A 72,089-nucleotide genomic window follows, 5' to 3' on the forward strand; every position below is an offset into this window, starting at 1 on the left:
CCATGCCATGGCAGAAACAGGGCCACAGCCAGCATTTCTTCATGCTTCTTTTTCAAAACTTTCCAAGCTTCCCACAATGTACATGCTCTACCTTTATACTCAGACAAAAAAAAAAAGCTTAAAAAATCCCTGCATGGTAGGTTTTATTTATGCCTATTTCACATACGAGAACATGAATATCCAGAGAGATGAGCTGACTTGTGTCTCAAACTAAGAAATAGCAAAACCAAGATATGAACCCAAGTGTCCATGATGCCCCAATCGAGGTCATGCCAGCATTTTCCAAATTTCAGTTCTTTTTTTGCCTTATCCAGAAACCGTCTCCATGAATGCTTTCCTGTTTCCCAATATCTGTATTATTATTTTACATTATTATATTATTATTACTATTTTTCTTTAAATCTACACACCGTTTTACTGAAATACATCTATTTTTTAGAAGATCACAACCACAAATAGCAAACCAGTATTAGTTGCCAGATATAAAACATGACCATACTAATACATATAAAGTAAAACAGTGCTATTACATTTTACTTAGACACTGTTGACTGTAAAAGGCCCCAAACGGACTTCTGCTCTCCTTTCTTTTCGTTGCAAAGGGAGATTAGCAAATAACAGAAGTGTGAGCCTCAGATGAGCACCCGGCTGAGACTTCCCCCCTTGATTTGACCATGCAGATTCTAAGAGAACTGAAACAGAAATAGGTCAGGGTCTCCTGGGAGTGCTCTCTCTGATTGTTCTATTAAAATTGCAAATGCCCTCCCCTTTTCCTGCTTAGGTTTTTTCCCATAGCCCCTTCATCATTAATATGCCACGGATGTCACTTTTGTTTAATTGTTGGTCTCCCTGCTTAGAATATCAGCTATATGGGGGCAGAGATTTTTGTCCCTTGTATTCACTGTTATTCACACAGCCTGACACACGTAAACTTCCAAAAATATCTGTTCAATTTATGAATGAAACTGTGAGCTACTTTCTCACAGTGTGGTTCATGGTTCTCTAATGCACTTGAGCCCAAAGCAGCCCATCTGTGTCCTGCCTGTTTCAGTTGGCCCTTGGCTAACCGTACCTCCACTGCACTCCTCCCAGCCAAGTGCCAGCCTGCTCCTGCCTGGGGCTTGCCTCTCCATCAGGTTTCTCATCCTTTTCTGAGTCCTGGACCCCCTCTACCATCTGGTGAAGCCCATGCTTCCCTCCTCAAAAATAATGCCTTAAATGCATAAACTAAATTACATAAGATTATAAAGAAAACCAATTAAACATAGCTCTTAAAATATTAAAACTTTTGATACATGCATTATATATTTACATATCTATTATATAAATGTATATATATTTACAAGTGCATGGATTCGATATTACATCAAATAATATCTAGTAGAAGTTCTAATACTATAGTAACTAAAAAGTATGATGTGTGCAAATGTTTTCATATGTCCTGCTAATATTTCTGTGGTTTCTTGCCTCTATCATAAGGAATGGCAATGCTAAACTTCAGCTAGAGGTGAATGAATATAAAAATGTACTTTGTACCCATCCAAGTCCAAAGACCCTCCCTGCTCCCAAATTCCATCCATGGGCCTTACCTGTCCTGGATGATGAAGTACTTCAAGGGGTCTGTGGCATTGCTGCTAGGTGTGGCATAGCAGTTGGTCATCAGCAGTGCAAACCGGGACAAGTCGCCCCCATCCAGCATGGTGCCCACATAGAGAAACGCCTCGGTGGACAGGGTCACGGAGGAGCCTTGGTAGGGCTGCACGTAGGCAGGGCTCTGGAAGAGCGCCATCCACACGGTGAACGTTCCGGTCCCACCCATGCTGATGTTTAGGGCGCTGCGGGAGGAGAGGGGCTGGTGAGAGAACCAGAGCTGAGAACAACAACAGACAGGTCATCCTTTCTGGTCTGCATTCCTAAGCAGGTCCTGGCAGTTACTTGCATTTTTATCCAGCAATAGGACTGGAACCCACCAACCATTGCTCTGTAAACTACACACAGGTCACTTAGGGATCTTGGTGAAGTGCAGGTCCTGGTTCTGCAGGTTCTGGTTCTGTAGGTGTGGGGTGGGGCTCAGGGTTCTGCTTTTCTAACGAGCTCCCGGGTGATGCTGCCGCTTCTGATCCATAGACCGTATTTTCTGTAACATGTCCACCCCTCAGGTGTGGCCCTTGTGTTCAAGAAGAGCAGCAAGCACTTTCTCTAGGGAATCACCGAGATTCCGTTTTTGGTCTTAATCCAGAACAGTTTAAAAAGATGGGCTATGAGTCCTACAGGCCTTAGTCAGAGTTCTGGCCCCACCTACAGCAGAAGATTGGGGGTTGTAAAATGGGTTATTTTAAATCACATTAAAAACAGCCACACTGACGTAGACTCCATGGGATTATCCTACAAAGGACACTGAAAGACTGAAGCCCGAGGAAATGGGGTACATGAGGAATAGTCATGTGGAAGTCCATTTCAGAGGCGAGAATGGGGTTATTGGTTTGGACTTGGTTAGACTGGAATGAGATTTCTAGCTCAAGCCAGAGAGAGATCTGCATACAGATGTGTTGTTCCCTGCAACCTACCAGGCCTGGGACATGGCCACGTTGCTCCAGGGCACTGCTTGGCCAGGTGATGCTCCACACAAAGGCAGACAATGAGTAACTGTCTTCCTTCAAGTCAGCCAAGCACCCTCATCAGTGCCCAGTGCCCTTCCCCAAGTCTGGTTGGCCCAGGGAACATGTGACCGTGGGCAAGCTTCAAAGAAAAGGTCATGGTAGAGTGGGGACTCTATGCCTGGCAGCCTGGGTTTGAATCCCAGCTCTGTCATTTACTAGCCTCTACAACTTTGGACAATTTACTAAACCTTCTTTGACCTTCAATTTCCATATCTGTATAATGGGAATAATAATAATACTTACACCTCCTGGGGTGCGCTAAGCTTTCAATGAGATGTTCCATGGAGAGCACTTAGCACAATGCCTGACATATGGTCAGCTCTCAGTAAACACTTGTTATTATTACAACTATTATTTTTTTCCAGTATCAGCTTCATTGGCTTGTGATTCATCCTATTCAGAGATTTTCAAGTTTATTCAGCAACAGGATCCTTTTATTCTATTAAATAATAAAACTGATAAAGATGTGGTACATATATATACAAAGGAATACTACTCAGCTATAAAAAAGGATGAAATAATGCCATTTGCAGCAATATGGATGCAACTAGAGATTATCATACTAAGTGAAGTAAGTCAGAAGGAGAAAGACAAATACCATATGATATCACTTATATGTGGAATCTAAAATATGACACAAATGAACCTATCTATGAAACAGAAACAGACTCACGGACATAGAGAACAGACTTGTGGTTGCCAAGGCGGAGGGGGTTGGGGAGGGATGGAGTGGGAGGTTGGGGTTAGCAGATGTAAGCTTTATATACAGAATGGATAAACAACAAGGTCCTACTGTAGAGCACAGGGAACTGTATTCAATATCCTATGATAAACCATAATGGACACAACATTGTAAATCAACTATACTTCAATTTAAAAAATAGGAAAAAAATAAAACCTCATGTGGCCCTCAACGTGGGTGGAAGTTTTCTGGTTCCCACCCCTAAATCACCTCGTTAAAGACCCTCACACTCCAAGAAGCATAAATTGTAAACCCCTCTTTATTCAAACTCCTTCCATTTACAGAGAAAGAAACTGAGGTCCAGATATGGGGTACAATTTGCCCAGTCCCATAGCAGGTCTGAACTGAGACCTCTCCCTCCTTTCCTCTGGTCCAACCACCCTACCCCTCTGATAAGCCAGGGACCCTAATATCGGTTTCACCTCTGCAGAGCACTTTTGTTCTTCTAAGAAAGACAGTCGAGCATTGCCAAACCCATTTCACATATGAGAAGACTGACACTCAGAGTGGGCCATCAACTTCCCAAAGCCATCTGTGGGATGGAGCTGGGATCTGAAAGCAGCCCCCAGACTTCCTAGCTGGGCTCCTTAGGGGCTCCTTATGGAGTCCAACACTACCTCCCAGCCACCTCCCTCCACCCAGCTTCTTATGGGCGGCAGTTGACAGGGAAGCTAAGGGCCTGGTGCCTAAGGGGTTGTGGGGTGGAGCCGGCCAGGGACGTTGGGGACCCTCTCTGGCCGCACCTGACCATTGGCTGCAGGGAGGTCTTCAGGCTGACTTTCATGTCCAGGGGATAGGAGCACGCAAAGTTGATTTTGATGTTGCGGTCACGGATGATGAGCTCATCTGCCAGGTAGAGAGTGTTGCTGTATGTGGCATGAGTTTCATTCCTCTGTGTTAGGGTGGGGAGGTGGGGGGAGGGAGGGTGGAAAAAGGGCCATAGAATCTGAGTAAGATTCAAAGCCAAAGGTGTTGAAACTGCCCTCCCAGTTTCCGTGAGCACGACTCATGTGCTAGCCCCCTTCCCTCACCCCAGCTAAACTCTCATATTGCATCATTGCACTGACCATGCAATGACCCTAAGAGGCAAGGCAAGCATCTCCCTGCCTCTTGAAAGGAGACAGAAGTTCATGGGAACTGCGTGACTTGCCCCTGGTCCGGCGGCTCTAACCAGCCTGAACTCTTCCCATCACCCCATGCTTCCTCTCGCAAACACTACAAAGACTGAAAACCACGTACCGGGTCATCATTAATGGTGGAACTTCAAAAAACTATATCTGGCAAATGACAATTTTTTCCTTGTTTCTTTTGTCCTCTTTCTTTTTCTTTTGGGGGATGAGGGAGAGGGGAGGAAGCAGAGCCCACTCACACAAGTGTTTACCTCTGGGTCCCTTTGGAGGAGGCTTCTATAGCTGAGGTCCTGGGTCTACAAACATCAGTGATGCAGACCCTGCCTCCCAGGATGGCCAGAGACAAACAGATCTGCTTCTGAACTCAGCACTGATACCTACTGGCTTAGAACAGTCATTGCACTGTCTGGGCCTTACCTTTCCCATCTGTAAAATGGGGACCTATCACTATGGATCATCCTCTTATTTGCAGCTAACATTTACCGAGCACTTATTATGTGCCAGTCACTGTCCTAATCATTTCACACACATTAACTCCTTTAACCCTCTTAACCCTATGCAGTAGATACTATTATTACTCTATGTTACAGCTGAGGAAGCTGAGGCACAGCTAGGTTAACTAAGTCACCCAAACTCACACAGCTAGCAAGTGGTAGGGCTAGGCTTGAACCAGGCAGTGCTCTGACCCTGTCCCACATTGGCCAGAACGTACCGTCATCACCGTCCCACAGGGCCCATCCCTGGCTGGGGTCACCACGGACATCCAGTCCCGGTCGCCCCTCTCAGTGAAGCCCGAGCACTGGCTGTCCCGCAGGTACATGAAGACCTTCTCAAAGCCCAGGCTCTGGACCTGGCACTTGCCCAGGGACAGCTTAATGTCATTGACCCCACATTCTAGCCTGCGCTCCAGGAGGGAGAGATCTGAAATGATTAGAGAAGGCAGGATTGGAGGGAGGTCTGGGACCACAATTCAGGGTACAGCACATCCCCAGGGCCCAGGCCCAGCTAGCCAGGTTGGCCACCAGCTGGGGGTACTCAGACTCGCTTTGGTCTGCCGCTGTGGTCTCCCTTCTGAGAGAGATGGAGACATGAGACTGGATTCCCAGCTCACTGGATGAATCCACGCGACCAACCACCAGACCATGTTACCCTAAGAGTAGGTTGTATACAAAGAACAGTATTATCTTTGGGTCGTTCACTGCTCAGGCATTAAATAACATTGAATCCCAGGAAAAGAAAACAAAACAACACAACAAGCAAACAAAAAAAGCTAATAAGTTAACTGCAATTTCTTTCCATCCTTTCTACATCAAGGAGACAGTCCTCAATAGCTGCTAATGTTTTCAGTGCCCTACACTTGGTAATTTTCCTTTGAAACAACAGAGCGCAGACCTCTGGCTAAGCATTTGCAGCACATAACAAAATACGGTTGGACTTTTTAAATTTAAGTATTTACACAGCTGCTGAAATTGAATAACTTTCTTTCATTGTATTCATTTTTACTGTCACCGTCTAGGTAGGGTAAGTGTTACTTCCCACAGACAGACACAGCAGTGAACTTCGATGTCCCAAGTTTACTTAAAAGAAGGATGTGACTAAAATCAGGACTGGAATTTGGGAAATACTAGCCTCCTTCAGTCATTATACATATGGGGAAACAGGTTTAGAGATGGCCAGGGCCCAGCTCAGGGTCCTCAGCTGGTCAGTGGAGGGCCGGGCCCAAGAAACTGCAGACTGTGGGCCGCGCCTGCATTCTTGTGCTGCAGGAATATGGTTCAGGTAGCCTCGGGCCAACAGGTGGCAGCCACCTGCGTATCCACTGTGGTGCAGGGGGCCTCAGAAAGAAGGCTGGGGGTGAGGTTGTTCCCCAAGCTCTGGGAGCCCAGAGAGCTTCTTGCTGGATTAAATGGATGTTACCGGACCGGCTTTCCACTCAGATTGGATAATAAGCATTCCCTGGATCATCCCCACAGGCCCCCAGTTCCCACACAGGAATGTGTCCCTCCCCTGGTCGCTGACATTTCTCAGCACCTCCCCTCCTCCCCGCTGGCCTCACCAGTGATGCTGAGGTCCTGTTTGCACTGGCAGTGCCATCTGCCATTATCCGATTTGCAGTCCTCGTCTACACTGCACTCCTCACACGTCCCCTCCACGGAAGCGGGGTCTGCAGGATTATAGACAGACAATCAACAAAGATGCGCTCCAGTCCCTCGAGGCGCCCACGCGGCCCGGTGGCGGTGGCAGGGAGTCACCCACTCACCTGTGCAGTAAGCCAGATGGCACTCGGGGGGCGCCGTCAGGTTGTAGACGTAGTAGCCGCCGGCACAGGCCTTCACCTGGACGAGCGTGTCCCACAGGCAGCAGTGGCCGCTCCAGTGCGCGCAGGCCCTGCGGCTCACGATGCCCTCGCTGCTCGACGGGTGCGTGCCATTGAGCCACACGGGGGCGGCCGTGTTGCAGCGCAGGACGGGCACGCAGGTCTCGGCCAGGCGCACGCCGCCCTGGCCCACGAAGCGGTACCAGCCGGCCACGTCGGAGTCACAGGCGTAGCCCGCGCCGTACTGGGCGCTGCGCCAGTACTCGTCCAGGATATGGTGGGCCTGGCACGGGTCGGCGCACACGAGCGTGTCGCCCTCGTGCACGCAGTCCAGGCCAGGCCCGCAGGAGCCCGGGGAGCACTGACAGTGCCTCCCGTCCCCCCAGTAGCCCGCGGGGCACACGCACGAGTAGTTGCCCTCGCTGTTGACGCAGGAGGCCAGGGTGTGGCAGTGGCTGAGCCCTGGCTCTGCACACTCATCCACGTCCGTGCAGCCGAGCTCGGAGCTCAGGCGGAAGCCTTCGGGGCAGACGCACGTGTAGGAACCTGGGGTGTTCACGCAGCTGCTGGGGGCGGAGCAGTTGTGTGTCCCAGGAGTGGCGCATTCGTCCAGGTCCTCGCACTCGAGGCCATCGCCAGTGAAGCCCGCCTGGCAGGAGCACGTAGTGGCGGCCCCATCCTCCGAGCAGGTGGCATTGCTGTGACATTCAGAGCAGCTTCCTGTGGACAGAAGAGACCAGACTCAGAGTGGAGGCCGCTAGGCCACTGGTCACCCAGAGACTCTTCCCGTGTCCCTTAGGGTACCCACGTTCTTTAAGACTTAGCTCATAGCCGACCACCTTCGAAAGAAACAAACCAAACTCCCCTGATGGTGTCTAAGCATTGCCTTCAAGCTGTGTCTTCTTTTCAAATGTCCACCTTTCCACCTCCAGAGGAATAATGCAGAGTTCTTGACCTTTGGTAGCACTTAGGTGACCCTGTCACCCCTTCCCCGACTTGGTACATTCTATGCCTTTTGCTCAGATCTCCTTCCCTGCTTCCTCTCTCTATCTGGCGGTGGCAGTCACACTTTGTTCCTCTGTGACAATAATAATAAGATCGTATGGAGAAATCCAAACGAACCTTCTGGCCAACGCGATAACAGTAAAGATAGTGAGCCGTTGTTTATTAAGCACCTAGTATATGCCAGACGCTGGGATAGGCACTTTCTATTCATTAGCTCATTGAATCCTCTCCAATGGCCCTGGGGAATGACTTTTGTATTTGCCCTTAATTTAAAGGTGAGGAAACGAGATTCAGAAGTTTTAAGCCACTTGCTCCACTGGTGAGCAGCAGAGTTAGGACACAAACCGAGGTGGCAGGACCATAGAGTGTGTGCTCTTAACCACGACAACACGACGGTATTTACTCTCTGTCCCAAAGTACCCCAGCTGGGGATTGTGGGGTGGTGGCCAGCTCCCTTCTCCAGGGAACAGCTGGAGCAATGTACAGCCCAATGGAATGGTCACCTAAGTGTTAAACGGGAGGTATTTGGGAGCCACCTGGGTGTGTTCACATCTCCTGTGTGGTGGAATAGTTCTTGACCTTCCAGTGAAGTGCCAGGGGGCCTTCGTGATGTTCTGGACTTTTGTCTCTCAATATGTGATCCAAGGACCACAGCAGCAGCATTATCTGGGAGCTTGTTAGAATGCAGAGTCTCAGGCCCCACTCTGGACTTACTGAATCAGAATCTGCATTTTAGTAAAATTCCTGGGTGAGTCCTATGTACATTATAGAGTAAGAAATGAATTTAGAATAAAGACTGTGCAAATCCCAAGCATGATAGGAGAGGGATCGAAACCGCCTCTGCTAACGTGGGCACTGCTCACTGTACGCACACAGCACTTACTCGCTGCCGAGGCGTCAGAGGCTGCAGCTATGACGACCCAAGAGGTCACCACCACTACCATCCACATTAAGGTCGAAGAGAAGAGCCACTTCATCTTTTCTGCTCTTCTCAGCTACTTCTGGTCTGGGGAGACTTTCCCAAAGGCAAGGAAAGGTTGGCCTCTTGGGGTTTCCAACTTGTTCTTGACACCCGAAGTCCTGTGAACAGAGACAGATGGGATAAACACATGATTTAACTTCCAGCCCCACAGTTGGGAGGAGTACTTTGGTTGTGCACTGCGTAAGTCCAGGAGATGCCATTTATGTGAACCACAAAAAGTGTGTATTGTTGTGGCCCTTGCTTTGGTGGGGTTTTCCTCTCTGTGGCTCTACTCTTAACTCCCACTCACATCCCAGCATCAGCTTCCCCAGTTTCAGCGCATTTGGAAGAACTGAATCTCTCATCTGGAGCAGGAACCAGCAAGACGGGGGAGTGCTCTGGACTCACCATCTTACTGGAGGCAGCTTTGGGTCTTAACAGCCAACTCCTGATCCCCTGATGGGAAACTTTGAACTTGCCCAGATACGTTTATTCATTCAACAAACATTTATTGAGTAGTTACTATGTGCCAAACAGGGAACTATGCACCAAGGTGACAGACAAAGTCCCTGACTTCATGCAGCTCACATATTGTAAAGAAGTGGCTTGAGATAAGCAACTTGAGAGGTGACTAACCTTCGTAATGTATTTTAATGTTTCCAGAGTGCTCACTTATTATTTCACCCACCTGGCAAAATAATCTACTATTACCCCAATTTTTACAGCAGCAAAATAGCGTAGCATGGTGGTTAAATATGTGGGATCTGGAGCCTGCAATCAGGATTCAAATCCCTATTTTACCAATCACTATGATTGGCAAACTCATAGTGTAACACTGGGCAATGTATTTCAGTTCGCTAAGACTTAGTTTCCTCATCTATGAAACAGAGATCAGTGCTTGCACAAATTGAGTGACGACACTGCATCGGGCTCACTGTGAAGAAGTCCCCTGTCATCAAAGAACCTGTGACCTAGAAAAGTGTTTTGCAAGCCTTTGAGACAATGATCTGCTATAAGGAAATTAGTTTATGCCATGACCCTGTACAGCTGCTTGTACACACACACACACACACACACACACACGCACATGCACATGTGAAATGAATGTTTTATAAAACAGTTCTTACCATTACAGTGTGCATTCCTTGATGACATATTCTATTGTATTTAATTAAAATAAAATTCTGAATGTAATCCACAAATGGTTTCATGATCCACTAATAGGCTGTGACCTATAGTTTGGCTAATAACCGCCTGCATATTGTGGTCCAGGGATTAACTGAGATGAGATGTGCAAAGCAGGCTCAGAGCAGATACTCTTGTTCACTGCCGTATACCCCACTGCCTGGTACATAGTAGCCACTTCACTAATAGGAATTGAATGAATGAAAAAATTGTTATTAGGGAAGCACAGGCTGAAAGAGAGGGGGATTGACTTACCAAAGCTCACAAAGCCAATGGTCAGCAGAGTGAGGACTCAACCTAGGTCTGACCCAATGTCCAATCTCTTCATTTCTGCTCCCCCCTCCCTCAAACAGAATGGAAATCAGCAGAAGACCAGATGGGGAGAAGTGGCTAGGAGAAGTGAGAGCTGCAGATAGCCTTACCTGAAGCCAGAAAGGTAGAATTAATCCGTTTACAAGTGTGTGCCTCCTATATATATATATATACACACACACACACACACACACACATCTGCCCCCCACTGGCACTCTCTCCTCCAGTTATTCTCTGGTTCTATTTCTTGATTGTTTTCCCGGGGGTGGAATACTTTCCCCCTTTGGCACAGTGTTTTCCTTTCCTAGGCTGTGAGGTGGTTGTTATTCTTTTTCCTAATTGGTAGAGACCCCAAATGATTGACATTGGGGGTCACACTTGTGCCCACAGTTACAAGCCCTCTGTTTTGCACCTTTTGGAATCAAGAGATTCCTTAGTTAGAAATTAACTGGGAAAACAGTGCCAAGTTACTGGGCTTGTTCTTGATCACTCAAAAGGACGAGGTGGAGCCAGGCAGAGGTCAGAATCTGAAGCCAGGCTGCTCCAGGAGAAAAGGGTGTTCATTGCCCATACTGGGACACGTAGCTGTGGTCACTCGGGTCCCAAAGCACACTGCATCCTCATGGGCTAAGCCAGCTCCCCGGGGGTCCAGATGGGAGCAGGAAAGGAGCTGAGAATGGCTGAAGGTCAGAGCCAGAAGGTAACTCAGACATCGTTGGACCAGACTCACTTTATGAATGAAGAAATCTGAATTCCCACAAAGGAAGGTCCCTTGGGAGGTGGATAACTTTGTGACTGAACAAACTAACTTTGGAGTGAGTCCATCTGAATCCTCATCAGCCATTGCTGTGTACCAGTAGGCTCATTTCCTTCCTCCCTGAGGTCATTTTCGTCATCTATAAAATGACAATACCCATCTCCTAGAGTTGTTACGGTGATTAAAGGAGATGATGCAAGTAAAGGCACGTAGCAATGATGCCATCTGTGGAAGTCACTGCCGATGCTGCTTTGCTGGTGTACAGACACAGGGTAGAAAATGACAGAGCCTGGCTGGGTCCAACCCCGTGTCTCCTGACCTAATTCCATGTCGACGGAAATCCCATACTGAGAAAAATCAGATGTGTGTGAACTCAGGCTGCGCAGGAAATATGACAATGGCCCACAGCACTTACTTTTTCAGGGCTTTCTTCTTCCGCCTGGTTTAGTGGTTGGGTGACCATCGGCAGCGTCACACTCACCTCCTCAGGGGAATTTCATAGGTGTGAAATTACTGGGTCAAAGAGGTGGCACAGTTTTAAGAATTTTGATACCTCTTCCCAAAAAACACCCCAGAGAGATCTTTAAAAATTAGTTTACAATCCCACCACAGTACTCACCAACCCTGAGCACTAACTTTCATCTTTGTCGAAAAGTGAGAAATATCTCATTGTTATCTACTTTGGCAGTTCTTCGATGAAAAGGGACGTTATTATCTTTTCATTTGTTTACTATTATTCTTTTCTGAACTGGCTGTTTGTATCCTTTTCCTTTTTTTTCCCCATAAGAATATGTCTTTTTTTCCCTCTCTTTTCTATAGCTTAAGAAGAAAATAAAAGTTCTTAATATTCTTTTTCTCCATCCTGGATGGTGAATAGCATTTCTGGTTGGTGCACATGAGGCTCTGTCAAAATCCGAGTTTGAGGATTAAAGATGGCGCTCCAGGTGGCTCTTGGAGTTGTTTGAGCAGAGATCCTGGACAGGAACATGGGGAGTTTGGGCTGGAGACGATTCATAAGTCTAATAACCACATTATTCTAGTTTCTGTATTTGATGCTTTTACACCTTGAGACTTTGCTGACTCTGGAGGGACTACCCCACGGAAGGCAAACTAACGCCTAGAGATAGCAAGGAATATCTCACGATGTGTACCCTTGCCATCTCTAGGAATATCATATTCCTGACAGCATGACTTTCATGTGCACAACTGCCAGTCCAGAGCCCATCCCCCAACCCCTCCTCTATCAGGCTCACACTCAGGGCCACATTTTCCCTGCCCTAATCATCCCAGGGCCAGGTGCCAGACAACTAGGGACAACTCCCAAGTCCCAGAGGCTGCTGAAACTATTCAAACTAGCCAATCCTAAACCTGCTTACCTTGCCTCTTCTGTTCCTTCCTATGGAAACCACAATGAAGGCTACAGTTTCAAATTATAGCTAAAATTTCCCCTTGCTTTCTCTGCCTCCTGACCAAGCCGATACTTCCCTGTGTGCCCCACCCATGGCGTGGTGTGTACCCTACTCTTGGGATCTGTGAGTATAATAAACTGTCTTTTCGATGACAGTTATCTCCTCATCTCTTGGCCTTGCCACACCTGAATGATAATCAAACCTACATTTTAAAACAATAAGCATCATCCTCACTCAACACAGCTGGACCATCTTGTGATCTTTCTCTAATTGGCTATTTTTCCACTCTTTCTTTTTCCTACCCTCTCCCCAGTCCCACACACTTAATGACATCATGGCATACTTCATTGGAGTAACTAAGCCATGCCTCCTACATCTTCTCCATCTACCTGCCTCTGGACTCATCTCCCATATCCCCTCTCCTGTCATGATGGAGACGATATCTTTCTGCAAAGGGTCTTTCTCTCCCTGTATGCTCTGATGACCTCCCAACAGAGGGTCATCACCTGCACCACCTACCCATACTGTTTACCCCAATCTGAGCCCCTACTTCCTAAGGTCCCAGTTGCATCTGGGGAGCCTGCAGGTAGCACACCCGCTTTCTGGCTTGTGGCCAGTCAGGGGCTCTGTTCCATGTGATTTAGTTCGAGCAGCCCCCGTGGACCCCTCCTTCTTAAAGCCACTGGCAGCCACGTGGCTTTAAGACTGAAGCAGGTGAGCCTCGCATCGTGTCCTGAATACTAATACCGGCCCCTGTTGGGGCAACTGGTTCAGGTGAGTTCCAGGGCCCCAGGCTGTTCCCTGCTTGGTCTGGTTGTGGACAGGCTGGGTTTGGGGGAAGAGAGACAGGGACACCGGCTCCGGAGGCACAATCAGCCTTTGTGTTACCTGACGGGTAGAGCGTGGAGAGGCCCAGATGGCTTGTGCAGACCTTGGTCCCTAAAATATTATGCCCTCCTTTTCCCAAGAGAAGGTTTATTGTCACCTGGCTGAAATGAATGTTACACACCAGCGGCATGAGTCTGAATGACCTCCTAACATGTCTACGTCCTAATCCCCAGAACCTGTGAATGTTACCTTACGTGGCAAAAAGGACTTTTGGGCATGATTAAGTTCAGTATCTTGAGATGAGGTTACCTGGGCAAGCCCAGTGCTATCTCAGTGGCACTTATGAGAGAGATGCAAGAAGAACTGGAGGAAGTAGGAGACGTGAGGATGGAAGCAAAAGGTCAGAGTTCTTTGAAGAAGGAACCATGAATGCAGGCAGCCACTAGAAGCTAGAAAAACAAGGCAGTACTGCGAGCCCTCACGGCTATGGCTTTTTAAGAGATCATTTTAGCATCTTTAGGGAATATGGATTTTGTGTAACGTGTGTGGGGCATGGAGGTGCAGAGTGGCAGTAGAGGGACCAATTAGAAGACTTCTGTGGCTGAGACTGGTGGGTGGAGATGGAGGGCAGTGGGAGGAGTCATGTGTTTAGGTAGAGTTACCTTTATGGTAATAAAAGGAAAGAGGGACCTTGAGGGTTGGCCCAGGATATGGCTGTTTAAGAGAGTGGGTCATTTTTGAGATGTGAAAGACTGGGGACAGATCTGGAGTTGAATCTCTTTCTTACTGTGCTAAAATGAAACGTAAAAACATCAATCCACCTCTTTGAAAGCATCAGCCACCCTCTGGGGACCCCAACCTTATGGTGGCGGTGTGTGCATAGTGGTTAAATGCACGGTCTGTGGAGTGAAATTGCCTAGGATTGTATTTCAAGGGCTTACTAGCTGTGTGATCCTGCCTGGTTGCTTAACGTGTCTTTGCCTCGGTTTCCTCATCTGTAAAATGGGGATGATGAAACCTAGCTCCCAGTGAGGTTGTGAGAACGAAGCAAATGCCCACCATGTTGTAAACACTCATTAAATGTTGCTCTTATGGCTTCCCTTGCAGCCCTATGTGAATTCCAGGCCAAGCAACTCTTCTAAGGCAGCACCAGCCAGGAAAAAGAGGTAATGAATAAAACAGGGCCAAAGACATTGGGGGGCTTTTATTATCCAGCCTCCACCCACCTACCACAATTATAAATTTTACTTGGAGTAGATCCACTCACAAAATGACGCCAGGACCTGGGAAATGGGCACGCTCTCTCCTGGTTTTGGAGACGCTACAGTTCTTCCTTCACTCTTGGCTTCTTCTCCTGTCCTGGAGGTCCCTCTGGCTCAGCTACCTTTTCCTCCTCATCAGCCATTTCTTTCTGCCCAGCTGGCCCTTCCCGCTTGGTCAAGTTCTCCAGCTCAGGCAACTTCTGTTCTGGTAGCTCTTTCTTCGTAAAAGGTACCTCCTTTTCCTCAACTAATACCTCCTTTTCTGTCACTTCACTTTGCTCAACAGACAGCAGCTATTCAAGAAAAGAAGAGTGGGAGGGACAGAGGGAAGAAGGTGGAAAAAGAAACAAGAGGCAAGAATTATATGATCACGATTGTAATTGCCAAGCTGCCTTTCTCTGCTCTGTGCCCACAGTGGCGGCTGTCCCAGGCCTGGCTACTGAGATCCATTCCCGGACATTTGCTAGGACTAAAGAGTAGGTACTTTCTTTCCAAGCTGAGAGGGTGTTAGCTGAGAACTGTGGAGCAGTCATTGCCCCTCTGTGGGGAAATGCCTACTTGGGAATGAAGCCAACACAGAGGAAAACAGAGATGGGGAGACAGAAAACAACTCTGAGCTTCAGGGTCCACCCACATCTGACGTTCTCCCAGTTACAGGGGATAAATTCCCATTGCTGCTTACGCCAAAGAGTACTGTGGTTTCTGACATCTGCAACTGAAAGGGTCCTAACTAATACAGATGACACCTTCCAGCAGATGGCCTCACTGAGGCATGAACAGAATTAGGAGAGAATGGAGATTGTAGAATGATGCCGGAGGGCAAGACCCCATCAAGACATGAGGTTACCCAGTCGGGAACAGTGGACCCAGGGAAGCAGCCTTAGGAGCTGTGTGAGACTTCAGAGCGTTTGCCCTTCTCAGTGTTTCTCAACTCCACCTTTCTGGTAGTAGGTGTCCTTGAAATAAAGTCATCCAAACTGGATTCATCCTCCATTCTCTCCAAAGTGCACAAGATTATGGAAATCTTGGTACCCTCTTTCCTAGTCCATTGAGTTCCTGATGGTTCTGTGTGGGACACAATAATCTAGGGTACTGCTGTTTCGCCTTACCTCATCTTCATCCTCTGTCTGGATCTCGATTTGACTTTCCAGGAAGTCAGAAAAGCCCTTCAGGGTATGTTCGCCTGTATATAGTACAGCCTAGGAAGAAAATGGAGCAGGGTCGAAATGGTAGCCCCTTCTTGCAAAATACTCGGGGATTGCTGCACAGGGAAATCCAGACTCAAATTCCTAACAACCTAAGTGCAGTAAGCAAGTTCCTTAACTGCTCTGAGCCTCCATGACCGTGGTTCTAACATAAGCATAATGAAACGTCCTCCATCACAGGGCTGCGGTGCAGTGGTTCAGAGCAAGAATTTTGGAGCCACGCTATTGGGGCTCAACCCCTGGCTTCATCACTTAGCCGTGTAGTCTGGTGGCTTCACCTCTCTATGACTCAGTTTCCTTAACTGTAATATGAAGATAATAACAGTCCCTACCTCATGGTGCTGTTATAAGGATTTAATGAGTTACTATACGAAAAGCCCTTAAAACAATGCCCGCCTCGTAGTCTGCACTATATATATTTGCTATTATTATTATTACTAAAGAATGAGAATAGTTATTTTACAAAGTGTCTGGCCTCTGTTCTTGCTTAGCCATCACTAGCTTCCTTTCCTCTTGCAGTCTTTAAGAAGATTAGGAAACTGCTTACTGCCCTCTGGCTGTCCAAACTCCTTTTCAGATAACTGAAGATCTGTGCCAGGTCCACCCTTTCAATCCGGGCACATGCATCTTTTGCACCAGGAGGATGACATCTCGTTCACCTTTCTGCGGCCGGCCTTCGGCCTATGCCCTTGTTCATGTTATACTTCCTACCTATACTTCACACCCTTCTGATTTAAATCCCCACCGTTCTTCAAAGTCTCATGGCTGCATGAAGACTTCCAGCCACATCTGTCCTCCAGTATGTGCCCTATCCAATTCCAGTTGCATTTGGAGATGAGCCCCTATCCTGACTTTTCCTCCACACTCAGTCATACTCTTCTTAGGAGCAGGGACTTTGGCTTGTGATTCTTTGATTGACATTCTTCCCCACATGCCAAAGTGGCATGAAGAATGTGTTGCATGAACACTGGTGATGTTCGATGACTCTAACACCAAAGTGTAAAATACTTAATTGTCTCTATTACGCATTCTTTCTTCTTCTGATAGCACTCCGCCCCCAATACTCACACGGTGACTCCCCCGACCTTATTCCATATAGTCTGAATCAGGCTCAGTCCTAATACCAGAGGGAACCACTTGACCTAGGCCTGACCATCAAAACACCCACATCACCTTGACCACAATGACTGGGTCAGGGGGGACCCAATCAGACTGAGTCTTGGGACTTTTGTGAAAGCTAATGGAAAACACTCTCTAACTTGAATATGAGAAGATAGTAAGGGCTGGAGCTGAGAATGAAGCTGATTTGGTAAAAGGCAGAGCTGGAGACAGGGAGAGACTGAGTCCATGACAATAATGTAACAGTTCCAGTTATGTGACTCCCAAGAGCCCCTCACTTGTTGAGAGTCAGCGGGGAAGAGCCTGAAGATGGGGTACCGGTCCAGGTGCGTCAGCTGAACGTCATTTGCTGTGATGTCGATCTTGGCGATAGTGACTGTGGAGTGGTTTTGATACTTTCTACCCAGCTCTTCCAACACTGGGAACAGCGCTCTGCACTTTTGGGACCAGGGTGCATCTGGAAGAGAAGGGCCGTCACTCAGGCTCACAGTAATAAAGACCCTGAAAGCCACACTCCCACGTAGACACGGTCACTGTGTTCCACTAATGGTCTGTTGCCGTGCAAATTGCAGCCCCCTTCTCTTCTAATAGTATGTTAGGTTACTTTACATTTCAACCATAGTACCTGATCATCATGAACTAAATTAGAAAAAACATAATAACCTAGCCCCCTTCCATTCAGACACTAAAACTTTTTACATGTTGGGACATTTTCTACTGTTCTCTGAAAATTTTCCTTTCCACTCCAGCTGAAGAGGAAAACCAAGAAAAATATTTATGATAGATGATTCCTCATGTTCTGCCAGAAAGTGTGTGTGTGTGTGTGTGTGTGTGTGTGTGTGTGTGTGTGTGAGATAGCATGAGAGTTTTCCAACAGAGGTTAAGCTCACAGCTCAAGGTCATTTAGTTAATTAAGCAGAGGAAGTGGGGTTTGCAGACAGGTTGTTTTGAGCTGTGTCCATGGTATCACACTGCCTTTCAGTCCCGTGGAGAACGCACCCAGGAAGTGAACATGAGGTTGTGACAAGTACAACTACCCCCGGGAAGGGGACACTGGACTTCCCCCTTGAGCTCTTGTGTGTGGCCCAGTCACGGGGACCTATGGAGAAAAATCTGGGACCAGCTCCAACGTGGAAGGGAAACAACCTTGCCTGCCTGTTCCATTAAAATTGCTGGCTCTGTGGGAGGAGTGGCGTCAAAGGCCCTGGTTATTACATTTGGATGCTCAGCCCATTTACACACCAAGGGCTTCTGTGACCATCTGCTCTCCCAGCTGAATCCCCGAATCTCCCTGGGAGCCCAATGGGCCCTAGGTTGGAACACGAGAGGGCCTAATGGCGGCGGTCCCAGGGAGCCAATCTGACAGCCCTGCTTCCAAGAAAATGAAGCTGCTTTTGCTTTTTACCAGAACTAAGTGGGCATTCTCACGACTCCCAGTGTCCGTGAGTACAGAAAGTCCTCCCTAGCCTCTCACTTAAAGGCAGCAGGTCATGGTAATTCAGCCATGTGGACTTTAAACACCTGGCTCTGTGATGAACGTCCATTTTAATGAGATTTTGAAAGGCCTGCGTGATGTAATCCAGCCCTTGTTTCACCCTCCAGGCAATGATGGCATCGGAGCCGGATTTGAACTTTTTGCCTTGCCATTTACTTGCTATGTGACCTGGGGTAAGGTAATTAACTTCTCTGAGGCTTGGTTCCCTGATCTGTATCATGGGGAAATCCACTGGACCTTCCTAAGAGGCTTGTTTAGAGGAGGAAATGAGAGCAGGTGTATAAACTGCAAACTCATAAGTGCACAATAGATGGTAACTCCTCCTGTTAAGTAAAAGAGATGTCTGAAGTCACTGCATTACCACCCTTCTCTGTGTCTCAGGGTGGAAGAGAAGGTCCCTGGCTTTGGCTCTCACATGCAAATCGGAAACAGTGAGGGAAGGGCAGTAGTTCCTGGCTGAGCACTGGAAATAATTATAACAACAGGGAAAATAATAGCAATAATACCTGTCCTTTATCAAATGCATACAAGATGCCAGACACTGTTGCAAGTCTTTTACATGCATGATGTGGGTCTTCAGTTTGGCTGCACCAACTCAGGTATGTTAAGTGTGGGCCATCTGAGAAGTTACTTAACTTACACTGGTCACTGGTACAGCAGTTACTAGAGCAGGCACTGGATTCAGGCTGACTAGGTTCCAATCCCTTACTTTGAAGTTCACATACTAGCTGCCTGACTCTAGTAAAGTTTCTTTACTTCCCTGGGACTCTGTTTACTCATCTGTAAGGTGGGAGCAATAAAGTAGCCACTTTCAAAAGTAAGGTGTGAGGGTTAAATGAGATACACAGGCCTGGTTTATCTAGCATTCAATCAGCCATCAGCATTACTGTTGTTACAAATGGTAGCAGGCCTGATTATGAGAAGGTATTCCACACATTCCAAGAATTTGATTTGGGGGGAGAGTTGCTTTGTAGCTGATAGCATCTTTTTTTTTTTTAACATCTTTATTGGAGTATAATTGCTTTACAATGGTGTGTTAGTTTCTGCTTTATAACACAGTGAATCAGCTATACATACACATATATCCCCATATCTCCTCCCTCTTGGGTCTCCCTCCCACCCTCCCTATCCCAGCACTCTAGGGGGACCCAAAGCACCGAGCTGATCTCCCTGTGCTACGTAGCTGCTTCCCATGGAATTAAAAAAAAAAAAAAAAATGGTTCTGAAGAACCTAGGGGCAGGACAGGAATAAAGACACTGATAGCATCTTGATCCAAACTCTTTGGATGTCTGAAGACCATTCTTGGCATGGTGCTTTGATAGGTTTTGGAGATTCTGGTACCCAAGAATTCAGGAGCTACACTGAAAAGTAATGTTGAAGCCACTGCCTCCAATGGCCTCTGCAGAGATACTTACAGAACATCACAAATACGTCCCTTTCCTTGTCAAAGACAATGACGTTGAAGTTCTTCCCAACAAGCTGCTTAACCGGCCCCCGGTCCCAATATTTTGGAATTTCTTCACTGGATTGATGTTTCTAGAAAGCAAATTTGAGAGATTTTAACAGTCTCCAGAAAGGGATTGGCATTTGGGGCTCCCCACCCTGACTGGAAACAATGGAAGACTTTCTCCTGTTCTTACAACCGCCTTGGGAAAGAGTTGGAAATGCTGAGCTAGATCATGAGCTAGGTGTGCAGCCTAGATTGTCCGGGGCACTGGAATCAGAGGGCTGACGAGGCGGCAGGGCTCCAAACCGGGGTGGATTCTAGCATTTCAAATACATGATTGTTAGAATTCTTAGATGAGAGTGCGTTTCACATCATTAACTTCTAAACTAGTTTGTGTCCCTTCTCCCAAAAATATAGCCACCCCCAGCTACCCCAAGAATCACACTAAGATCATTTTATGTGACCTATAAAATATTTGTCACACTTCGTTTCTTGACACCTTCTCCAAGCTCATCGCCATTCTTCCCCTGCTTGCTTTCTTCAGCCATGCTGGTTTGTTCACCCAAAGGGCTAGCCTTCCACCCACTTCCTCACACCCACACTCCCTTCTCTATCAGATTTATCTCTAACTCAGATTTATCTTTCAGAATGATCTCAGAGGAGGACTTCCCTGACTCTACCCCAGACAAGGTCAGGCCCTGCTTTCATAAATTCTCATAATACTTGGTACTTTTCCTGCATCACTTATTTATCATTTACATTTATTTTTCTGGTTATTTGATTAATGTATCACTATCTCAATGAATGGAAAGTCACAAGGGACTTTCTCTTCCCCCATCATTAAGTACAATTGAGTACCAGCACATCATGAGACCTCAGTCAATGTTCTGTGAATGAATGAAAGAATGAACCCAGCTCTTGCTTCTCTTTGAAGAAAGTGGTGAAAATCTCAGAACATATATTTTTCTCTGCAACCATTATTTTCTGAATATCTCTTGAATTCACACCCTCATCTCTGTCTGCACTGCTGCTACCCTTGGCCAGGTAGCTTGCATCTCTCGTCTAGGTCACTGTGATAGCCTCCTACTGTTCTCTCTGCATTTCCTCCTAACCCTCACCACACTTTTATTCTCCTACAAGCGGATTCTACCTTCACCAGACAAATCTGGCTTCCCACTGCTCTTAGGGTACCAAATCCTTAATATGCTTACAAGTCCTTGCTGTCTGGCCTTTGCCCAGCTCACCAGCCTTGTCTCCCACTATAGCTTCCCTCATCCCCACCCCAATCTCTGGAAAGGACCTGAAAATTCTTTGCGAGGGAGCATAAAAAGTGTGGGGACTGGATATGAGAGACGGGGAATGGAGAATTAGAAATGGGCCAGATCAGGCACGTGACATATTATAGGTCATGCGAAGGATGCCCGTCCTCATTCCAAGAACACGAGAGGATGTGCTGGCCCTTGAGAGGAAGATAGACACCTCCTGAGATATAACCAGAGGGAGAGAAAGAGGACAGGCAGAGCTCCAGGGAGGTTTGTAGATGTGGTGATAGAAAATGAGGGGCTCCTGTCTGAAGCCTTCTGTTTTCTTAATGATATATGATTACAGTACTCAGTTCAGACTGCAAGTAGGAATGGGGTTGGAGGAGAAACAGACTCCGAGATTAAGAGAATGAACAAAGAGAAATTTATATAGAAATGTCAGGGCATTTCTAAGAGCCAACAGGATATTTGGTTTGTGATTCCAGGAAGCCAGGCTGCCTCGTGGTGAGGTCCTTTTTCTCCAGGATTGGTCTGGAAGCAGTAGGGAAGTTAAGTTTGGGTTCAACAGGAGTGGTGATTTTGCCTGGTAAATACTACAGGGTGTAGAGGAGGTGGAAGGTGGAAGGGATCGAAGAGTTAAGGGAATCATCATCAGAGCGGTGAACCGTGGAATCCAAGTTCATGAAGGAGGGCAATAAAGGGATGGTGAAACAGGATCAGGAGACTGGAGGCCATGAAAAGGGTTAGGGATTGTAGCAATGTGGCTACTAGAGAAAGGAACTAAGAGGACGGGAAGTGTGAAATCAGGCTTGCAGAGGGGCTGCCACCTCTAGAGTATGGCCATAAGAGCAGGTGACTGAGAGGGCATGGACACACCATTACCGGAGAAAAAACCAGGGCTTTGGATATTGACATCTCTGTAAATGAGGGCAGAGTAGGGGTCGAGGGCAGGTCTGGAACGAGGAGCTTAAGTCCTCAGAGAGCGAAAGGGAAGTGATCAGAACAGCAACGGGAATCAGGAGCAGGTGGCCTAAAGTCCAAAGGCGTGGAATCCAAAGAATCTGGACTTTCTGAAGGCAGACGAGGAGAAATGGTTTGGAAGTGGCATGGAGGACACCAACCTTACCAACTGGCCTGTGATAATGTTGTCCGTTAGACAAAAACCAGCTTTCATCAGAGAAGGCTGAGGGGAAGAAGTGTCTGTGGGGGGATGGACAGAAGGTAGTGGGAGCCCTCCAAGGTAAGGTGACCATACATTCTGGTTTGCCTGGAGAGTCCCAATTTATTCCTGCCATTTCAGAACACTTTTTAAAATCGCTTCCATTACTCTCAAAAGTGTCCCCATTTGGAAAATAAATAATATGGTCACCTAACTCAGAAGGACATAACTCAGCAGGGTGGTTGAGGATATAGCAAGAGCTAAATAAACAGCAGGTGGTTATGTCATGGGGCTACATAGTGTTATGTAGCCATCCTTTTGCAGCCGTTCCTCCCTGGTCCCTAAAGCCTTTGAGGTTAAATCCTGACTGCTTCATATATGCCACCCCATCTTCTCCCCCAAGCAAGCATCTACCCTGGGGCCAAGCAAATCTTTCACATTAGAGTCTGAAAGAAGGAGAAGAACCTACTTTCAGAGGATGCCAGCCCTGGGAGTGCCTGCATTTCATTTGGAGATTCCTACAAAGAAAATGCCTTTACTTTAAGAATAAAGAATTAATGGTGGAATTATAAGGTCAGGACAGATCAAACGTTAAATTGATTCGAGGTGGGGAGATGGGGGTATTTCCTCACAAGAACCATGAGGTTGACCTTTCTTCTGCCTCCCCATTCAGATGACTAAAGCCATCAGAACTACAGAAAAAGAATTATTTTGAGGCTCTGGATAAACCTTGTCCGAGGGTGAGCTTACCTTGGCCTTCCTATTCAGGAAGCTCTGGCCGAATTTCTTGAGGTTTTCATAGGTTATTTCCTCGAAAGGCATTTTGTACCTTGCATCAGAGCTTAAGTTTAGGATTTGGACACATGGAATTTCAGCCTCTGCGATCCGGAAGTATTCCAAGACACGTCCATTTCTGGGCTCGTCTGCATCCACAAGGATGAAAAGGATCTGCCAAACCAAACGAAACCTGTGTCTCTCTGGATCAGAGGCATGAAAAAGGTAACGACCCCCTTACCGAGAGAGAGAAACTGTTGGGAATCTGTTGGCGGTGGGGGGGTGGGGCACTAATGGAAAGCAAATAGCACAGTCTATGGAGCACTTCTGAAAGCCAGGACAAAAGCTCCTTTTCATCAGGCAGGTGCAGCCCTGTGTCTCGCTGCACAGACAGGCATCAGCTGTCGTCCTGGTTTCACCATCCTTGTGCAGGACACCATTCACACAACCGCAGGAAGTCAGGAGGTCCTGAGCTTTCATCCCAGCTCCTTGGGCAAAACAGTAACTTCCCCTCTCTGTGCCTCAGTTGCATTTTCTGTAAAGTGGTGATTATAATAGTACCCACATTGTAGGGTTGCTGTGAGAATGAAACAGGACGCTGTGTATAAAGGGCTTAGTTCAGTGACTGGGCGGTATAAAATGCTCGGAACGTTTCACCTCATTATTATTCTAAATTATTCTTCTATCTAGGAAACCCACGACCTCATTCAATCATGCATTCAACACCTATTTGTGGAGTGGCTACTAGGCACTTTGCTAAGCACTGGGGATATAAGGCAGACAAAATCCATGCCCTCATGGAACTCATGTTCTAGTGGAGAAGACAGGCAAGAAATGAGTCAAGAAATTAGTCAATCAGATAGCAATGAGTGAGTGCCAACCAGATGATGGAACAGGGCACTGTGAGAGAGTGGCTGTAAGCTGGGGTGAGATAGAGGCTCAGTATTAGGTAGGAAGGCCAGGAGGAGTATCTGAGGAGGTGACATTTGAGCTGGGACCTGGGTGATGGGTAACAAGTCAGGGGAACATTTATTTAGGCAGTGGAAACTGCCACTGAAAAGGCCTGGGTGTGGGGAGGGGGGACACATAGAACGTTACAGACTAGAGAGACAAGGCCAGTGTGGCTGCAGTGCCAGGGAGAGTCATGGAAGATGGTGAGAAATGAGCTCAGAGCTCCAGTAAGGAGCCAGGCATTAATCTGAATGAGACGGGAGGTCACTGAGGATAAAAGCCAGAGTGAGACATGGTGATAATTTTTAAAAGACCACTCTGGTTGTAGAGAAGAAACAAGCATGGAAGAAGGAGACCAGTCAGAGTCTCCTGCAGACCCTGGATTTGGATACTCTCAGGTCATTCATCTGTCAAAATATTAAGAGCCCTACTATGTGCCAGACACTCTTCCAGGTGCTAGGGAGATTGTGAAAAACAAAGCAGACATATTAAAACCACCCATGTATACTTTCAATAAACATTTGTTAGAGGTGAACAAGATAAGATATGGGGGTATGACCTGTTGGAATAATATTCATCCAACTGTTTATCTTTGGCACAAAAATGGAGCACGATCAATAAATGGCATTCTAGAAGTTTGCTAACTGGGGTAAAGGCAATCTACAACCTAAACCCATGATATATGCCAAAATAAGTTCCACCTAGATTAAAGAGTTAAATTAAAAAAAAAAATCTAGAAGAATTATGGCTAAGCATTGACTATTATAATAGAAATAGCGTGGAAGCAATCAGATTGTAATCAATTTAATTACGTCAAAATTCTTAAAGTTTAAAATTGAATAAACCAGGAAACGTACTTACAAGAGGTGTTTCTGTAATTAGAATAACTTTCCTGGAGAAAAATGAGGTGGGATGTAGCAGACGTTAAATATGCTCGTGCCTAGTGGCTTTATTCTGTATTTATTTGGGGTTTCAAAGTTTTTAATTGTTTTGCTTAAATTTCAGAAGAATTTTCTTTAAGAGAAAGAGAACCTACCATTACCTTACTTCTTATAAAAATAAAGAGAAAAGTGAAGTAAATAGCCCCCAGAGTCCAGATGGTGCTAACTCTATAAATATAGGTATAATACTTAGGAAAAACTGATGTGTTTCTTTTTTTTTAAGATTTTTTTTTTGATGTGGACCATTTTTAAAGTCTTTATTGAATTTGTTACAATATTGCTTCTGTTTTATGTTTTGGTTTTTTGGCCCAGAGGCATGTGGGATCTTAGTTCCCCGACCAGGGATCAAACCCACACCCCCTGCACTGGAAGGCGAAGTCTTAACCACTGGACTGCCAGGGAAGTCCCCTGAAGTGTTTCTAATGATAATAATAACAAAAAAAATAAGCACTGTTTATTGTACATTTGCTCATTGCTTTACATATAGCACTTCTAATTCTTGCTATAACTCCCCATTTTACACGGGAGGTGACTGAGACTGAGAGGTTAAACTCATCTAAGACAAAATCACTTGTAAGAGGAAGAGAATTTGAACCCAGGTCTGTTGATGCTGAAGCCTGAACTTCAGCAACTGCTTGTCTGTGCTGCTTCACACCTTCAGGCTTTTCACACTCCTTGACCTCAGGCAGGAGTGGTCTTTCCTTCCCCTCACCTCCAAGCCAAATGCTAGCCACACTGCAGTCACCCACTCTTAGTGGAGCATGGTCCATTGAAAAAGCAGCCAGACCAGTCATGTTCCCATAGTAGACTTCTCAAAATGATGAGGGAAGAAGGAGCAAAGGTTTGGTGAGAAAGAAAGAGACACTGGGCAGGAAGAAGAATGCAAATCAGGAGATTGGTATGCAAATGAATACACCAATCCTCCCTGGATTAATTTATAATCGGTAAGGCAGATGGATCGCATTAGGGTCTATAGGTCTTGGATTCCTAAATAAAGAGCCCCAAGGAGCAGTGGCAACTTCCACAAACCTTGTTTTGGAATTCCTTCGATGTCAATTTATAATGCTGCATTGTCATACGAAATGACTTGGAGCTTTTGGAGACGAAGAGCAACATGTGATTCAGGATGTGCAATTCATAAATCAGATCCTTATTCTGAAATTAAAAGGAAAACAGGTAATTCCTCGCACACAGCTGCCCCAGCTACCCTTCTCCCGGGACCCTTTGCTCACTGACCTCAGTGTTGTATTCAATAACAAAATCTGTGAGGTGCTGTTTTATGAGTTGATTGAGGATATGTTCGTTGGTACTGTCATCGATAAGCTCCTGGCGGTTCACGATTTTTCCCTTGGACAAACGAAGAAAACCATTAGAGGGCAGTAGCATCCATGATGTAGGCACTTAATAAATGTAATAGCACAATCTTCCCCTTGGATAAAAGGAAAACACCATGGTAACAGGTGTAATACATAATCTAGATACTTAATAAATATAGATAGCTGGGCAGATTAGCCTGAGGGTGGAATACGGGTATGTGGAAGCCATGAAATCCTCCAGCCTACAGACACAGGGAGGATACTTGACGGACAGCACCAGCGGTCTTGCTCTGAAATCCATCAACGTATTTGTGCTGTTGCTGAGCAGTTTCTCACACGCTGCTCCTAACCAATGAATTTGTCAGGGATACTAAGGCAAGCCCATTTCTGGGAGATACAGGGCTTCTCTTATAGGGGACTTTGATGAACTTTCTTAGAAGTACGCTGCAGTCAAGGACTCTTCCATCCCACCTTCCTTCCTTCCAAAGGGTCAGATCTATTGGTATATCATGGTCTGATAAGTTTCCCCCAGCTCCCTCTCTATTTTCCTTCAAAGGCCTTTCCCCTAATCTTTTGCATGATTAATCCTGCCTGATGACTGCTTCTCAGAAGGACCTGGATTAGCACAGGAAACGACATAATTCTCTGTAGCCCAGGATCAAAGTCTGTGGGGGAAGGAGAAAGCAGCAGCTATCTCCTTATTTCTCTCTCCTCCGTCTCCTTCTCTTCATCTATGCCAATCCCACCCTCTAGTCCAAACCTAATCCTCGGACTCCTGCAAAAGTCTCCTAATGGTCTTCCAATTTCTCCCCCTGCTTCCCTTCCATCTATCTCCTACACTTCAGCCAGAGTGATGTTGTTAAAATGCAACTCTTGCTTAAACACTTCATAGGCCTTATTGTCCCCTGGATAAAGCCTATACTCTTTCCTGGCCGTAACAATAGTTTAATAATCCTAATTAGACTTATGGAGAGCTCATGTTATACCAGCCACAGTTCTAAATATGTTATATGTATTAACTCATTTAATCTTCATAACATCTCATTGTGCTATATACTATTATTTTGCCCATTTTACAGTTGAGGAAATTGAGGCACAGAGAAGTGAAGTGACTTGCCCAGGGTTGCTAAGGTAGTAAGAGGTGAAGCCAAGATTCCAAGCCAGGCAATCTGAATCTAGTGCCCATGTTCTTAACCATTAACAGAGACCAAATCTCTCCTAAATGCATTTCCAAGTTTGCTATTTGGTTTTTGATTTTGTGATTGGGTTTATTCTGCAGAATTTTAAAATTTTTGTATGATCCAAAGTTATCAGTATTTCTTTTCATACTTTCTGGGGTTTCTGTCATGCTTTATAAAGGGGCTTTTCCCCTCCCTCCAAGTTAGAAAGCAGTCTCTCCCATGGCATCTTCTGGTCTTTCCACAGTTTTATTGTTATATTTTTAAATCAGGGATCAATCTGGAATTTAATTTGGTGGAAGGAGTGATATATAGATTTAGCTTTAGTTTTCTTCTTTCAAATGGCTACCCAATGCTAGTCATTGAATAACATGACTAGCATATTATATGCTATTTTCCCTACTGGTCTAAAATATCATCTTTACCATATACTAAACTTCCACATGCATTTGGATCTATTTCTGGACTCTATGTTCATTCAAAGCACAAATCAGCTTATTTTATTCTCCAACTTAGAATCTTTCAATGACTTCCATGGGCCTAAGTAAAACACAATGGCTCACAGTCTTCTCTATGAGAAGACTTCTCTCTGAGAGTCAACCAGCATCTGGATATCACTCCACCTACTTCCTGTGTGGCCTTAGGCAAGTAAGCTAACCTCTCTGAGCCATGTCTATAAGCAATGTGGTTATTGTAAGGATTTAGCTTTGCGTGGGGAGGGAGTAATGCATGTTCCAGGAACCAGACCACAGTGTCTAGAGTAACACCGTTCAATAGAATTTTCTGTGATGATGGAAATGCTCTGTAAATCAATGCTATTGAATACAGTGGCCACAATCCACCCGCTAATCGCTAGCTTGATTGAAGAACTAAAATTTTAATTTAATTTTAATGTAAACAGTCACATGTGAGTAGTGGCTGCCATATTGGACAGCTCAGATCTAGATCCCAGAGGGAAAGAGGAGGAAGGTTTGTAATAGAGGTTAGACCGTGGAAGGCTTCGTGGGCCTCATCAGGGACTTATCTTTATCCTAAAAATTACAGGAATCAGTTAAAGGGCTTTCAGTTGGAAGGAGGAAAGCGACCATCAGATTTTAATTTCGGAAAGATTTTTCTTTAGAGGACAAGATGAAATGTGGTAGACCAGTTGGATGTATGTTGTATTAGGCTATGGAATATGAATGGTCACTTGATCTAGGATGGTAGCAGTAGAAAGAAATGGATATATTCACAGGATATTTTGGATTTAGAAATCAATGGGATTGGGCTGATGGACTGGTTTTGAGGGAGGTGTTAGAATGATGCCTAGGTGTTCTGGCTTTGCTTACAGAGGAGCTGAGAGAGATGGTGACACCATTCATTAAGAGAGAAAAGACACTAGAAGAGGATCTGGAGGGGAGATTATGACTTTAGGCATGGCCATGTTGAGACATCTAGTGATGGATATAAAGGTCTGGAGATCAGAGAAGTCTGGCTGGAGACAGAGATTTGTACGTCATGGGTGATGGGGAAAGGGAGATGGACCAGAGGAAAACTCGAGGCAGAAGATTGAGCCTTAATTAATGTCATTTACTGGTTAAGGAAAGGAGGAACTCCCAATGGAAAATGGCTAGAAAGGCCAGAGAGACAACAGGAGACTGATTTCCCAGAAACTGACTAGTCCAATGCCCCTTAGTTCACAAGTGCAGAACCAGAATTTATACCCAAAGCCCACACATACACACATAGTTCATTATTTTGAACTAGAGCCCCCTCACTAGCAATAAGACCAAAGTCCTACCTTTCTGAACACCAGAACACTGTCAAGGGTGACGTGGAAACGCCCAATGGCATTTCTAATCAAAATCACTCCAAACGTTAGTTCTGGGAAGTCTTTGATCACATCATAGAACAACTCTGCTACTTCTTCCTCTAAATCCTGTTTGGGGAGAGATGTCTGATGAGGCTTTGGTAGGAAGCAAAATGCCTGGATTTTTTAAGGACAGGGTGAAAATAGTGACTAATTCATCTCTTCACCTTTCCAAGTTCTGTGGTTTTGCTGGGCCACCTAAATCCACTTTCATGGATGTTTCATACCCGGAATACTTCTATGGCTATGACTAAGCCCAAAATAGGCAAATCCACAGAGATGAATGGAGAGAATCGATAAACTTGACCTTTCCCAAGTATTAGCGTGAAGGCTGTTCTAACACAGGTGTTAAGACTTTTTAACATTTATTCCTTAATTGCTTTCAGAAGAGGCCATTGATTTGACCACATGTGGTACCAAATATGAACTTGATATCACGATACGGTTGTAGTTTCAGCCTTCTTCTTTAGCTTGAAAGAAAATTGGGGCCAAAAACGATGTCAAAATGTAGGATGGGAGAGAAAAAGGTACAAACTCTCCCCTTGTATAAATATAATCCCAAAGTTCTGACTTCTACTCAGAGAAGGGGAGGAGTCATCAAAGTCATAGGAAATGAGTTAAGATGTATAAGAAACTCATTCTCCAAAAGCAAGAGCAATTTGCAAATCATTTATCATTCAGTGATATTCTAAATGAACCCCAAAAAAGATCAGTTATACTATCAAAACCACTTCAATATATGTCAATCTCCTCTCCTCTCTTCCCATTACCGTCCACCTTTGCAGTTAGCTTCTCTTACCATTTCAGCTTCCGTTTCTTCTTTATTTTTTATCCTGCAGTTCCCCCAGAAAACCAGTTCATTGAAAAAGGAAGAATGGGCATGGAATTAACCTAAATGGGAGACCTCTCCTCACCCTACCCACCCTCTCAGACACAGGATTCCCCATCAGTTGAGAAGCCACCTCCCACCTCTTGAATGCAGTACCTGGAAGAAGCCGATGATGACCAAGGGCCTGGAATTCACAAACTCTGCTATCTCACTGGTGTCAGAGAACAAAAATGCTTTCTGGCTAATTTGTCTTCTCAACCAAACAACCAAGGCAGTAGATTCAACCACTCCTGGAGAGAGACATACAATTAAATGGATCCCACAGAAGTTTCCTCTTGAACTGGAGCAAGTCCTGTCTTCCCCAAGTTAAATGAGTAGAAACCTCTTGTCTTGGATTCCCACCCCTTGAAGTCCAAGGTCAGTTTCTCCTCTCCTCCCCACCTGAGCCCCAAAACGTGAACATTAACAACAGCAGCTAAACTTGACTGAGCACCTACCAAGGACCGGGCACCGGGCTGAGCATTTTGCATGTCTTACATCCCCACAATAACCCTATGGGATACATATTCTCCCAATCTTGCAGATGAGGAAATTGAGGTTCAACTTTGCCATTGGCCACTCCGCTAGTGAAGCTGGGAATCAAACCCGGGAGGAAGCATGCCCAGCTGTGTTTTCTTATTCACCCTTCAAAGTGACAGGAGGATGGATTTATTTTTTTAAAACATATAGTTTTAAAATGTAATTAAAAAGGCCAGCTAGCTCTGCACCCTTGGGAGAATTCCATTATCTCCCTGGGTCTCCAGTTCCTTAGCTGAGACCTAGATGTCCATGAGGTCATACACCCTGACTTCCATTTCTCAGCTATCATATGGGAAGTGCCAAGCACACAAAAGGCATCTAAAATCGGGACACATCTACCATATCTGGGGAGACATAATGGTGTGCCAAAATGTACTCAAGGCTACAAATGGACTTGTGTTTGCTAGGATCATCAGTTTCATATGGTGGCAGGTAATGTAAAGTATTACTTTCTGTCAAGGCCTGCTATAGAATATAATGGATCGTTTAAAATGAGTTTATGAGCTAAAGCAATGTTTGTTGTGAGTAGCTTTGGACAACATATTGGGTTGGCCAAAAAGGCCAATACAAAGGCCTTTATTCTTCACTCCTTCACTCGTTCATTCATTTGATAAATATGCATTGGGTGCCTATTACGTTACTGAATGCTGTGCTTGGTCCTGGGGATAAAATGGTGAGCAGAGACGAGACTATGCAGCTCTCATTCTGTTGAGGAGGGCAACTATCAAATAACTGCACAAACAGCTCTCATTCTGTTGAGGAGGACAACTATCAAATAACTGCACAAACAAGGGTAAAATCACACCCAAAGTAAGTATTCAAAAGCAAAGTTCTATGAACCTATATAAAAGATACACGACCTAGACTGTGAAGTCAAGGAGAGCTTCCTGGAGGAAATCACTTATGAGCTGAAAACTGAAGGATACATAGGAGTTAACAGGAAGCAACTGGAGAAGGAAAGGCGGAGAAAACAGCCTGTGCAAAGGCCCTGTGGCAGGACAAATTGCTGCCTGGGGCTTGAGGAATGCACACTGAGTTGCTAAATCGACTGGAAAGGACACTATTTTCAGTATGTTTGCTTACTTTTCCTAAGAACATTAGGCCTTTTAAAAATTTATAATGCAGTATGTTTACATGCATAAAGGTATACAAATTACAATGTATAGTTTGATGAATTTTCATAAAATGAACACACATGTATAAATATCACCCAGATAAAGAAATTGAACGTTATCAGCCCCTCGGAAATCTCCATGGTGCCCCCTCCCAGCCACTACCCAACCCTCACCTAGAGGAAACCATTATCCTAACTTCTAACCTGCTCTTGAACTTTCTATTGAGTCATACAGTATGTGTTTAGGATCGGGCTTCACTATACGTGTGAGATTCCTCCATGTTGCACCTGTAGATTCGTTCCCCCTGCTGTGTAGCATTCCATTGTGTGAATATTCCGCAACTTATTTATCCATTCCCTGTTAATGGGCATTTGGTTTGTTTATAGTTCGGGGCTATTAAGAATTAATTCTTGTGCATGTCTCTAGGGGCACATTGTATGCACTTCTGTTGGGTACATGCCCAGGAGAAGAATTTCTAGTCATGGGGACGCTGTGTCCAGCTTTAGTAGATACAGATTAGACCATTTAAAAAGCCACAGTGAATCAGGCCTCTAAAAGTTCGTAAGAGGATGATGTGGTGGTCTCAAGGGACAGAGGGGGCGGGGGAGGCTTCATGCCACCCTCAGACCATGGCTCTCCACCCACTGCAGTCACTCCCTCCTCCTGGACACCAGCACCAAGGCTGAGTTTCTATTTTCACAGTCATCCAAGCCATGTTTTCGGACGAAAGAGGCACATATCATGAAAACAAACTCTTTCTCTTAAAGGCTTTGCCTGAAAAAGTTGTCTTAAGTGACCTGAAAGGAATTGGTTTAGAAATTCTGAAAATACCAAAAAAAGGTGAATAAAACCCTTCCAAATGGGTTTGAACTACAGGTCCTCAGAACCACTGCTCTGATTTCCCTTTGTGCTACTCTCTCCCTCTGTCCGCACTCCAGCCATATCCTTATCATCGGCACACTGGGCTTGGCATCCACCAGGCCCTCTGCCCGGGCTGTCCTTTCCTCTCAGCTCTCAAGGGCATCTCACCCTGCTTATTTAATTCTCAATTTGGTCTTTTCTTACTCTCCCCTCAATCATTCTCTATTTTATGACCTGTTGTATTTTCTTCACTGAGTCTGTTTCTGAAGCTATGATTTTTTCCTAACTTTCTCAGTAGCTCCTGAGGGGGAACAGAATATGCCACCTCAAATTCTACTACTTTGGCATATTATTTTGAATTAAAGTTACTTGAGAAATAGCCTGTGCAAGAAGGATGTCTGACCCTCCTTTGTCCCTTCGAAAGCAGGAAATAAATCTCCCATGTAGAGGTACCCTCCCTATACCAGGACGGTAGACTACATCCTTATCACCAGACGTAGGGATTTAAGGTCAAGAAGGTTGTATAAAAAAACCTTGTTACTTCCTCACTAATTTGCTACCCCAAGCCCAAACACCTTTGCCTTGTCAATTCTTCACAACTTTATTGTTTCTTTGTCTAAAAGTTGCCTGTTTTGGTCACTTTTTTGAGCCTCGTATCTTTGGGACTCCTGTACGTTATCAAATTAAATTTGTTTTTCTTCTTTTACTCTTTCTTATGTCAATTTAATTATTAAACCAGCCAAAGAACCTAGAAGGGAAGAAAGGAAACATTTTCCTCCCCTACATCCTGTAGTGTCTGGCTCACAGTAGGTGCTCAGGAAATAGTTATGGGATGAATGGATGAGGGGAATGAATCATTAGATAACTCGGTTTGAGGGAACTTGATCTTGGACCCTCTTCTCTGGGATGGATGAGCTCCGTTTGCCCTTCTGGGCCCCATAGGACCGAGATAGCTCTGAACTTGGCAAACAGCTTGTTTCTGAGCTCCTGCCAATCGGGCACTGTCCCCACTAGGCAGGTCCCTCTCCTGGTGCTCGGCTCTGAGCCTGAGGACACAGTGACAACCGAGGTATGAATGCCGTGTCAATGATTGACTGGGGCCAGAGCTCCGCTGCATATTTCCAGGCACAAGCTGTGAATGCAGCATTAATTGAAGGCCTGGAGGCAGCCTGAGTCCCCCTCCCTCCAGGGAGATGGCCAAGGTCAAGTCTCCCACCATCAGTCCTTGGAGACCAGAGGAGAACCTGGACTTGAAACAACAACGACTAAACCCCACCTGCCTCTGAGGGAAGTTTTCGTAAAAGTCACAGTGCAAGAGGCCAGTAAAGTACTGCCACTCCCTTAGCTCAGGAAGTCCTGTCAAGTGGCAGAACTGGCCTTAGTCATTCTTTTTAGGAAGTGAGAAATAGAGGCTGCTTCAAGTTCTCACAGCTAGCGCTCGTCCTAAACTCTGGGCTCTGGCTCCGTCCCGGCATCCCGCTGCCTCTTTCCATGGTTGGGGGTAATACTGAGGAAGAAGGGGATGGTCAAGCCCAGTACAAACATGGGCTGGCTCCTTAATTGTGGGGCCCTTGCAATTCCACCCCATTCAAACTCAACATATGCATTAAAAACCTAAGTGTTCCAGGCACTAGACTAGGGTCAGGAAACTAATAGTTTGAGGATAATAATAACCACATCTGCCGTTTACTTAAGAGGACAGCACGGTGTACAGCAGGGATCAGTCAACTGTAGCCCATGGACCAAACCTGATCTGTCAACTAATTTTATAAATAAAGTTTTATAGGGACACAGCCTCGCCCATTTGTTTGTGTATGGCTCCTTTCTCACAGCGTCAGCAGAGTTAAATAGTTTCAACAGAGATTGGTTTGTCAGGCCTAAAATATTTACTTTCTGTCCTTTAGAGAAAATATTTGTGGATCCCACTGCTACTTATCTGGGGAGCCTTGAGAGTTATTCCACCCTCTGCACCTCAGTTTCCCCATCTATAAAAGCACCTCCTATACTGTGTTATGATATCTGAGAAGGGACTAGAACAGTGCCTGGAACACAGTAAATGCCTCAGACATGTGCAGACTTATTCTTTCTTCCTAGGAACCCTTGGAGGTAGATGCCTTTACCATCCCTACTTTACAGATGAGAAAATCAGAATTCAACAGGAGGAAGTGATTGTTCCTCAGGTATGTAGTGAGGATTTGAAGCCGAGGTGTCCACCAGCTCTGGCAGCCTTTTAGGAGACCCCAGGAAATGAGGTGAGATTGGCCTCTGCCCTGTGCTGTCAGTTGAGTAGACAGTGAGGAAGAGATACAATTCTGTGAGATGAGATCTTTGAGGGGGAAGCACAGGCGCCGTGGGACCACAGAAACCGTGCAGGCACCCCGACCCAGGCAGTCAGGGGAGACTTCCTGGAGGAGGTGATAGTGAAGCTTCCTGAATGGCAGAGGAGGTTCCAGGCCTGGCTCCCAGCACAAAGGGAGCTCAGACAGTCTGGAAGTCGCTATGCTGTCACCTTCCTCCTCTAAGTGGAGTTGGACCTCACCTGTCCTTCAGGAGGTGAAGGCATCCCAGAGCCTGAGCCACTCCATGAGGAGATATGGACTTTGACAAAGTAACTTGGGGCTTCTGGTTTCTTCACAGCCCTCCCCCAAACCAACACATCACAAAGGGCTCCTCGCTTAGGGTCAGTGGCTGGCCATTGAGGGTTGTCACTCGGTGCACAGGAAGCAGCAGTTTTTGTCCCTTCTCTCACTCCTGCCCTCTCTCCCCATCTCTTTCTCTTCCCCTTGCACACACCAGCCTCATACAAACCAGCTGGGAGCCTCAAGGCTCCAAGTCTTTTATGCAACCTGCCCTGAGGCTGGCTCTTCAGCACATCTGGCCTGTGTGTCTCACACCCCCTTTGTGTCCATTCTGAGAACTGCAAGGCATCCTGCAGCCCCTGTACACGGTGGCCCTCTCCCCGTTGTCCCTTTGGTTCTTGTAACAACTCTCCAACAGGCTTATTGCAAACCTGCTAAACGCCAGGCCCTGAAAAATACAAACTCAGTGTTCTGAGATTCAATCATGCAACATACACGATGGGAACATTCTACTAACATAGTAAGGGCTGTGCTGGGCACTTCTGTGTTCATTAGTTTTATTCCCTCCATCCATCTATCCATCCACTGTGCATACGTTTATGCAACCATATATTTGACACTCTTTAAACTTAGGACCTGCTATGTGTCACACTGAAGCACAAAACTCTTCAAATTTCCACAACATCAGGATATGACACACGGTAGGTTCTAAATAAAAGGGTGTAGAATAAGTAGATGAATGAGTTAACTAAATGGAGGATGATAGAAGCGGAAGGGTTTGGTAGTCACCCTGTCTCAAGCCCGTCTTGTTCTAGCAACTCCCAGTCTCCGTTTCGAGCAACCAGTGCTTCCTCGGCCTGGGACCCTGTCAAAATCATTCTAAAGTGGAAGAGTGCGGTGGGAGTGGGGAGATAGGTGAGTGGGGACCTCACTCTCTGGTCTCTGTAGTTTATAAGCCATGTGCATCCCTATCCCACCTCATGGCGCCTCCAGAGCCCACCAGCTGAGATGCAAGCTGTGGTGGAGGCGGCTACACGTGCACCGAAATCTTTTACTTCCTTTAGACATAGAGCAGGGCCGTATTTCCCAGCCTTTCTGTTGGGTGGAGCGATATTCGCCATCTCCAGGCCTGGGCCACGGACACCACTGGTGGCGCCCCTTTGCCTCTCGGCACCAATAGCTGGCCAGATACAGAGGGAAGGGCAGGAAGCTCGGGGGTCCTAGGGGAGGACAACGTCACAGGCTGGAAGGAACCTGGGTCCTTGAAAGACTGTGGGGAACAGAGTCCCCTCATCTCCACCCTCTGGCTGCTAACTGGGTTCCGTGCAAGCAAGAAATAAACTTGTAATTCTGCTAAGCCACTGAAATGCAGATGTTTGTGTTTCCATAGTTAGCGTTACCTTGATTGACACGGAAGTACCATTACCTTTGCAGCTGATGGGCTCCGATCTATTGCCCTCAAAAAACAGCTTCAATTCTGGGGCCTTCTTGACATCAAACTCCTTCCGAAGTTCCTTCTCAACTGTGATGTCCACTTTGCCAAAGCCAATCCCGTTCTTGCCTTTGCCCATGATCTCCACGGCTTTGCCCAGCTCCTCAGCTAAGTTCCTGGATTGCTCTGAGGACGGGTTGTCTGAAAGAGGCAGTATGAAGACAGAACTCACTAGAGCTTTTCCTGCCTCCCTGTCTCCCAAGGAGGAGGTTTTGTCTGGCCTGCTTAGCTCCGGGGCTTTTCTGGTGCCCCACTGCTAGTGGGTAGATTCAGAAATGTGACAAGATGTGAGACACACGGTTCAGGAAATTGATCAGTTTGGGAGACACACATCAGGTTTCTTTGGGTTCGGTAACACTGGAAACAATACAACTTTGGGCAACTTAATCTCCTGAAGCTCCAATTTCCTCATAGATAAAGTGGGGAAATAGTGGCTACCTTGGGAAGTTGTCAAAAGATTTATTTTACAATCAGTTGTATTGTGCTTATTACTTTCTAAGAGTTTTACATGGATTAAGCCATTTAATCCTCCTAGTACCCCATGGGATAGGTACTGCTATTATTATCTCAGTGTTATAGATGAGGAAACTGTTGCACAATTGAAATGACACCTACTTGCCCAAGGGCCCATGGCAGCAGGAAGTATAGCAGGATGGGACCCACTCGCTCTGGATCCGGAGTGCTTGCTCTCTAACCTCCACTGGGCATGTCCAACCCTTAGCACAATGCCTAGAACTTGGTCAGTACATAATGCATTCTTACTAGCACCATTATTATTGTAAAATTTCTATCAGAATTTATAGTGAGGGGGAGAGAAAGAGAGAGAGAGGGAGGGAATGAGGGAGGGAGGGAGGGAGAAGAGGGGAGAGAGAGAAGGGGGAGAGGGAGAGAGAGGGAGGGAGGGAGAGGGAGGGAGGGAAGGAGGAAGGGGGAGGGAGGGAAGGAGGAAGGGGGGGGAGAGAGAGAGAGAGAGAGAGAGAGAGAGAGAGAATGCCATCTAGTGGAAATTCCTGGACCTAACAGGCCAATTTGGGCCCCTCCAGTTGCCCTGTATCTGCATGTAATACAGCAGGGGATTCTCTCGTGGAAAGAAGGCCAGATGTGGGAAGGGTAAGGATGGAGGGAGGTTATGATGACCTCCTACGCACTCAGCCCATCCCCTTGGTCTGGGGTGTTGAAGAGACCTGACACTATCATATTGCTGGGCAGCGGGGTAGCATTTGGAGTGAGGAGCCCTTTTCTGGAAAGAGCCTCAGGGGCCTGACATGTGATCTCAGCAGCAGGAGAGGTCTTCCTGGCCTAAATGGGGGGGTGGGGTGGGGGCTAAAAGGCAGGCAGTTTTGCCTCCCTTCCTCCTGAGAGGATTGTGAAACTGCAGGCCCCTCGCTGGTCCCTCACCGACTGGTGTCTGCAGCAGGTGGGCCGAGCCAGGGCAGGGGGTCATTAATTCCCTTTCAAGCCAGAACAGTTTATCTTTTTCAAACTCCCTTGTCCATCTGGAGCATTTGGAAAAAGTGCAAATCACTTCCAATGCTATGGGCAAGTTCCAAGTCCCACAGAGAGGGCTTTTGTAAAGCAAAACCCAGAAGGCTAGGCCTGGGACAGTTGGCACACGCCCTACTGCCAGTCAGCACACCTGCTCCAGTGATGGAACCCGAAAGTGAAAGATCGTTTTCATTAAACTCCCAATCAATGGACAGGAAGTGGGAATTTTTGCCTCTCTTGTAGATCGATGCCTTTCCACTGCCTGCTTTGTCACCATCGTCGCCTTCGATACCCCCATCCATCACCACCAGCAGGTGCTGGCCTGTTGCCAGCCACTCCGGCCTGCAGGCTTCTCCTCTGCCTCCCTCGTGGAGTCGGCAGTGCCTGGCTCAGGGCTGCTAACTGACATAGCATCCAAATCAGAGTTTCTAAGGGTACGAGCTTGGGGCAAGGGAAACACTTGTCTAAACAGTGGAGTTTTTGAGGTTCCACACACAGCCCAGTGGTCTGCAGTGTCCAAAATAGAAGTGAGAGATAGAAGTTGTGACAGCTGGGATCTGAGAGCTGGATGGATGGGACCTAACAGTCACAGTAATGGGATTCATTCACTCATTCATCTGACAAATCTTTTTTAGAATCTTCCATGTGCCAGGAAATGTTTTAGGTATTGGGGACTTAACAACAAACAGATTGATAAAAATCACTGCTCTCATTGGAGAAGGAAGAAAATAAACAAAATAAAGAAGCAGACTATATTCTATGTTAGATGCTAAGTGCTATGGAGAAAAAAGAAGCAGAGGTGGAAGTTGGGAGTGTCAGGGGGATGGAGTTTAAGTAGAGAGGCGAAAGGAGGCCTCACTGAGAAGGAACGTTTTAATAAAGACTGAAGAAGATAAGGGAGCAAGCTGTGCGCTTGCTTACAGGAGGGAGAGAGTTCCAGACAAAGGAGCCATACGTGCAAAGGCCCTGAGGTGGGAGCACGTGCAACATGTTTGAGGGATGACAAGAAATCCATTGGGTCTGGAACAGAGTGAGCTGGGGTGAGGTCAGGTGACACAGGCCGTGTAGACCACCAAATAAACTTTGGCCTTTCCTCCAAGGGTTGTGGAAATTACTGGAGGGTCTGGAGCCGAGTTAGATGTGATGACTTACTCTTTTACTGGATTGTTCTGAATGTTATATGGAGATTAGACCAAAGAGAAAAAAGGAGACTAGCTGGAGCCACTGTAATAATCCAGGTGAGAGATAATGGCTTGAACCAGGCGAGCAGCGGTGAGAAACGGTCAGAGCCTAGAGGGATCTTGGAAGAGTTGACAGGATTTACTGACTTACTGACGGATTGGAGGTGGAGTGTAAATGAAAGAAATCAAGGATGACGCTGACCTTTTGACCTGAGCAACCAGAAGGATGATGATGGTGATGATGATGGTAGTAATGACAACAAGATAACAACGTTTATTGAACACTTACTATGCCAAGTGCTTTGCTAAGTGTTACACGCATTATCTTGGTGAATCCTCAGAACAACCCTATGAGTCATCTGCTGTTACAGGTGAGGAATGTTAGACAAGGAAACGGAAGCCCAGAGGTCTCACAGCTAGTAAGCATGAGGCTGAGTGCAGCTCCATGGCTGACTGACTCCGAGATCCACGCTCTAACTGACCTCATAGGTAAGCTGGTCTGAAAAATGTTCCTTTTTTCCTGGAGGGGTGGGTTTCCCATCTCCCCTGTTCTGAGTGGTTCTCATCAAAGCAGATAGCCTCTGGAGAGCCAAATCCACTCTTTACAATTTACAGTCCTATTTACTAGTTTCTGTCTTTTTAAAATTTGCCTTTAGGGCTTTGGAGCCTTGAATCCTGAGTGTGTAAAGGTGAAATGGATGCATACACCCCTCAGGTCTTGGTGCCTGTCTCATGAGGCATGGAGACGCAATTCAGCTGTACATTCATTGGAACCTGGGCAAAGCAGTGCCCAGTGGACAGTGGACAGGCAGGGAGCCTTTCGCTGGGAGGCTGAGAGCTCCTATAGGTATAGCCCTCCTCAGGTTCTAACTCCACCTAAGGTTCATCTTCTGGCATATAGGGGGTACTCAATTAACATGAATTCCTTAGGTTGTCTCAAAAAACAGAGACAGTTATGGTGGCTTACAGCACCGGTGGTCCAGGCAAGGTGCTTTTTAAACATCTCTGCACTTCCGTTTCCTCATCTATAGAATGGGGGTAGTAACAGCTCCCGTACCTTAGAGTGAGCCCACATAGTAAGACAAGGTAAGCAAAGCTCTGGCACAGAAGTGCCCAGTAAACATTAACTATTATGATGACATGGGGGGAATCTTGGTCTTGCTCTGACCAGATGCTCTCTGGGGAGGGAGAGTCCTATGGAGATATCAGGATCTTCAGCAGATCTTCTGGTTCTGGGGGAAGGAAGACAATGGTGACCAGCACCAAGTCATCCAACACAAGGCTGAGGCCTATTGTGTGGCTCTCCCGTGGGTTTTCGGGTAAACAAATGGGACCCAGGGTCACATTAGCGTTGTCAGTGGCTCTCTGACTGTCTGCTTGGTGTGTAAATGTGTTAATGGCTAATGGACCTAGATCAATGTTTGCCTGGGTCTTTAGTAGATAACCCCAGTCTCCCTTTTCTGAGCAGCCAATGTGGGTCACGGTAGGGACTGATGGATGGGGGAGCTGTGAGTGTAGGGACTGGAGATTAGCTCCCAGCACAGGGAGCTGGAGTCTGCATGTCTTTAGACTGTGGTTCTCAACAGGGCACATTTGGCCATATCTGGAGACATTACTTGTTGTCACATCTGGAATTCTACTGGCATCTAGTGAGTAAAGGCAAGGGATGCTACTAAATACCCTACAGTGCAGGGACACCCTCCTCACATCACACACACACACACACACACACACACACACACACACACACACACACACACACACCAAAGAATTAGCCAGCCAGGCAGGGTCTTGGTGCTCCGGCCGGGTGTCAAGCCTGAGCCTCTGAGGTGGGAGAGCCGAGTCCAGGACATTGGGCCACCAGAGACCTCACAGCCTCATGTAATATCAATCGGCGAGAGCTCTGCCAGAGATCTCTGTCTTAACACTAAGACCCAGCTCCACCCAACGGCCAGCAAGCTCCAGTGCTGGACGCCCCATGACAAACAACTAGCAAGACAGGAACACAACCCCACCCATTAGCAGAGAGCTGCCTAAAGTCATACTAAGTTCACAGACACCCCAAAACACAGCACCAGGTGTCGCCCTGCCCACCAGAAGGACAAGATCTAGCCCCAGCCACCAGAACACAGGCACAAGTCCCCTCTACCAGGAAGCCTACACAAGCCACTGAACCAACCTCACCCACTGGGGGCAGACACCAAAAATAATGGGAACTACGAACCTGCAGCCTGTGAAAAGGAGACCCTAAACACAGCAAGTTAAACAAAATGAGAAGACAGAGAAACATGCAGCAGATGAAGGAGCAAGGTAAAACCCCACCAGACCATGATCCAAAATCCTGGAAACAGAATGGAGAAAATACAAGAAACGTTTAACAAGGACCTAGAAGAACTAAAGAGCAAACGAACAATGATGAACAACACAATAAATGAAATTTAAAATTCACTAGAAGGAATCAATAGCAGAAAAACTGAGGCAGAAGAATGGATAAGTGATCTGGAAGATAAAATAGTGGAAATAACTACCACAGAGCAGAATAAAGAGAAAATAATGAAAAGAATTGAGGACAGTCTCAGGGACATCTGGGACAACATTAAACGCACCAACATTCATATAATAGGGGTCCCAGAAGAAGAAGAGAAAAAGAAAGGCTCTGAGAAAATATTTGAAGAGATTATAGTTGAAAAATTCCCTAACATGGGAAAGGAAATAGTCAATCAAGTCCAGGAAGCAGAGAGTCCCATACAGGATAAATCCAAGAAGAAACACAAAAAGACACATATTAATCAAACTATCAAAAATTAAATACAAAGAAAAAATATTAAAAGAAGCAAGGGAAAAGTAACAAATAACATACAAGGGAATCACCATAAGGTTAACAGCCGATCTTTCAACAGAAACTCTTCAAGCCAAAAGGGAGTGGCAGGACATATTTAAAGTGATGAAAGGGAAAGACCTATAACCAAGATTACTCTACCCAGCAAGGATCTCATTCAGATTCAACGGAGAAATTAAAACCTTTACAGACATCAAAAGTTAAGAGAATTCAGCACCACCAAACCAGCTTTACAACAAATGCTAAAGAAACTTCTCTAGGCAGGAAACACAAGAGAAAGAAAAGACCTACAAAAAAAAAAACCAAAAAATAATTAAGAAAATGGTGATAGGAACATACATATCAATAATTACCTTAAATGTAAATGGATTAAATGCTCCAACCAAAAGACACAGACTAGCTGAATGGATACAAAAACAAGACCCATATACATGCTGTCTGGAAGAGACCCACTTCAGACCTAGGGACACATACAGACTGAAAGTGAGGGGATGGAAAAAGATATTCCATGCAAATGGAAATCAAAAGAAAGCTGGAGTAGCGATACTCATATCAGACAAAATAGACTTTAAAATAAAGACTATTACAAGAGACAAAGAAGGACACTACATAATGATCAAGGGATCGATCCAAGAAGAAGATATAACAATTGTAAATATTTATGCACCCAACATAGGAGCACCTCAATACATAAGGCAAATACTAACAGCCATAAAAGGAAAAATCGACAGTAACACAGTAATCATAGGGGTCTTTAACACCCCACCTTCACCAATGGACAGATCATCCAAAATGAAAATAAATAAGGAAACACAAGCTTTAAATGATACATTAAACAAGATGGACTTCATTGATATTTATAGGACATTCCATCCAAAAACAACAGAATACACTTTCTTCTCAAGTGCTCATGGAACATTCTCCAGGATAGATCATATCTTGGGTCACAAATCAAGCCTCGGTAAATTTAAGAAAATTGAAATCGTATCAAGTATCTTTTCCAACAACACTGTGAGACTAGATATCAATTACAGGGAAAAAACTGTAAAAGATACAAAGACTTAGAGGCTAAACAATATGCTACTAAATAACCAAGAGATCACTGAAGAAATCAAAGAAGAAATTTTAAAATACCTATAAATAAATGACAATGAAAACACAACATCCCAAAACCTATGGGATGTAGCAAAAGCAGTTCTAAGAGGGAAGTTTATAGCAATAAAATTCTACCTCAAGAAACAAGAAAAATCTCAAATAAACAGCCTAACCTTACACCTAAAGCAATTAGAGAAAGAAGAACAAAAAATCCCCAAAGTTAGCAGAAGGAAAGAAATCATAAAGATCAGATCAGAAAGAAATGAAAAAGAAATGAAGAAAATAATAGTAAAGATCAATAAAACTAAAAGCTGGTTCTTTGAGAAGATAAACAAAATTGATAAACCATTAGCCAGAAAAAAAGGGAAAAGACTCAGATCAACAGAATTAGAAATGAAAAAGGAGAAGTAACAACTGACACTGCAGAAATACAAAGGATCGTAAGAGATTACAACAAGCAACTATATGCCAATAAAATGGACAACTTGGAAGAAATGGACAAATTCTTAGAAAAGTACAACCTTCCAAGACTGAACCAGGAAGAAATAGAAAATATGAACAGACCAGTCACAAGCACTGAAAGTGAAACTGTGATGAATGCAAGAATTCTTCAATATATGCAAATCAATCAATGAGATACACCATATTAACAAACTGAAGGATAAAAACCTATGATCAGGGGCTTCCCTGGTGGCAGAGTGGTTAAGAATCCGCCTGCCAATGCAGGGGACACGGGTTCGAGCCCTGGTCTGGGAAGATCCCACATGCCACAGAGCGACTAGGCCCGTGAGCCACAACTACTGAGCCTGCGCGTCTGGAGCCTGTGCTCCACAACAAGAGAGGCCGCGAGGGTGAGAGGCCCGTGCACCGCGATGAAGAGCGGCCCCCGCTTGCCGCAACTAGAGAAAGCCCTCGCACAGAAACGAAGACCCAACACAGCCTAAAATAAATATAAAAATAAATAAATAAAAATTAAAAAAAAAAACCTATGATCATCTCAATACATGCAAAAAAAGCTTTCAACAAAATTCAACAACCATTTATGATAAAAACTCTCCAGAAAGTAGGCACAGAGGGAACCTACCTCAACATAATAAAGGTCATATATGACAAACCTACAGCCAACATCGGTTCTCAATGGTGAAAAACTGAAACCATTTCCTGTAAGATGGGGAACAAGACAAGGTTGCCCACCCTCACCACTATTATTCAACATAGTTTTGGAAGTTCTAGCCACGGCAATCAGAGAAGAAAAAGAAGTAAAAGGAATCCAAATCAGAAAAGAAGAAGTAAAACTGTCACTGTTTGCAGATGACATGATACTATACATAGAGAATCCTAAAGTTGCTACTTTAGGATTACAGAAAACCACTAGAGGTAATCAATGAATTAGGTAAAGTAGCAGGATACAAAATTAATACTCAGAAATCTCTTGCATTCCTATACAGATAAACCCACACACATATGGTCACCTTATCTTTGACAAAGGAGGCAAGAATATACAACGGAGAAAAGACAGCCTCTTCAATAAGTGGTGCTGGGAAAACAGGACAGCTACATATAAAAGAATGAAATTAGAACACTCCCTACCACCATACACAGAAATAAACTCAAAATGGATTAAAGGCCTAAATGTAAGGCCAGACACTACAAAACTCTTAGAGGAAAACATAGGCAGAACACTCTATGACATAAATCACAGCAAGATCCTTCTTGACCCACCTCCTAGAGAAATGGAAATAAAAACAAAAATAAACAAATGGGACCTAATGAAACTTAAAAGCTTTTGCACAGCAAAGGAAACCATAAACAAGACGAAAAGACAACCCTCACAGTGGGAGAAAATATTTGCAAATGAAGCAACTGAAAAAGGATTAATCTCCAAAATATACAAGCAGCTCATGCAGCTCAATATCAAAACAACAAACAACCCAATCCAAAAATGGGCAGAAGACCTAAATAGACATTTCTCCAAAGAAGATATACAGATTGCCAACAAACACATGAAAGGATGCTCAACATCATTAATCATTAGAGAAATGCAAATCAAAACCACAATGAGGTATCACCTCACACTGGTCAGAATGGCCATTATCAAAAAATCTACAAACAATAAATGCTGGAGAGGGTGTGGAGAAAAGGGAACCCTCTTGCACTGTTGATGGGAATGTAAATTGATACAGCCACTATGGAGAACAGTATGGAGGTTCCTTAAAAAAACTAAAAATAGAACTACCATATGACCCAGCAATCCCACTACTGGGCATATACCCTGAGAAAACCATAAGTCAAAAAGAGACATGTACCACAATGTTCATTGCAGCACTATTTACAGTAGACCTGGAAGCAACCTAAGTGTCCATCAACAGATGAATGGATAAAGGAGATGTGGCACATATATACAATGGAATATTACTCAGCCATAAAAAGAAACGAAAGTGAGTTATTTGAAGTGAGGTGGATGGACCTAGAGTCTGTCATACTGAGTGAAGTAAGTCAGAAAGAGAAAAACAAATACTGTATGCTAACACATACATATGGAATCTAAAAAAAAAAAATGATTCTGATGAACCTAGGGGCAGGAAAGGAATAAAGACGCAGATGTAGAGAATGGACTTGAGGACACAGGGAGGGGGAAGGGTAAGCTGGGTCGAAGTGAGAGAGTAGCATTGACATATATGCACTACCAAATGTAAAACAGATAGCTAGTGGGAAGCAGCTGCATAGCATAGGGAGATCAGCTCGGTGTTTTGTGACCACCTAGAGGGGTGGGATAGGGAGGGTGGGAGGGAGGTGCAAGAGGCAGGGGATATGAGGACTTACGTATACGTATAGCTGATTCACTTTGTTATACAGCAGAAACTAACCCAACATTGTAAAGCAATTATACATCAATAAAGATGTTTAAAAAAGGGGGGGGGGCATTAGCCAGCCAAAATATCAATAGTGCTGAGGACGAGAAACCCCACTTTAGAACAAGTTCAAGATCAAGCATGGAAAAGGATTCTGAGAATAACCCTCTCTCCATTCCATAGGGTGATTTATAGTGTACAGATGTGCTCACAAGTGATAAGGACTTCAGGGTGGTCTCCAACCCCTTCTAGTTCCTCAAGGGCCAGCCAACAAATTTCTCTGACCATTGCAGTGACCTACAAGCCCCTAAAGACTCTGCTCCTCACTCTTCTGATCTTATTTCCCACTACTTTTCAACAACTCAGCTTAGCCACCCTGCAGATTCCCACCTCAGGGCCTTTGCACTCGCTACTCCCTCTGCCTGAAATGCTCTCCTGGAGGTTGCTGCTTTACTGCCTTCAGGTCTTTGTTCAGTTGTCACCTTCTCAGGAAAGCCTTCCCTAGCCACCCTGGCCACAACAACAGCCGTACCTCCACCCACTCCTTGCACTCCCTAAGAGTTCTGCTTTTTCTCCATAGTACTTTCACCCTGAAGATATGCTACCTTTTTTACTTCTTTACCAGTTTATCTTGAGCCTCCCCTCTCTGGGATAAAAGTTCCATAAAGCAAGGATGTCTGTCTGCTTTGTTGACCACTCAGTGCCTAGAATATATCTGGTATGTAATAAGTATTCAATAAATGTTGAGTGAATGAATGAATGTCTCAATTATCAGCACAGTTTAAGATGGATTGAGTGTTAGACCTGCTCTGAAATGTAAGACAGGGACAATGAGACCAAGCCCTGTGCCTGGAATACAGGTCTCAGTAAATGGTCGTCCCCATCATCACCACTGTGGTCCTCATTATCATTCTCATTCACCATCTACATCATCATCTAACCTGCTCCCAGGGCACAATCTTGCCACCTCTGCTTTAGGGATGATTACTAATTACTAGTTAATGAACCCAGAAACAGCTCTTGTTAAGTCTCACTTTGACCTCTCTCTGCTAAACGTAGCCTTCCCTTTTCTCCTGTCTCATTCATGGGGAACATTGTGGGCCAAAGGAAAGCTCATTTATTCATTCAGCATCTCCTCAGGCCTGCCATGCTCCAAGCACAATCCCAGATGTTAGCAATCAAGAGATGAATAAGGGCTTCCCTGGTGGCGCAGTGGTTGAGAGTCCGCCTGCCGATGCAGGGGACACGGGTTCGTGCCCCGGTCCGGGAGGATCCCGCATGCCGCGGAGCGGCTGGGCCCGTCAGCCATGGCCGCTGAGCCTGCGCGCCCGGAGCCTGTGCTCCGCAACTGGAGAGGCCACGGCAGTGAGAGGCCCGCGTACCGCAAAAAAAAAAAAAAAAAGCATTTTCAATACAGTGTGGCAAATGCTATGAAAAGCAGTGTGCAGAGGGCTGAGTGAGCGTGGGAGGGCCTAGGTGGGAGTAAGGTGGACACAGCCTCTTGACAGAGCAATTCCATGAACTTAAACCTCACAATCCAGGTGAAGAAGTTCAGGAAGAACACTACAGGTGGAGGGAACTGCAAGTGTAAAGGCCAGGAGGCCAATGCCAGTGTCACCTACCTGGTGGCCACACTCAGAGTGTAGACCACAGAGTTCAAGTGGAGTGGAGAAGGAGGCCTGGTTAGGTCAAGCAGAGGACATTTTAGCCGTGTTAAGGAGTTTGGGGACTTAGAGAATCTTTGGGGGTTTTTAATCAGGGAGTGACCCAATCAGATTTGCATTTTAGAAAACAAAATTTCTCTGGGTACACTGTAGAGACGGCACTGGAGGGGGAAGGGAGACCATCTAGAAGATGCTGCAGTGGTTCGTGGCAGGGAATGGTGAGGCCAGAACTAAGGCCACGGCAGGGGGATGGGGAGAAATAGTGATTGCAGGGGGCTTCAGGAAGTGGTTTCAACAGGATTTGGTGACGATTAGAGACGAGAGTAGAAAGGAGTTAAGAATGATCTTGGATTTCTGACTTTGACATCATGTGGATAACAGTGCTGTCAGTCAAGACAGGACGTGAGCAGAAGCTTGTCGTTGGAGCAAATCAAAGATGCTGAGGTCTATTTTGGACACACGTGGCATTGAGATGTGCGAGGGATATCCAAGAGCAAAGATCACCCTGGGTGTTGGCTCTTGAGCCTGGGGTCCTTGGAGAGATGAGAAAGTGGGCAGCAGCTAAGGATTTGAGAGTTACCAGGGCAGTATTTCCCTGGAGACAATATTGGAAAGACCTATTTGTAAAAAGTCATTTACTCCTGGAAAAAAAGCTTTTATAATGCTTGCCCCAAGTCATTCGTTTTTCCAGAGGTGACTTGAAAGGGTCTGCCAGCTTTTGAGAATTCATTTTGATTTAAACTGTGTATTTGAAGGCATCAAACATTCAAATGAAATGAGTTGGAGTGTCTTTTAGATAGCATCTCTGCTGGTGTTCACTGCTTTGAAATACCTGCTGGTGGGAAGGCTTTAAATTTAAACTTTTCAAATTGGTTGTTATCAAGTGCAATTAAAGTATATAAAATGGATTAACTTCCTTTGTAGCCCCAGGTTCGATGTCAATCCAATCCCTAAGTTACAAGACAAAAGTTAACGCCCCAAAGAGCCATGAACTTGCCCTGCTGCCCTGATTAAAACACGGTAGTCAGGACTTCCCTGGTGGTACAGTGGTTAAGAATCTGCCTGCCAATGCAGCAGACATGGGTTCGATCCCTGGTCCGGGAAGATCCCACATGCCACGGAACAGCTAAGCCCATGTGCCACAGCTACTGAGCCTGCACTCTAGAGCCTGCGAGCCACAACTACCGAAGCCCCTCACCTAGAGCCCGTGCTCCGCAACAAGAGAAGCCCGCGCCCTGCAATGAAGAGTAGCCCCCGCTCACCGCAACTAGAAAAAGCCCACGTGCAGCAATGAAAACCCAACACAGCCAAAAATAAAAACAAATAAATAAGTTCATTAAAAATAAACAGAGTAGTCACGGGCAGAGCTTGCATTCTCACACGGACAGGATAGGTTACCCAGGCTTGGCGACCTGCTGTGCCATTCTGGAAGGTAAATGAGTGTCGCGATGTGTGTTGTGTCGTGCAAAGTATGTGGCTCTAAATCCTTCTGAGGGTCTGAGGGTCTAGCATTCAGGGTTTAAGGCTGCAGCAAAAAAGAGAAGATGGCTTAGATGTCTGACCTGTGCAAACCATTAACTCATAATCCACAGCAGGTAGAGCAGCTGCAGAGTTCTCAATTCTTCTGAGAAAGCAACCATAAAACAAATGTTCAAGTAGTGGCCCAAGTCTTGGTGTGGATGAGGGATGCAGGGAACAAGCTGGAGGAGTAGTTCAGCAAAGTGGAAATCATGTCCTGCTCACAGGCTCGTGTAAAGAAAATGGCCCAAACTGGATCTCTCCTAGGTCTTGCTCCATGGGCTTGAAGTAAAATTAGGCATGCATCCTGACACTTGGAAGGAAACAAACCATTAACAGCCTGAGCTGGATCGAAGTCAGAGGCTTGGAACTATTTTGATGGAACTTTACACAACAGCCATGCTCCACATTGGATGGAGGCAAAATGACCCAATTAGATTTTCCCTTCTGTGAACTACCAAGGTTCAGGGCACAACAAGAATGTTTTTGTTCTATGTTGCTATGAAGTAGCTGCACAAGCCAGCTGAGGAAGCACTGGGATCCCTGGTAACTGAGCTGCTGATACTGTCACTTACCCGACTCCCCCACTGAAGGGGCGTCACTCAGAGAGAATGTATCAAATGAGAAGAGACAAAGATTGAGGAAGGAGCTGGGAGGCCTGAATTTCAGGCAGGCAACACAAACTCAGATACCAGAGGAGTGAGGCAGGGGTGTGACCGTGTGGGATTGGCTTATCCAGCCAAGATGTGGTAAACTGACAAGTATGTTTTCTGATCAAAATGGGAAATCGTTATTCAGCTCCAGCCAACTGTCACATTGCAGGAATGTAAGCCAGTGCTTCCAGAACTTTTGTTTTTTCAAGAGCAGATGTAAATTCAATTTCAATTGTGAAATGTCCCAAAATAGGGAGACAAATAGTGGCACCACGCTGGGTCACTGTGAGGATTATATGACATTTACTGGGCTATAAGGACAGTGCCTGGCCCACAGTAAGTGCTCACTATGTGACTGTTAGGAAAACCCCTTCTACCCTGTCCCAAGGCACAGACAGGTCTGTGCCAACGTCTCAGGAAAAAGAAGTCTGTTCTCTCTATCAAAATGCGGGCTGATGCAAAGCCTAACAAATAAGCGTGGGCATGCAAACTTCAGACAGTAGAGGTGATGATCTAAAAGTCTTTCTCAAGAGCGTGCCCATAACTGTGTCCCAGCAACTTAACACGCGATCTTATTTAGTCTTCACAATCATCCAGTGTGGCCCTTATGTTCACGCCCATTTTACAGAGGAGAAAACTGAGGTTCGGAATAGTAAAGACACCTGAGGGTAAATCCTGGCTTCTTGCCTTCAGTGGGACAGAGGAGCCAGATACAAATCAAGACAAGAGTGGCAACATAGTATCTTGCAAATTGCTTAATTTCCCTGGACCTCAGTATTCTCATCTGTAAATTGAGGATGACATTATATATATTATTTTTAAAATTATTATTAAAACGTGTTCTCATGTGTTTAGCAATATTTAAAACTCCTCTGGGGACTTCCCTGGTGGCACAGTGGTTAAGAATCCGCCTGCCAGTGCAGGGGACACGGGTTCAAGCCCTGGTCCGGGAAGATCCCACCTGCCATGGAGCAACTAAGCCCATGCGCCACAACTACTGAGACTGTGCTCTAGAGCCTCCGAGCCACTACTACTGAGTCCACGTGCCACAATGACTGAAGCCCGCGCGCCTAGAGCCCGTGCTCTGCAACAAGAGAAGCCACCACAACGAGAAGCCCGCACACCACAATGGAGAGTAACCCCTGCTTGCCGCAACTAAAGTCCGCGCACAGCAACGAAGACCTAGTGCAGCCAAAAATAAATAAATAAATAAATAAAACTCCTCTTGCTGCCAGGAGAAAGGGGGCAGGTCTCAGCCCACCCATCACCCACTGCCCAGGAGTGAGGGACACTCACGGAAGAGCACCATCAAGAAGCGGGTCTCATTCAGCATCTGGGTCAGGCCGGCAGGTGTTAGCACCATCAGGTTTTTCTCCACCAGGATGTGCAAGGGCTGGGACATGTTGATGCTGGCTTCCTTGACGTCCACCTCTGGTGAGCCCTGGACAGGGCCGACACAAGAGGCCACCAGCAGCAGAGACATCCAGAGCAGCTCCATTGCTGTCCTGCAGCGACAGGAACAAGAACAAGAACCCTTATCAACACAGGTGGTGGGGCCCCATGTCATCACTCCCTCCCCATCTCCTTCCCTGCCAGGTCAGTCCTGATGTGGAGAACATAGCCTGAGCATGTCCCACTGCCTCCGCTAGCAGTGCCCACAGCTCAGCAAAGCAAGCTGGCAAAGGAGAGGCAAAGCGTTAGGTTAACCTCAGGGCCCACAGAAACGGCGCAGGGTTAGTTCAGAGGAGCACGGTCCCACTTGCAGCAGCAGAAAGCCAAATCACATGCCAGCCACTCAAGCCCACTGGCTCCCCGGACACTAAGTGAGAATTTTTCGGATATGAAACCCAGTCCAGAATCCCAGGGTGAGCCTCTGGGTCTCAGAGATGACTGGTCCAATCCCTATCACAGCCTCTGCTTCATGCTCCTCCAGCTCCTGCTTGAATACCTCTTTTGATGGGCAGCTCACTACTTGACAGTGTACCCCATTGGATTTTTGAGCAAATTTTCTCAAGTGTAAATATTTCTTTTAAAAGTAATCACCATAGGGGCTTCCCTGGTGGCACAGTGGTTGAGAGTCCGCCTGCCAAGGCAAGGGATGCGGGTTCGTGCCCCGGTCCGGGAAGATACCACATGCCGCGGAGCGGCTGGGCCCGTGAGCCATGGCCGCAGAGCCTGCGCATCCGGAGCCTGTGCTCCGCAACGGGAGAGGCCACAACGGTGGGAGACCCGCGTACCACAAAAAAAAAAAAAAAAAGTAATCACCATAATGCATACTTGTAAAAATTCCAAGCAATACAATAAAAAAATGTTAAGTAAAAAATAAAAATTTCTCCCATAACACCACCCCTGAGAAAGTGACCCTTAACAGTTTGAAATGAATCTTTACTGATGTTGAAAATGCCCGTATGAATGTATATTTGAATGTACATATGTAAACATAAGTGGAATTAGGTATGTGTACTGTTCATTGTTCCGATTGTCTTACTCAATGAGATGAAATATACCCCAGATACCTTCTGATAAGAGTACATATTAGATCTATAACATGATTTCCTTTCCTCTTTTTCTCTCATTCTTTTCTTTTTTATTTATTTATCTTTTTCTACAATTCTTATCTGTTAGAATGGTTTGGGTCAGCAGCTGCCTCTCTGTAAGTTCCACTCTCCCTGATAACATAAGTTTTCCCTAATAATTCAAAGCATAGGATCACTGTCACAGATCTTTGCATGTTCTCCACAAGCATAGAGCCATTTTCCTGTGTAGCATACAGACTACCCAAGTGTTTTAAATAAGAAGACATATAGCAAGTTCAGATTAAATTTCAGATTAAAGTTCAACTGAATTCCTTCGTTGAGCGCTGTATTCCTAGCACCTGGCATTTATAATAGGAAAATGAACATGAATGAATAGATACTTGATATTTCCCTGGGAAATATGTTTGGCACACTATCTGAGGATTTTTTAAAAGTAGATCTTCTATTGTAATTTTTTGGTCTAATATATAAAGAATTGTGACCAATTCTCAAGTGCTAAATTTTATAAATACCTGTAACTAAACATACTTTTCATGTACCAGGTGCTGTTTTAATTCATTCCATGTCATCACCTCTCTTATGACAACTCTACAAGGTAAGTATGGTAATATTGTAATCCCCATTTAGTGAGTATAAAATGAGGCACGTAGAGGTTAAGTGATTTGCCCAAGGCCACACAGCTAATAAGTGACAGAGTCAGGATTTTAAACAAGGCAATCTAGCTACAGAATCCATGCCCTTAACCACAATAACGTACTGCCTCTCTAGTGTCCCCCTGCAAAACTGATGTAGTGAACAGTGTTTTGAGACACTAACTGAGGCTTCCGCCCAACCACCACCCCTGGTATCCGCTATTCAATCACATCCTGTCTCAGAGGGGAGGACCGAGGCTGGCAAGAGAGAACAGAATCGGATTTTTGGTTTAGGGCTGCAAAACAGGCCTTTGAAACTCAGCAGGGACAAGACACTTGCAAGCCAGAGCTCCAATTGCAAGAACTGGGCTTTTCAGAAAGAAAAGGGTTTTTGACTACTCAAAGGTTTATGCTATAAACTCTAGGTTTGGAAGAACATGTTGACAGAAGGAACAGTTACCTTCCCCAGAGGAGATAAAAGTGTGCCTTCCTAACAGGAGGGAGGAGAATGGGGAGGAGTGGCAAGAGCTTTGATGCTTCTGGGGTCCTGAGAAAGGGGTCCTACCTTCTGTCCCTTTTCTGTGCTGAAACCCCAGCCCTGTCTCTTTTTGCGCACCACTGCAGACCCAGTCCCCAGTCCCGTGCCCGCCCACAGTAATAAATCAGTCACTACGTAGTAAGCTAGTATTTGAGCTTAAACTCATCATCTCATTAACCCGCACAGCACGTCTGTGAGGTAGGTCCAATTCTGATGCCCACCTTACAAGGTGGGGACCCATCCAAGAAGAAGGAGCGAGACTTGAGCTCAGCTATATCTGAGCCCCATGCCTACGGGTCTAAACCAGGGGTCGCAAACTATGGCCTGCTGCCTCTTCTTATAAACACAGTGTTAGAGGATCACAGCCACGCCCGTTCCGTCACTATCATCTATGGCTGCATTTACCACAACCGCTGGGTGAAGTAGTTGCAACAGAGACCCTACGTGGCCAGCAAAGCCAAAAATATTTATTATCTGGCCCTCTGCAGGAAAAGTTTGCTACCCTCAGGTCTAAATCACAATAGCACACTGCCCTCATGCCCATCCCTCATATTCTGGACTTTGGAAGTGGTCACAGATCCTCAGTTTTGCAAAGTCCACTATCAAAGCACGGCACCTCCCTCTGCAGGATGGGTGAGTAGTCCTGCATCCCAGAGTAGTTGTGAGGATTCATAAGGAACTTGTGCTTTATTAGTACTTCTTTAACTTGGATTCACATTAAAATTCTCTGGGGAGATTTTAAGGCAATACTGATGCTCCTCTCACCCTAGACTATTAATCCAAAATTAAAGAAGACATACAGATGGCCAAGAGGCACATGAAAAGACGCTCAACGTCACTAATTATTAGAGAAATGTAAATCAGAACTACAGTGAGGTATCCCACTGATCAGAATGGCCATTATCAAAAAATCTAGCAACAATAAATGCTGGAGAGGGTGTGGTGAAAAGGGAACCCTCCTGCACTGTTGGTGGGAATGTAAATTGATACAGCCACTATGGAGAACAGTATGGAGGTTCCTTAAAAAGTGAAAAATAGAATTACCATATGACCCAGTAAGTGGTATCCCACTACTGGGCATATACCCTTAGAAAACCATAATTCAAAAAGAGTCATGTACCACAATGTTCAAAGCAGCTCTATGTACAATAGCCAGGACATGGAAGCAACCTAAGTGTCCATTGACAGATGAATGGATAAAGAAGATGTGGCACATATATACAAAGGAATATTACTCCGCCATAAAAAGAAACAAAATTGAGTTATTTGAAGTGAGGTGGATGGACCTAGAGTCTGTCTTACAGAGTGAAGTAAGTCAGAAAGAGAAAAACAAATACTGTATGCTAACGCATATATATGGAATCTAAAAAAAAAATGGTTCTGGTGAACCTAGGGGCAGGGCAGGAATAAAGACGTAGACATAGAGGATGGACTTAAGGACACGTGGTGGGAGGGGGAAGCTGGGGCAAAGTGAGAGTAGCATCGACATATGTACACTACCGAATGTAAAATAGTTAGCTAGTGGGAAGCAGCCGCATAGCACAGGGAGATCAGCTCCGTGCTTTGCCATGACCTAGAGGGGTGGGATAGGGAGCGTGGGAGGGAGGCGCAAGAGGGAGGGGATATGGGGATGTATGTGTGCATATGGCTGATTCACTTTGTTGTACAACAGAAATTCACTCAGTATTGTGAAGCAATTATACTCTAACAAAGATCTGTTAAAAAAAAGTTGCTCAAGGTGGGGTCTAGATATCTGTAGGTTTTAAAAGCTCTCCAGATGATTCTTTTTTTTAACTTTCTATTTGGAAAATTTTGAACATACACAGAAATAGAATGGTATATGGTATAACATACCCCCAAGGTAGCTCATCACTCAACCTCTGTTATTGTCATCACCAATCTTACTTCTTTTATACTCCCATCGACTCCCTGCCCTGGATTATTTTTGAAGCCAGTCCCAGGCATCATATTATTTCATCCATCAATATTTCATTATGAGTCTCCGAAAGATGAAGATTTTATAATAAAACATAACCACAACACCATTATCACACTTAACAAAATTAACTACAATTTCCCATATCATCAAATATCCAGACAGTAAACTCCTCTGATTATTTCATAAGTTTTAAGTTTGTTTAAATCAGAATCCAGTTGAGATCCACGTATTGTCATTGATTGTCATGTCTCTTAAGCCTTCCAGGTAATTCTGTCCTGCAGCCTGTAGGCTGAGAACCACACGGTCAGATAAAATCAATACAGAGAGAGTTGAGATAAGGATGAAGTCGGTGGAGAGCCTGGCTTTCTGGAAAGACAAGTGGTGCATATATATGATTCACATCTGCATTTCAGCCAAAGGGCTCACTACTGCTGAGCCCCATGGCCCACCAGGTAACATGACACTCGTTAGCCCTGGGTAAGTCTGGTACAGCACGATGACTATTAGATGGAACTTTTGTTTCTAGTATTAATTCACCTTTGTTGACTTGGGAGAAAACGCACAGCATAAGAGCTGTGAGTTGAGCTTATTCAATGTCTTGTTGAGGACTATAGCCTAGGGGGACAGCCTCTCAGATGGCTCTGAGAAACTGCTCAGAAGATGTAAGGGGGGAGGTCAGTATATACGTCATTTTGGTGAAGGAGTACATGCAATCAAACACACATCTCGGCAAGGAACCAAAGCCCTAGTTATTGGTTTTAGTGCTTTTCTAAGTATGGGAAGATGCAAGAAATTGTGTCCATAAAAATTTCTCCTGAAAATATCTAACTATCTGAAGTCCTGTTCTGCCGGTTTTCCCAGACCACAGAGGGCCTCATTCCTCATCTTTGCCCTGAACTCCTTTCAGGGTGCGTCTAAGGTCAGCCGCCGCAGTGACTAATGACGTAATTTTTGTGGAACTGGGTGGCGAGTGCCATTCTCCGGTTGGCACCTGTTTATTTGTTCATTGAATCATTTACTTGCAAAAGAAAGAGTCATCTAAAAGTTCTTTGCCTAGATGGAGACATCAAAGTACTAGAGAGTTAATTTTATTTTACAGAAAATCACTAGAATAACCACTTCTCAGTTATGTGAACATAAGTTCTTTGCCTAGATGGAGACATCAAAGTACTAGAGAGTTAATTTTATTTTACAGAAAATCACTAGAATAACCACTTCTCAGTTATGTGAACATAAGTTCTTTGCCTAGATGGAGACATCAAAGTACTAGAGAGTTAATTTTATTTTACAGAAAATCACTAGAATAACCACTTCTCAGTTATGTGAACATAAGGCAGTGAGGGCCACCCAGAACCTTCCTGCAACTGACTATTGGCGACCCTTTCCAAACCCCTTGACACACAGAATCTCTCGTTTGGCAGGGGCGGGAGGGATTTGCAAACGTGCCAATAGGCCTTTCGGAAAGAAACCTCAAGACCTGAGGTTGTTAGACCTGCTCTGAGAGATCTGGATAACACTTGTCAGAGGGAAGGGAAGCCTGGGCCTGGGGTCTCATCTCCAACTCAGGAGACCTGTGCTGCCGTGCCCTCCCCCCCAGCCCAGCGGGTGACCCAGCATCTGAGAGCAGCCGAGGCAGTGGAGGCTGCCCTTCCACGCTCTCCCCTCACAGGTCTTTGACACAGGATTCCCAGGGACCCCTGGTCAATTCATGGGGAGGGAGAAGTGTGAGACCCCCCGAGAGGGAAGAGCCAGGTTTCCTGCTGGCTGGAAACGCTTTCAGAGCCCCAGGTCTCACGGGATGGAGCTCGAGCCCCTTGAGCTGTGCAGAAAGCCCTCCACCGTCAGACTATGCCCACTTCAGTCTTCCCAACTCCTGATCATTCATTCATCCACTCAATCACTCATTCGTTCGTTTGTTCATTCATCAAACATTTTTTAAGGTCTCCATGTGTGCTAAGTACCATTCTAGGTACAGAAGTGAACAAAACAGACAATAGTTCTTGCATCCATGGAGCTTATATTCTAGAAGAGGGAACAAGTGAATGAGACAGAAAGAATACCGAGTATGTCACATGCTGGTAAGTGCTAAGGAGAAAAAGTAAATCAGAGAAGATTTGAAAGGGATAAGGTGAGGGGGGTATTGACATTTTAAATAGGGTCACGTAGAAAGCCTCACTCAGAAGCTGACATTTTACTGAAGGGAGCAAAGAAGTGAACTATTTGCCTTTCTGGGAGCAGGTTGTAGATGCGGGGTGGCAGGGAGAGTAATCTCTCTGTCTCTGTCTCTGTCTCTCTCTCCCTCCTGCACTCTCTCCTGAAACTGACTGTGGCCACAACGCCGTCCTACCTCATCACGGGGCTCCCGTCAAACTCCGGACCACGTTCTGGCTCAACGCCTGGCACCGTTCCCTCAGCCCCACCTGGGCCCCTCTGTTCTCTGGGCCTGTGGACCTCAGTTCTCCCTGTACCTGCCCTTCTGGCCGGGCATCCCTTGCTGCCCCTCTGTGTCTCCTCAGGCACCGTCTGCCCCAGTCCCACAGATTCCAGAATCCTCCCCCCACCCCCTACTCCAGGGGAGTGCTGTGATGGGAAACCTTTATTAATAAGACTGAGAATAAGAAGAGCTAACACGGAGGGGCTTCCTACCTGCCAACCAGTACACTGACCACTGAGTGTGTGCTGTCTCCACCAGCGCTCCATAGACAGGGCCCCTGTCCCAGCACCGCCGGCCCTCATCCAGCTGGAGCAGTAGCCTCCTTTCTGATCCCTCTACTTATTCTCTTTGCTTCCCCAAACCAGTCCTCACACGGCAGTTAGCAATTTTCTTTTTAAACATAATGTAGATCACATTGCTGTCTTACTAAAAGGTCCATGGCTTGTCGTCTCAGACAACCCAACCCTGTGTGTGTTCTCTCTGGCCAGCTCTGGCCTCCACAGCCCTTTTCCCCTCTGACGCTGGCGCTCCATTCTCTCCCCCCAGTCACAGGGCACCAGGCATGCTGGTCTCCTTTCCTCTCCTCAAGCACATCCTGCCTCAGGGCCTTTGCCTCTGCCTGGAACCCCTTACCCTTATCTTCATTCAGCCTTTTCTGAAGTGTCCCGGTACAAACACCAGCAACTCAGAGGGGTCTCTCCAGGCCACTCTGTCTCCCCAACCTCAGCTTTGAGCACTGTCAGTCACATTACCCCTGCTTGCTTCCAATTTTGTATTATTATTTCTGAGTGCATCTTGTTTATATCTCTAACTTTTTAATATAAGAGCCTTTGTTCAGGGCTGTTTCCCCTCCTCCTAGAATGGTGCCCGGCCCAGATCTGGAGCTCAATGTATGTCGAATTAATGAATGAACAAATAACCTAATTTAATTGTCACACAAACCCCATGGTCTGTTTCAGTGGTTCTCAATCATGATTGTGCATTTCAATCTCCAAACACATTGGATTCAATTTCATTGATCTAGGGTCTGGTGAGTCTGGGCATCTTTTTCTTTTTTTTTTTTTTAAGCCCCCTTGGTGACCCTAATGTGTAGCCATTTATGCTGAAATTCACACTTAAATTTATAACCTTCTTGGCAGAAGGAAGGCTGCCAGGGCAGGGCCCTTCAGTCAGAATTGCCATTTTCCCTCAAGCTCATACCTGCAGGAAGTCTGGTTTTTCTCAGGCCCACTGGGGCCAAGCCAGGGCCAGGGCAGTACACTCTGTGGCCCTTGAGGAGGGAAGTTCACGCCTGAAGAGCAGGCTTCTGGCTTCCCTTTGCGACCAGAGCAGGACCCGAAGGCAGCTGGGTATAAATCTAGAGGCAGAAGTGGAGTCCCTTCCTGGACACACTGAGGCCAGAACATCCTCAGCAGCAACGTTCTGAGTTCTGGGGTTCTGGCCCTGGAGAAGAATAGGCCATTGTTGAGTAAGAGGGGGCCTTGCCCTGCCCATGGTGAGTGGGGGGAGGAGGGCCGGAGATCACGAGAAGGGCCAGAAACAAAACACACTATGGGGTCCTGGGTGTGGCATCAAAGGTGCCTACAGATTGGAATTTGGATGCCAGCTCTGTTCCTAAGCAGCTGTGTGGTCTCAGCATGTCACTCATGCTTTCTAAGGCTCAGTTTCCTCCCCAGTAAAATGGCATACAACACCTAGGAGGATTGTTAGACGAGATGATACATGCAAAGTGAGTAGCATAGTACCTGTAAGGCAGGAAACCCTGTCCCAGTAATCATTTACACCATGTGCACATGTATCAAACCAGCACAACGTACACCTTAAGTATATACAACTGCATTTGTCAGCCATCACTCAATAAAGCTGGAAAAAATAAAAACATATTTTAAAATATACTGAGGGCTTCCCTGGTGACACAGTGGTTAAGAATCCACCTGCCAATGCAGGGGACACGGGTTTGAGCCCTGGTCCAGGAAGATCCCACATGCCACGGGGCAACTAAGCCCATGCGCCACAACTACTGAGCCTGCGCTCTAGAGCCCGCGAGCCACAGCTACTGGAGCCCGCACGCCTAGAGCCCGTGCTCCACAACAAGAGAAGCCACCGCAATGAGAAGCCCGCGCACCACGAGGAAGAGTAGCCCCCGCTCGCCGCAACTGGAGAAAGCCACGCGAAGACCCGACGCAGCCAAAAATAAATAAATAAGATAAATTTATAAAAAGTAAAAGAAAACATACTGAATGTTAGAAAGTGATAAATCCTGGGGAGGAAGGTCAAGCAGAGAATGGCGGGCAGGAAGTGTCAGATGGGAGAGGGTTCCACTTTCGATGAGGCAGTTGGTTGAAGGTCCATGAGCTGAGCCCTGTGGGTGGCAAGGCAGTGAGCCATGTGGATGGAGCGTCCTGGCGGAGGAGCCCGCAAGAAGGCCTGAATCAGTGCTGGCTGGAGCCGGCCTGAAGGGCCACCTGAGAGCCTCTTAATATTCAGAAACTTTGCAGGCCGGTTGTTAAACTTTGATAAGTTGAAACTGGTGGGAATCAAAACTGGCCATGGTGGGAACTTTTAACCGTAGATACTGGCAAACACTACAAGTCACTTGTGCAGTTTTTGTTCTCAGAGAAGCACTTTACCAACAACCCCATCCCAAGCCAGGACTTCAAAGCCACAGGGAGACCACTGTGGCGGCAGCCCAGCGAGCCAGGTGACAGCTGTCTTCCAGACTTTGCCTTTGAGACACAAGGAGCCAGAGGAGACTTTGTTCTTTTTAGTAGCTTTATTTAAGTATAATTTACGTACCAAAACTTCACTCATTTCAAGTGTACAATTATTTGTATCCCTATTAATTTCTTTTACTAAGTTTGCAGAGTTGTGCAGCTCTGACCGCACTCCAAATTTAGAACATTTCCAACAAAGAGATCCCTGTGCCCATTGGCTCCAGCCAACTGCCAATCTACTTCCTGTCTCTAGAGGGTTTTGCGCAGAAAAGGGACGTGATTTGATTTATATTATTGTCACTGTTGTCTCCTTTCTGCTACAATATAATAAAGTTCCTGTTCTCTTTTTGGATTAGATGATGACCTGAATTTTCAGGGAAAATATCCCCTAGGTCCGGACCCCCAGCAGGCGCTGGGGCTGGAGTACTATCTCCCAGGTGGCGGGGCCGTGCCCGCTGGTGCAGTGTGCTGACCAGCTGAAGCCGCGTAGCCCCTGCTGGCTTCGGGCGCTGCCTTCTCTTGGCTGCGTTCGGGGCCAACGTTCCCGAGGGAGACTGAGTCAGCAAAGTGCCTTTACCGGCGTTCCCAGGAGCCCGAATGTTTACAGGCATTAAGGCCTGCATTCAGCTGAAGCAAAACCTAGAAGTCTTCTCACTTCCTGGGTTCAAGAACAAGGCACTGTGGAGAGAAATCCTTCAGCAGGGGGTGTCAGCTGCCCCTGAGGCCTTTCCTGATTAAGCCTGAAGAGGACAGGGCCTGAAATGGCGCTGCGCACTTGGGAAGGAGGCCTGGGATTCTAATTATCTGCTGTCAAGCGGCCCCCAGAATCCAGGAGTGAAAGGCAGAGGAAAGGGCTTGGGGCAGAGTTCAGGAGAGGTGAGGGGCTGGAGGGAGGTGAGGGAAAGGAAGTCCTGCCTCCCACGCCGACCCCTGTTGCAGGGCTGGTGACCACAGCAGAAGCTGGGGTCTAGCTTTCTGGGAGGTGAGACCTGGAAGTCCCTTTTCCCCTCCAAGCCTCACTTTATGTATAAAATAGAGACTATAACACATCATACAGTTGTTATGAGGATTTAAGGAAGTATAAAGCACTTTTCAAATGCTTAATACACAGTAAGCCTTCAGTAGATGACAGTTATTATTGCTTTTCCCGTTACCATGACACATTATTATTGTTGATTATTGTCTTCGTCTGTTTGGGCTGCTAGAACAAAAATACCGTATACTAGGTGGTTTAAACAACATTTGTTTCTCACAGTTCTAGAGGCTGGGAAGTGCAAGATCAAGGCACCGTGGGCAGACTGGTGTCCGGTGAGGGCGTGCTTCCTGGTTCAGAGCTGTATCCTCAGCAAGAAGAAGCAACAGGGAGCTCTCTGGGGTCTCTTTCATAAGGACTCCACCCTCATGACCTAATCGCCCACCAGCAGTCCAGCCTCCTCACACTATTGCATTGGGGGTTAGGATTTAACATACGAATTTGGGGGGGGACACAGACATTTAGTCCATGGCATTTATTACTCCCATATTCTATTATTATTATTACCAAGAGGAACTTGGCGGAAAGAAACTGGGGAGACAGTCCCGAGGCCACTGCTTCGCTTCTCAAACTTGAACGTGCTCGACTCACCTGGAGTTCCTGTTAAAATGCAGATTCTAATTCCACAGGTCGAGGGTGGGGTCTAAAGTTCTGTCTTTGTAACCTGCTCCCAGGTGACGCTGAGATCCTTGGTCCATAGGCCACACTCTGAAGAGCCGGGCACTATAACTTCTCTGTCCAATACAGTAGCCACTAGCCACGTGGAGCTCTTGAGCATTTGAATGGGGCTGGTCTAAACTGAAGTGTGTCTGTAAGTGTAAAACGCACATTGGATTTCAAAGAATTAAGAACAACAACAACAAAAAATGTAAAATAATTTCTCTAATAATTTCTGATATTGATTACATGTTGAAATTATAGGATATAGCTAGTTAAATAAAATGTATTATAGTGAATTTCACCTTTCTTTTTACTTTTTTGAATGAAACTAACAGAGAATTGTGTATTACACGAGTACGTGTGGTTCGCATCACACTTCTTTTGGAGAGTGCTGCCCTGGAGTTCTCTTTCGCATTGTCAGGCCAGTTCAGGATTTGCTAAAGGCTTTTGGAGGGATTCGCTTTGAAGGACTGAGCCTTGGGAAGCAGGCTCTGAGTTCCTGCGCTCAGATCCACAGAGATCCACGGACAGTAGAGGTGGAAGGGCTAGACCTCATGTCCAGGGAGAAGAAATGATCAAAATCACACCATGGAACTCAGACTAAAGCCCAGGACTCTGCTCTACAAGCCGATATGTGCCGTGCTCACCCTAGGGCTGACCACAAGCTTCTCTCCAACCTCAGAGTCTCCCTGAAGCCCAGAATTCATGACGATGCTCTCTCTCCTCTTTGGTGATAGGCAGGAGGCAACATAAGGCTATGGCTCAGAGGACTGGTCCTCCAGGCTTTGAGAAATGCCTGGGGTATCTGTGTGTCTCATGGCAGCTGCCACCTCTACTGTCCCTCAGAAGATTGTGGCCCCCTGGGAAATCATCAGCCTGGGCAGACAGCCAGTGCCTGAGTACTTCAACTTTGCCCATGATGTGCTGGACGTGTGGAGTCAGCTGGAAAGAGTGAAGCTCACTGTGTCCCAGGGTCCATCTTGAGCATCAGATTCCGTCCACGCTTGGGCACCCCAGTGAGACTCAGGGCTACAAGACATGTGGACATTTTGACTTGGGAGTTTCTCAAGTCCTAAAATTTAAACTGTTAGCATTTAACCTTAGAAGAACAATTATGAACAAGTCTTTGAGCCTTAGACACCCTTGCCCAGTCGCTAGTGTGTCTCACATTCCTGAGCCCAAATAACACAGGGAGAGAGTTACGCCCCTTTTGATTCCCTTCCGATCATTCTGAGCAAGTGAAGGAGAAAGTTTTGTATGACTCCTAGTCTGTTTTTAGTATCCTCCTCACGTCACGCACATCCCTTTTAAATAAGGAGAGAGCTTGGCTAAGGCTCAAAGCTTTTCACAGATCACAGCAGATACATAGAATTGAATTCAGATGATCTCTATTTCTTCGGGTGTCTCTGTGCATTTGCTTCCTTCTTCATTTTCCCTTCCTTATGTGTCTGTTGTGCCTCTCTCCGAATTCTATGTTAAAGGTACTTTTTATTTGTAGTAGGAGAATATAAACTTTATCTCAAAGAAATTTATTTATGTTAATTTTAAGAAGAGCTTGTTTTTAAAAAAAGATGAGACAAGTACTACTGTGAGTAGATGTAATAACAGGCTACTGTTAGTGGATATGGTAAAAATTTATGGAGGTGGTGTGAGAATGACTGAGATGTAAAAGCAAGCTTTGCTATCAAGTAGATGTGGTTCATCCGCTTGAAGTGTGACCTTGAGCAAATCCCTAGGCTCCTTGGATCTCAGTTTTCTAACCTATAAAAAGGGACTCATATGCCACTTGGAGCTGTGTGAATTAAATGAGAAATAAGAGATGGAGTCAGGGTGCTCCTTTCCTGTCTACAGAGTGTAAGCAGAGCGAGCCTACACTAGGCTCATCCTTAGAAGACTTCTTCTAATGAAAAAAATCAAACAGACAGGGTTAAGTCAGAAAAAAGGATGGAATAAGGACTTTCTAAAATTTTTCTTCTCCAAAATAGCAGCAATAAAAACCTTAGAAAAGTGGTCATAATCAACTTTTCAGAACTCTAGAAACTAGCCAAAGGCTAGAGTAATCCAGGAAATAGTTATTAAAGAAAAACTTGTTACGCTTTTGGTGTATCTCAGTGAGCACACCCCTGAGATATTACCTCATTATGTAAAAGTGACATATCCTTCATGACTATTCTGACAGAATTTTAAAACACATCTGACGTTTAACTTTCAGGAACAAAGAACTGACAGAAAATAATAGCCTCTACATTATGCATGCATTTAAAAGCTTACCTGAAGTCTGCCTTTTATAAAGGAATAGTATGAATAAGTAGAACTGCACTGTTAAAACCTTAATTGCCATTAAGGCAGAAATTATAAAGTTGCAAAAAAATGACAATACATCCCAAAGTGATCTACATACTCAATGTAAGCTTTACAAAAATTCCAGTAGGCTTCTTTGCAGAATAGACAGTCTTGTCCATAGAGTCATGTGGAAATGCAAGGGACCCATAATAACCAAAACAATCTTGAAAAAGGAACACAAAACTGGTGTATACACACTTCCTCATTTCAAAGCCTACTACGAAGTTACAGTAATCAAGACTGTGTGGGAAAAAGAAAAGAAGGCAATGTGGTACTGGCATAAAGATTGGCATGGATGAATGGGATAGACTTAAGAATCCAGAAATATACCCATAAATCTATGGTCAATCGGTTTTCAACAAAGGTGCCAAGAAAATTCAATGGGGAAAGAATTGTCCTTCCAATTAATGGTGTTGGCACAACTGGATATTCACATGCAAAAAATGAATGTGGTCCCCACCTCACACTGCATACAAGAATTAACTAAAAAATGGATCAATGACCTAAATGAAGGAGCAAAAACTATAAAATTCTTAGAAGAAAATATAAGTGCATATCCTGAATTAGGTAATGGTTTCTAAAACATAAGCAATGAAAGACAATAAATAAATCAAACTTCATGAAAATGTCTAGTATTTGTAGATGAAAGTGAAAAGATAGCCCACAGAATGGGAGAAAATATCTGCAAATCACATATCTGATATACATATATAAATCATATATAGGTACACACCTATATATATGTTGCACATATCTGCAATATATAAAGAATTCAAACTCAACAATAAAAAGATAAATAACCCAATTAAAATATTGGCTCAGGATTCAAATAGGCACTTCTCTAAAGAATATAAACAAATGGCCAATATACACATGGCGAAATGCTCGACATCTTTATTCATTAGGGGAATAAAATCCCAACCACAATGAGACACCACTTCACACAGAGTGACACAGTTAAAAACAAAAACAAAACAGAAACAAAAAAGTGTTAAATAAAAGAAATAAACAAAATAAAACAAACAAACAAAAACAAACAAAAAGTGTTTGCTAGGGCTTCCCTGGTGGCACAGTGGTTGAGAGTCTGCCTGCCTATGCAGGGGACATGGGTTTGTGCCCAGGTCTGGGAAGATCCCACGTGCTGCAGAGGGCCATGGCCGCTGAGCCTGCGCGTCCAGAGCCTGTGCTCCACAACGGTAGAGGCCACAACAGTGAGAGGCCCGCATACCGATAAAAAAAAAAAAGTGTTTGCTAAGAAAGGTTAGCAAAGATGTAGAGAAATTAGAACCCTCATACATTGCTGGTGGGAACGTAAAATGGTACAGATGCCGTGGAAAACAGTTCGGCAATTCCTCAAAAAGTTAAACATAGAGTTATCGTATGACCTAGCATTATGCTCCTAGGTGTATATCCAAGAGAACAGAAAACATATGTGCACACAAACACTTATACACAAATGTTTATAGCAACATTATGGAAGTGGAAGCAACCCTAATGTCCATCAGCTGATGAATGGACAAACAAAATGTGGTCTACCCATACAGTGGAATATTACTCAGCCATTAAAAAGAATGTAACACTGACACATGCTGCAACATGGATAAACCTGAAAACATTATGCTAAGTGAAAGAAACCAGACACAGAAGGCTACATATTGTATAATTCTATTCATGTCAAATATCCAGAAGAGGCAAACCCATACAGAAAGCAGATTAGTGGTCGCCAGGGCCTTGGTAAGGAGAGAACAGGGTGTGACTACTGATCTGTGAGATAGTTCCTTTTAGGATAATGAAAATGTTCTGGAGTTAGACGATAGTGATGGTTACATAACTCTGTGAATATACCAGAAACCCTTGAACTATGTGCTTTAAGATGGTGAATTTTATGGTAGGAGAATTATATCTCCATTTTAAAAAAGGGAGGACACAACAGTATAAATTTTAGTCTATCTTTTGCATTAAAAAGATGGTATGGAGAAAAGGATATACTTGACATTTGCCTAAAGAAACACTGGAAGGATTTGCAAGAAACTAATAATATTGGTTACTCATGGAGACAGGTGAAGTGGGGAGCAGGTGGATAGGCACAACGGCGGAAGAAGACTTCTCAAAGCATATCTTTTCATATTTTGATTTTTGAACCCTGTGAATTTAATAACTGTTGTAAAAATAAAATTAAATTTGAAAAACAACAGCAAGCAAACAAAATTCCTCACCAATGGTTTCTACTTTTTTGCCAATACCGCTGCCTAGGCTGGGCACCGGCCCCCAATCCCTGCCTTCTGATGGGTCAATGGCATGGGAGCAGAGGTCAAGGGGAGCTTTGAGGAGTTGGGGGAGCAGTCCAGGAAGGCAGCTAATGTTCTGGGGGGCACGTGTGGCCTGCAGCCTGGAGACAGAATGATGCTGCTGCTTCCTCAGCTCCCAGAGTGGTGGCTGGTCAGTGTGGCTTGTATGCGGACAGGTCAGTGAGCAGGGCTGAGACTCCCAGTTGGGGCTGACACAACCTGCCCGAGCTTTGGCAGCACCCACGAGGTTTGGGAGATGGAGGAAATTGAACCCCATGTGGCGTTTTGTTTACTTCCCCTTTGCCCAACAATCACAAACTTGATTGTGTACCGGGGCCAGATAGCACTGTAATTGATTAAAACAGGCTGGTGTGAGGCAGCAGGGAGTGCTGAGGACTGCGCTGAACTGGAGCTCACATGCCTCACCCAGCAGGGACCACCACTCCTCCAAACTCCAAACGCATGTTTCCATGTGTGAATGAGGGCCAGTGTTTCCAGAACTTCTGATTTTTGTAATTAAAAAAACTTGGATTTTTATGGAAAGAAACCTTCCGGTCTTTTAATGTTGACAAATAAATAGACTTTTTAGGGCTTCCCTGGTGGCGCAGTGGTGGAGAGTCCGCCTGCCGATGCAGGGGACACGGGTTCGTGCCCCGGTCCGGGAAGATCCCACGTGCCGCGGAGCGGCTGGGCCCGTGAGCCATGGCCACTGAGCCTGCGCGTCCGGAGCCTGTGCTCTGAAACGGGAGAGGCCGCAGCAGTGAGAGGCCCGCGTACCGCAAAAAAAAACCCAAAAAAACAAAACAAACTCTGCTGACATGGTTCTCGGTCCTGGATGCTCATTAGTAGCACCTTGGAAGCTTCAACCATTCCTGATCCTCAAGCTCCACATCAGTGAGAGCCAACTTCCTGAGAATGTGCGTCAGCTCCCAGGTGACTGAAACGTGCAGCCGAGCTTTACAGAAACTCCATCTGCTGCATATACTAAGCCGTCAATCAGCAACAATACTGGAAGGAGCAGATAAAAGTCAGTCCGTTTGTTTTTGAAATGCTGTATATGTATTTTGTGGCTTTTCTGTGATTACAACAGAAATACTCTTTCATGGTATTTTATTGAAAGTCATAGAAATCTACCTACAAAACAATTACAATAGCAACATCGTAATTCCATCGAGCAGAGATAATGTGAAAATTTAAATGTATTTTCTTCTAATCACTTTTGTAGGTGAAAGTAAATCCTTGACTTCCCTGAAGAATTTATTCCTTATTCACTGAGTGCCTACTTCATGCCACTAAGTATACAGCACTGGACAGGAAAGAAAAGACCCTTGTCCTCATAGAGCTTAAATACAGGACCTCTCTGGTCTGTGATCATTACATTGCGAGAGTCAAGTTGTAAAGTTAGTTGCTAAAAAGAACGTTTGTTTTCTTCAACTTTTTCTTTTCATCACTAGCACCAGCTGTTAGTTTTCTTTCTGGGTCATTTTTAACTAAGAAAAAAATATTAAATCTCTTCATGAGAATCATGGAACATTGAAAATGAATAGAGATTGTCAGGCCACAGTTGCTCTGTGAATGCTGAGTGGTCAGTAGGACTGACCAGGTAAGCTCATTCCCCCCTCATTAGCATATACATTCCATATAGCTGAGATTGCACACGTTAATTAATGTGCCTATTTCAACTTTATACCCAGTATAAGGAATCTACTTATTTTCCTATGGAAACAAACTGTCAAATGCACAGATGTTCAATACAGTGTTGTTTATAACAGATGAAAAAGGTGGAGGTACTCTCTGAATTTCTAACAGTGGGAAATTAGTTATATAAATGATATTATAGCATTGTATATTAAAAAAAAAAGAAGAAGAGAGAGAAAGAGAGAAAAAGAAGAAAAAGAAAAGGAAAGGGAAAAGACGAAAAAGAATCCAAATTTCTAATAACATGAAAGTGTTTAAATAAATAATATTATAGCCACACAGGGTAATATTATGCAAATATTTTATATTTCATTACACTTTTTTATTCTTGTGAGGAGATGTTCATGATTGTTTATGATTGTTAACTGAGGTAAAATTGGATTGTAGAAATACATGTATAGAATATTTTGTATTCACACAAATGTGTATATGCATAAAATCACAGATAAGCCATGAAAAGGTCCCATACACAGATCAAATTTTTAGCCTTGATTATCTGAGTAGTGAGACAGATCCTTTGTCATCCTTCATCTTTATTTTCTATTTATTCTATAAGAGATATATAATTGTATAATACAGAAATGATACATTTTTTAAATGAAATCTATGCAAGCAAAGGGTCCTCAGGTACAGTTTCATACATAATTGGCACCATACCACAACCTTGTACTACGCACTTTTTAACATTAAGTTATGTCACGCGTCTTTTTTGTGGCACTAAGTATTTTGGGAAAAGTTCATTTTCTACGGCTGCTTAGAGCTCCCCCAATTTGGGGGTGAATATGGTTATTAAGCTTTGTGTAGCACGTTCCCTTCTGAGGGCCTTGGCTCTGCTGGGGGCACTTTGAATACATCTCCCAGTGCCCAGCCTGACAACAAGCGTCATCACCCTGAGAAAGTTAGAGCCTTATCCACAAAAACATTATCATAAGTCTCAATATCTAGTAGAGCAAGTCTCTCCTTCTTACTCAACTTCTTTAGAAACGTTTTACCTATTCTTGGTCCTCTGTTCTTTCATATACACTTTAGAATCAATTTGTCAAGTTCTGTGGATCTGTTAGCATTTTAGTTGGAGATGCAGTGTTTATAGATCAATTTGGAGAGAATTAACATCGTTATGATATTAAGTGTATCTTTTCATTTATGTTTATCTTCTTTAATGTTCTGTAGAGTTTTACATTTTCTATGTATGCTTCTTACAGATTTTGTGCTAGATTCATTTTTAGGTATTGACAGCATAGCTTTTTTCTTTATTTTTCAGAATGCGTTTTTAAAATTAAAGTATCATTTACATGCAATGAAATGCTCTTATGTTAAATATACGGGTCAATGACTTTTGACAAATGTATATATACCTATGTAACCATCACCACATCAAGTTATAGAACGTCTTTTATCACCCCAAAAAGTTCCCTTGTGCCCCTTTGCAACCAATCCCTAGGGCTCAGGCAATTGCGAAATTGTTTGTTGTCACTGAAGATTAATTTTGCCTTTTGTTAAAAAAAGAACTTCATGTAAATGGAATCAAAGTATTCATTGGTTTGTGTCTGCTTTCCTTTACTCAGTGTAACATTCTTGAGATTCATGTGTGTTGCCGCCTGTTCCAGTAATTTGTTTCTTTTTCTTACTGAGCAGTAGCTTTACTCAAAGCTTTGAGAATCAGAGTTTGGTGTCCTACCTCTTTCCCCTACCCTTGCTCTTGGCCAGCCACTCCCTTTCTATCTTCAGTGATTGTTGCGCACAAAGAACATCAGTGTGCTCTTTTATCCTAAGAAACAGAGCCAATAGCCATGTGCCCACCCACCTGCATGCAAGTATGCTGCCTAGACCCTTCTACGGCTGGCAGTGGGCGGCTATCCTTAATCATTTCCTGGCAGCTTCCTTCCAGTTAAAAGAGGGAAAACCCATAGATACACTACCAAACATAAAATAGGTAGCTAGTGGGAAGCAGCCGCATAGCACAGGGAGATCAGCTCGGTGCTTTGTGACCACCTAGAGGGGCGGGATAGGGAGGGTGGGAGGGAGGGAGATGCAAGAGGGAAGAGATATGGGAACATATGTATATGTATAACTGATTCACTTTGTTATAAAGCAGAAACTAACAACAACAAAAAAAAACTATGTCTGTGATGTGAACCTGAAAAAAAAGAAAAAGAGGGAAAACCCACAGATTCATGGCTCCCTGTCCAGTGGGGACTTCTAGCCACTGGACTTCCTGTTGAGGGGTCCCCAGCCTTCTGCATGGGGCTGCTCAGGCCATGTGTCCTGAGTGACTGTGCCCAGATGGCCCTTCATGGGCTCACTGTGAATTTCAGGACAATTCTGAGAAGACAGCAGCATCAGAGCGAGGGGACTGCTACATGACAGGGGACTGAGCCCACGTGGACAAGGATGGCTACTTTTGGTTCATGGGAAGAAATAATGATGTGATCAGTTCCTCAAGGTCAAGTTGTCTGCTCTTTCCTTCTCCCTTTGAAGCTTCATGGGAGAGGAGAGGACACTTGGAAGAGTTTGTTTTTCTCTTGCAGCTACCGGCTTGGGCCCGTTGAAGTGGAGAGGGCACTTGCTGAGCACCCAGCCGTCCTGCAGTCTGCTGTGGTCAGCAAGCAGCCTGGACCCCCTCAGAGGGGAGGTAACTAGTGCAATCAAGAGCATTACTTCCTGGTTCTTTGCCTATTAGCACCCAGCAGAGTAAGCTGGAAGGCCCAGGTTCCCCCATATCTCACCCCATCCAGGTACCACTAAGTCTGAAATGCCACCATCAGACAGACACACATTCCTTTTGGTTAAGCATTGCCCTCACATCTTTAGAGATACAAATATGCTCTAGAGGGACACCATGGGAAGATATCAACACTTTGGTGTCAAGTGGACTCGGTACTGTGTCCAAAAGGGGCTATTAGGTGGGAGATGTTAGTGGCAGGTGCTGGCTTTGTCATCCACCCTGTCCAATAAAATGTCCTTTTCCATTTGCAGATAAAGATGTAGTGAGCACACCAAACATGGTTGCTGATGGCTCTAACCTGGGAGGGATAACTAACTTGAGGGATGACAAAATAAGTATCTAAAGTGACCTTGATATGTCAGAAACAAGGACCACATTTAATAAGATGGCTTTTCTCAGGAGAAATGGAAATTCCTTCCCGTGGGTCCCAGAAGAACAGACAGTATGAGAGAAATAAGCTCACAGGCAGACCTATGAACTTTTCACTGGCTGTAAATCCAACATAACCCTAAAGTATAACATAGTTACCCTATGAAAGTTA

The 72,089-nt window shown here is 45.2% G+C and overlaps 2 protein-coding genes across 2 annotated transcripts in view; both read right to left on the minus strand.

The window, feature by feature from the left end:
• Positions 1-8,831, minus strand: part of UMOD (uromodulin) — a 12,868-nt gene extending 4,037 nt beyond the window's left edge. The window contains exons 1-6 of the mRNA XM_060123369.1: positions 8,738-8,831; positions 6,793-7,569; positions 6,589-6,696; positions 5,245-5,453; positions 4,146-4,294; positions 1,590-1,835 (exon numbers count right to left, since the gene is read on the minus strand). Coding sequence (XP_059979352.1) covers positions 1,590-1,835; positions 4,146-4,294; positions 5,245-5,453; positions 6,589-6,696; positions 6,793-7,569; positions 8,738-8,831 — 1,583 coding nt within the window. The remainder of the gene's footprint in view (positions 1-1,589; positions 1,836-4,145; positions 4,295-5,244; positions 5,454-6,588; positions 6,697-6,792; positions 7,570-8,737) is intronic.
• Positions 8,832-14,627: 5,796 nt separating this feature from the next.
• On the minus strand, positions 14,628-51,505 carry PDILT (protein disulfide isomerase like, testis expressed). The gene is made up of 11 exons (XM_060124716.1): positions 51,304-51,505; positions 36,655-36,861; positions 30,251-30,384; positions 29,197-29,334; positions 26,159-26,269; positions 25,952-26,077; positions 23,007-23,204; positions 19,804-19,924; positions 17,171-17,349; positions 15,678-15,767; positions 14,628-14,861 (listed from the first exon to the last, which is right to left on the minus strand). Exons 1-11 carry the CDS (start codon positions 51,503-51,505, stop codon positions 14,628-14,630), a joined length of 1,740 nt encoding a protein of 579 aa, XP_059980699.1.
• Positions 51,506-72,089: the final 20,584 nt, after the last annotated feature.

Source organism: Lagenorhynchus albirostris, chromosome 15 (assembly GCF_949774975.1).
Source record: "Lagenorhynchus albirostris chromosome 15, mLagAlb1.1, whole genome shotgun sequence".
Lineage (NCBI taxonomy): Eukaryota > Metazoa > Chordata > Mammalia > Artiodactyla > Delphinidae > Lagenorhynchus > Lagenorhynchus albirostris.

Bases quoted from the DNA above. Each gene is read 5' to 3' on its own strand.
- PDILT (XM_060124716.1), bottom strand. From the start codon at position 51,505: ATGGAGCTGCTCTGGATGTCTCTGCTGCTGGTGGCCTCTTGTGTCGGC. The intron at 36,862-51,303 runs GTGAGTGTCCCT...TGCCTCTTTCAG, and splicing joins CTTCTTGATGGTGCTCTTCC to ACAACCCGTCCTCAGAGCAA. The intron at 23,205-25,951 runs GTTTGTGGAAGT...TTGGTTTGGCAG, and splicing joins CGAAGGAATTCCAAAACAAG to ATCCTTTTCATCCTTGTGGA.